Source organism: Pristis pectinata, chromosome 10 (assembly GCF_009764475.1).
Source record: "Pristis pectinata isolate sPriPec2 chromosome 10, sPriPec2.1.pri, whole genome shotgun sequence".
Taxonomy (NCBI): Eukaryota; Metazoa; Chordata; class Chondrichthyes; order Rhinopristiformes; family Pristidae; genus Pristis; species Pristis pectinata.
Window position 1 is genome coordinate 41519983 of NC_067414.1, and position 72089 is coordinate 41592071.

The 72089-nt window shown below is 38.8% G+C and overlaps 3 protein-coding genes across 4 annotated transcripts in view; 1 reads left to right on the forward strand and 2 right to left on the reverse strand.

The window, feature by feature from the left end:
• Positions 1-22603: 22603 nt before the first annotated feature.
• On the reverse strand, positions 22604-42121 carry rwdd1 (RWD domain containing 1). Its single transcript, XM_052025116.1, has 7 exons — positions 41883-42121; positions 38306-38371; positions 33479-33609; positions 32421-32564; positions 24413-24542; positions 23637-23699; positions 22604-22900 (listed from the first exon to the last, which is right to left on the reverse strand). The coding sequence occupies exons 1-7, from the start codon at positions 41953-41955 to the stop codon at positions 22788-22790; spliced, it is 720 nt and encodes a 239-aa protein (XP_051881076.1). The 5' UTR covers positions 41956-42121; the 3' UTR covers positions 22604-22787.
• Positions 42122-45097: 2976 nt separating this feature from the next.
• Positions 45098-54557, reverse strand: LOC127575318 (calcium homeostasis modulator protein 4). The gene is made up of 2 exons (XM_052025115.1): positions 53947-54557; positions 45098-45526 (listed from the first exon to the last, which is right to left on the reverse strand). The coding sequence occupies exons 1-2, from the start codon at positions 54490-54492 to the stop codon at positions 45131-45133; spliced, it is 942 nt and encodes a 313-aa protein (XP_051881075.1). The 5' UTR covers positions 54493-54557; the 3' UTR covers positions 45098-45130.
• Positions 54558-65956: 11399 nt separating this feature from the next.
• The window catches only part of LOC127575360 (trafficking protein particle complex subunit 3-like), a 26820-nt gene continuing 20687 nt past the window's right edge, over positions 65957-72089 (forward strand). The window contains exons 1-3 of one of the 2 annotated variants that reach the window (XM_052025174.1): positions 65957-66110; positions 68402-68449; positions 69972-70069. In XM_052025174.1, coding sequence (XP_051881134.1) covers positions 66069-66110; positions 68402-68449; positions 69972-70069 — 188 coding nt within the window. In that variant the 5' untranslated portion in view covers positions 65957-66068. The remainder of the gene's footprint in view (positions 66111-68401; positions 68450-69971; positions 70070-72089) is intronic. The other variant, XM_052025175.1, reaches the window with a different exon arrangement.

Genomic DNA, 72089 nt, shown 5'->3' on the forward strand with positions numbered 1-72089 from the left:
GCACAGCTCAAACACCATCATGACACCACTGTTGCTGGCAGGATCTCAGATGGTGATGAGGAGGCGTACAGGAGTAAGATAGGTCGGCTGGTTGAGTGGTGTTGCAGCAACAACCTCGTATTCAACATCAGCAAGACCAAGGAATTGATTGTGGACTTCAGGAAGGGGAAGTTGGGAGAACACACACCAGTCCACATTGAGGGGTCAGCAGTGGAAAAAGTGAGCAGTTTCAAGTTCCTGGGCATCAACATCTCAGAGGATTTATCTTGGGCCCAACACATAGATGCAATCACAAAGAAGGCATGCCAGCAGCTCTACTTCATTAGGAATCTGAGGAGATTTGGTATGTCACCAAAGACTTTTGCAAATTTCTATAGATGTCTGGTGGAGAACATTCTGACTGCATCACTACCTGGTATGGAGGCTCCAATGCACAAGATTGAAAGAAGCTACAGAGGGCTGTAGACTCAGCCAGCTCCATCACAGAAACAACCCTCCCTGCCATCGAGGACATCTTCAAGAGGCGGTGCCTCAAGAAGGTGGCATCCATCATTAAGGACCCTCACCATCCGGGACATGCCCTCTTCATGTTACTACCATCAGGGAGGAGGTGCAGGAGCCTGAAGACCCCCACTCAATATTTTACGAACAGGTTCTTCCGCTCCACCATCAGTTGTTCATGACCTGAAGGAGGGTGTTTAAAATAAAGAAGCATTATAAAAGTTTACAGGAGAAACATAAGCAGTTTAGCTGAAAGGCTTCATACAAGCCAAGTACACCCCCAGTTCCCACCCACCCCAATTTAATTAGTACAAGTGTGATGTAACACATTTTGAGAAAACATAAATAAGCAGTAGGAATGTGCACTCAATAAGAAGACAGAGAAAAGTATGAATAAAGAGGCCCTCAGAACATCAGTTGCATCATTCCATGGAATTGCATGTGGATGAAATCTTTAAAAATTGAGAAAACCAATTTTGTAGATGCTAAAAATCTGACATAAAAGAGTAAGTGCGGAAATACACAGCATGTCGGAGAACAAGTTTGGAGAGAGAAACAGAGTTGAAGACTTTTCTAGTGAAAGCCTATGGAACTGAAATGTTAATTCTGTTCTGACACCACAGATATTTCCTGACCTGCTGACTATTTCCAGCATTTTTAAAAAATTAACTTTTTAATTTAATGCTCTAATATCAGCAGTTGCCCAATCCCCCGTAACCAGAGAGGCTTGAAAATTTGTAATCAGAGCCTTTACAATATTCTCCTTTCTGTTAAAAGCCTGGGATCCTCTACACATTTTGTGGAAGCATGTTTACTCCAAACTCTTGAATTTCCTCCTTGGATGCCTCCCATTGCTTCAAGACTAATTCACCTGCAAGTAGTTATTTCCAGTCTTTCCTTGCTCAGTCAATTCAAAGTTGAATAAAATTGTCTTTTATCCAATTTAGAACCTTTACACTGATTATTTTGTAATTTTAGAAACATAGAAAAGCTACAGCACAATTCAGGCCCTTCGGCCCACAAAGCTGTGCCGAACATCTCCCTACCTTAGAAATTACTAGGCTTACCCATAGCCCTCTACTTTTCTCAGCTCCATGTACCTATCCAAAAGTCTCTTAAAAGACCCTATCGTATCCACTTCCACCACCGTTGTCGGCAGCTCATTCCACACACTCACCACTCTCTGAGTAAAAAACTTACCCCTGACATCTTCTCTATACCTACTCCCCAGCACCTTAAACCTATGTCCTCTTGTGGCCACCATTTTGGCCCTGGGGAAAAGCCTCTGACTATCCACCTGATCAATGCCTCTCATCATCTTATACACCTCTATCAGGTCCCCCCTCATCCCCCGTCGCTCCAAGGAGAAAAGGCCGAGTTCCCTCAACCTGCTTTCATAAGGTTTCATAAATTTTCCACAACAATTCTAAATCTAACTGAATAACAACCATTACCACAAAAATACTGACTAAAAACATGTTCTCCCAAATGCAATTTAAGAATTCTGTGCCATCTTTACCTTTTACACCAACCTTTATCCCAGTGTACATCAGGTAATTGAAGTCTCCGACTCTTGCTGACCTTAGTGCTTTTTGAGATGTGATTACAAACCTGCTTTTCTGCCTCCAAGAGACAGTATGGAGGTGTATAGCGCAGTGAGATTGCCCCTTTTTTGTTCTTTAACTCAACCAATATAGCCTAATTTGATGATCTTTCTATCATCCCTTCTCAACTTCACAGAGCTGTGATTATTTAACCAATATTGCCACAAACATTGCCTCCCCTCCCTTCCCATTCTCCACCTTTGTATCCCCCTCTTTACTTTGGCTGAAAACCCTAAATCAGAAACAGTAAGCTTGTACTTCTTTAAGTTAATAACTATAAAATCACACTTCCATATGTATATCTGCACTCAATTCATTTGCCTCATTTACTATGTTCCTTGCATTGAGCTATATGCCATTAAGCACGGCCAGACTCCTATTTTTGTTCACTTTCTTACTTTTGTTTTCTCTGCCTTTTATTCTCCCTCATTATTTTGTTTTGCCTTCTAGTTCTAGAAGGCATAGAAAGCAAAACACAGAGCTTTTCTCTCGTCTTTGCCTCGCTACCTATTTCACTCACAGGTTGGTTTAAACCCACCCCAATAAAAGTAGCAAACAGCACCACCTGCAGGCTCCCATCAAAACTGCACATTATCCTGACCGGGAATTGCATCACTATTCCTTCTTCATTGCTAAGTCTAAACCCTACAGTTCCCTACCCAACAGTATTGTGGGAATACTTTCACCAGAAGGACTGCAGTTGATTAAGGCTGATGCAGGCTGATTACTGCTTTCTGATAGGCATTGAGGGATAGGCAATAAATGTTAGCCTTGCTGGGAACATACAGATCCAGAAAAATGAAATAAAAGACGATGGATATTTGATAGAGGTAAAGATCTTTGAATAATAACGATGGAAATATGTCTGTATTTGCTAACATTAAATGTATGCGAGAATGAGGGTCGTCAGTTGAACTCTGCTCTGCATTTTCAGTTCCAAGATGAGTAATAACCAGCAATTGACTAATGATTGCTAGAGCTAAGTGAACATGTAAAAGATGAGTTTCTCCACTGCAATGTGCAAATTTAATGCCATCCTTGTGATTTTTGTTTCATATGCCTTATAAATGGGAGTAAAATCTTGGAAAGCAAGGAAGGTTTCCTGCAATATAATGGATGAGACATAACCAGCGGCATAATTATATGGATAGGTTCATGAAGTATGCAGAAATCCCGCTGGCTTTGGCTCACAAGGTGATATTTGCTCCCTTTCAACTCACTGGGTTTACTGGAAAATTTGTTATAATGTGTAACATCTCAAAAAGTAATTAAACCTGTGTTGGGATATTAATAGGAATAGCAACCCAGTAGCGCAGCTAGTAGAGCTGCTGCCTCGCAGTGACAGAGATGTGGGTTCAAGCCTGACCTTGGGTACCGTTCTTGCAGAATTTTCTCATTCTCTCTGTGACCATGAGTTTCTTCCGGTTACTCCAGTTTCCTTCCACATCCCAAAGACATGTAGATTAGTAGGTTAATTGGAAACAGTAAATTGCCACTAGTGTGTAGGCGAGTGGTGAAATCTTGGTTGGGGGGGGGGTGTAGTTGATAAGAATGTGAGGAAAATAGATTTGTGTAGGATTAGAGTGAATGGGTGGTTTATGAGGACTCGGTGGGCTGAAGGGCCTATCTCTGCATTTTTTTAAACATTTTTATTCTGTAAACAAATGCATGTTCTGTAAGCATAAATTTAACAATTAGAAAGACAAACCCATTCAGAAATATGCTGTCCCTGACTCTGACTCTAATATCCAATAATCTGGAAGAGCTAACCGTCCAGAGTATGCTGGATTATCAGAGTTTTACTATAATTAGTTAAACTGAAAAGAATTTTGTTGGAAGCATTTCTTTAAGATTCTCCTTAGCAAGGCTCAGGCAAAGAATGGAAATGAAAATAACAAATTTGCTTTAACACTTGCAACATGAAGGTATGGAGAATTCTTACACAGTACTCAGAGTCACAAAAAGAAAATAAGATTTTAGCACATTTGAACACACAATTCATATCTTGTGTGTTAATATAGAGATATATGTTTCCAGAAAAGCAATATTTGATTCACTTTAATATACATTGTGTTTGCTTTGCCATGGAAAGAGACTCAGCAATTTAATAAATGCAATTGCTTTGCTAAATAATTTTTTTTATTAAATATTAGGAACAATATAGATGCACACTGTTATGATGTATATTTTTATGGATGAAGATTTGCAAACAGGAGAAACCAAAGCATTTTATTGCAAAGCTCCCCGGCTCAAGGCAGCAATAAAGGAAATTAATACTGATGACTGCCCATTACCTCGTTTGTTTGTTACACATCCAAAAGCTTTGAAGAACTAAAAGGTCAAGGGATGGCTTATATTTGAGGCAATAAAATTGAATTTCAAACATACCCAAATATATTGATTTCTTTACACATCTGAAAATTGTACCCAATGACTTCCCTTCTCCCACTGCATCTTTACATTTGATGTCCCCCAAAGATCTACCCTCAGTCCCATTCTATTTCTCACCTACAAGCTGCTTCTCAGTGACATTATTCAAAAATGTAACAGCACATTCATGTTTACTATGTCATCTAATTTGTCATCTAATCATCTTTTGATACCCAACCCCGTTAACTCTAAACTTTAGATTCCTTATCCAATATCAAGTACCACATGGACAGAAATTTCGTTCAACTAAATATTGGAACACCAAACCCATTGTCTTCTGTCCCTGTCACAAAGATTGTTCCCAAGCCCCATACTTCATCCTGGTATGGGCCAAACACAGGCAAATGGGACTAGCTTAGATGGGTATCTTGGTAGGTATGGACCAGTTGGGCCAAAGGGCCTGCTTCCATTCTGTATGACTCTAAGTGTAAGAGTTATTTTTTTCCAAATCTTTGTCAAAAGTATTGAATGTTTTAAAATAATATACATGCTTGGGCCCAGGAACAACCATGGTACAACATAAAAGGTCCTGTATCATGCAAAGTTAAAATGCCAACAGGGTCTGGACTGCGTCTTTGTTTGAGCCCTGCATGTTTAGTAACTGGTAATAGTTCCAGCTGGGTTGATGTGCAAAACTGTATCTCTCCTTACACCTCAGAATCCCTGCAATCTAAGCAAATTTACCTACTCATGCATTATCCCTTCAGCTGTTTATCAATTACAGCTCGGCGTTAAACACCATCATCCCCTCAGTATTAATCCAACAAGCTTCAAAACCTGGACCTCTGTACCTCCCTCTGCAAACTTTCTTATCGGGAGACCATAGACAGTGCAAATCACTGACAATCAACACAGGTGCACCTCAAGGATGTGTGCTTACCCCACTGCTCTACTCTCTCAACACTCATGACTGTGTGGCTAGGCACAAGTCAAACACCATCTATAAATTTGCTGATGACACCACTGTTGTTGGCAGAATCTCAGATGGTGATGAGGAGGCATACAGGACTAAGATAGGTCAGCTGGTTGAGTGGTGTTGCAACAACAACCTCACACTTAACATCTATGAGACCAAGGAATTGATTGTGGACTTTAGGAAGGGGAAGTCGGGAGAATACACACCAGTCTTCATTAAGGGGTCAGTGGTGGAAAGTGTGAACAGCTTCAAGCTCCTGGGCGTCAACATCTCAGAGGATCTATCTTGGGCCCAACACATAGATGCAATCACAAAGAAGGCAAAGAAGGCTCTATTTCATTAGGAGTCTGGGGAGATTTGCAAATTTCTATAGATGTACAGTGGAGAGCATTCTGACTGGTTGCATCACCACCTGGTATGGAGCCTCCAATGTTCAGGATTGAAAGAGGCTGCAGAGGATTGTAGACTCCACCAGCTCCATCACGGGCACAACCCTCCCTGCCATTGGGGACATCTTGAAGAGGCGGTACCTCAAGAAGGCAGCATCCATCATTAACATGGGACACCTGGGACATGCCCTCTTCAAGCCATCGGGGACATCTTGAAGAGGCGGTACCTCAAGAACGCAGCATCCATCATTAACATGGGCCACCTGGGACATGCCCTCTTCAAGCTACTACCATCGGGGAAGGAAGTACAGGAGCCTGAAGACCCACACTCAACAATTTAGAAACAGCTTCTTCCCCTCTGCCATCAGATTTCTGAACGGTTCATGAACTCATAAACACTACCTCATTATTCCTCTTTTGCACTATTTATTTATTTTTGTAATTTACTGTTAATTTTTACTTCTTGCAGTGTACTGCAGCCACAAAACAACAAATTTTACGATATAGGTCAGTGATAATAAACCTGATTCTGATTGTCATTCAACTCAAAGAGATGAACTCCCTTCTTGACAGAGTACTTCTGCTGCAGATTACAACATGGAGCAGATATCAGCCATGGCCTGGAATAACCTGTGGTCTAAGTTGTTCAGGTTGACAGCGACTTTAACCTCTGCAGATATGACATTCCAAGCATTGTTGCGTATGTGGGAGCTCTGCTTGCAAAAGCTGGCAGATCTCTACAACCATTGACTTAAAAAATCTCTTTCTCTGTATACCAGTAACACTCTCCAGAATACTGGAAGAAAGGTGAGGATAACACTTCACCCCCTTTTACTCTGGCCTCCTCAGTGAAGGCAGACTTGCCTTTGATGTCTCTTCTTTTGTGATTTGTTATGCCAGAAGCCCAGTTGGACCAATACTGAAGCTTATCTCAATGGTTTGCATATCTCAAAAATGCTCAGAACACTCCCAAAATGGAGCAGCTCCAAACTTCTGCCTAACTGATTCTAATGAGCTCTTCTCCAACTGACTTTTCCACACCTGCAAGTAATTGTTGAACTCCTTAAAGAGTGAGGTGAGGGGTGGGGAGGTGGAGGGAAGGTGGCTGTTCTAACTGTTCAGACTTGACTTTCTCCATATAGTTCACACATGTGTTGATTGCATGTGTAAAGCAACTACCTGCTTTTAGATGTGCGAGTGTGGCATGCATTTAAAAATGAAATCAGATGCTTCTGTGCAAGAGGTGGAGCATTAGCTACCAATTGTGATCAGGGTTCAAGATTGTAATCATTCGGCCCCATTGCATTACTTCATGCATTTAAAAATGAAATCAGATGCTTCTGTGCAAGAGGTGGAGCATTAGCTACCAATTGTGATCAGGGTTCAAGATTGTAATCATTCGGCCCCATTGCATTACTTCATTGATTACTTCATTGACTCTTCCATCCAAAATGTACAAGTTATCTTTGGAAAAAATAGCACTGGAAAATAGTCTACAAACAAAAATATTCATCAAAGAACACATTGTTCAACTTGTTCTTCCTGTTTAACAAGGCATGTTGTTTGAAAATGAAGCTTTAATGTCACTATGCAGTCTATTATGGTCCCAGAAGCATCCAGTAGCAAAAAGCAGTCAGACACATTTTCACCTGCCTTCCCCAATGTCTTTTGCCTCCAAAGATCCCATTAGTTGGCTGTAGGTACAACCTTCCTTTAACCTTTTCTTGAATTCAGATATAAGAGGCCATCTGAGGAATAATGAGATGTTACAAGTGCTTGGGACAATGACCAATGGATATCAGTATACATCCCCAGAGTTAATGAACTTAGCACTAGTATCATGCTTGATGCTTCTCATTATCAATGGTAACTTTAGTTTTCTGGCTGTCTATTGGCCAGTTTTCGGGTTGTTGGGGGAGGGGCGTGGGGCTGTTTCTAGGTTTTTTTCTTCTGGGCTAAACTACAAATTTTCCTAAAATGTCGTCATATCCGTTTCCTCTTTGAACTTTTTTACTTCTTCCTGTTGGTAAGATCCATATATACCACGATTAACCCTTTACGTACCATATGTTTTTTAATCTGTTAAAATGGATAAGACTATTAATTTTATTTCATGGAATGTTAACAGCTTAAACAATTTGCTTAAGCGCAAGAAGATCTTTAAAGTTTTTCATAGATTAAATGCTCAGATCATTTTTGTTCAGGAGACTCACACCAGGAAGAAAGATAATCAACATTTTTTTAGATTTTGGAGGGGTCAACAGTTCCATTCAAATTCACAAGCAAAGGTGAAAGGAGTTGCTATTTTTATAGACTCCTCAATTTCGTTTGTTCATCATGAGACAATATTAGACCCAAATGGTAGATATTTATTAATTACTGATCTACTTCATAATAAAAAAGTTGTTATGGTTAATGTTTATGCACCCAATGTAGATAACCCTGAATTTTTTAAACACTTGTTTGCATTATTTCCTAATTTAATTGAATACACTGTGATTATGGGTGGAGATTTTAACTGCTGTCTGAACCCTTCAATGGATAGATGTGTGTCAAATCCCACACTTCCAAACAAATCGGCTGTCTTTATTAATTCCTTTTTAGTTGAATCCAGAATCTTAGATGTTTGGAGATTTCTACACCCAGTTGATAAAGAATTTTCATTCTTTTCTCATGTCTACCATAATTACTCGAGGATTGATTTTTTTTATTGATGCTAGATTATCTCCCCTTACTACGGACCGCAAATACGATGCAATTGCCATTTCTGATCATGCACCATTGAGATTATCAATTAAATTACCAGATATATCCTCTGATGTCAGACAATGGCGATTTAACCCTTCGCTATTACAAGACTTAGATTTTGTCCAATTTATTAAAGAACACATTTCATTTTTCTTTTTAACTGATTTTACTGAAGAAATCTCCAGTGGGATAATATGGGATACGTTTAAAGCATACATCCGTGGTCAAATTATTTCATATTCCGCTGGATTGAAAAAATGAACTAATAATGAAATACGTACATTAGCTGACAAGATTAAAGAAAAAGATATTCTGTTACTCCTAATCTGGAGCTTTTTGAAAAGAGAACAGAACTGCAACTACAACATAGTTTATTATTAACATCTTCAATTAAAAATCTACTACTAAAAAACAAAAGTCAATTTTATATACATGGTGACAAATCTGGTAAATTATTGGCCAACCAATTGAAAGCTACCATATCTAAATGTCAGATTAATAAAATTCGTAAACCGGATGGTACCTACACGATAGATCAAGTTCAAATTAACAAATCCTTTCAAGAATTTTATTCTTCTTTATACCAATCAGAATCCCCTAAGGATCCTACTTTAATACATGAATTTTTAAGAGATTTGAAGATTCCTCAGTTATCTTTAAATGAACGCTCTATATTAGATGCTCCCATTTCGGAGGAAGAAATAAAGAAAGTAATATTTTCAATGAATTCGGGTAAAGCACCCGGCCCTGACGGATACACGGTTGAATTTTTTAAATCCTTTTCTGATAATCTTGTTCCCTGGTTAGCCAAAATTTTTAAAGATGCCCTATCAGTGGGTAGACTACCACAATCTTTCTATGAAGCAACTATTACTTTCATTCTTAAAAAGGATAAAGATCCCACTGATTGTGCATCTTATAGACCTATTTCTTTATTAAGTGTAGATTCCAAAATATTTTCCAAAATATTGGCCTTTAGATTGGAAGAGGTTCTTCCACAAATTATCTCTGAAGACCAGACAGGATTTATTCAGAATCGTTATCTACATTTTAACATTAGGAGATTAATGAATATTATATATACCCCTTCATCCCAAATTCCAGAATGTGTTGTTTCACTAGATGCTGAAAAGGTGCTTGACAGAGTTGAATGGGAATATCTATTCAGTACACTTCAAAAATTCAATGTTAGTTCTAAATTTATATCTGCGATTAAAATGATTTATTATGCACCTATGGCTTCAATACTTACTAATAATCAAAGATCTCCTTTGTTTAGGCTTTTTCGAGGTACTAGACAAGGCTGCCCGTTAAGCCCTTTATTATTTGATATTGCTTTAGAACCTTTGGCTATTGCATTTCGGGATTCTTCAAATATATGTGGTATTACTCGTGGACAGAAGATTCATAAGATATCTCTTTACGCAGATGACCTGTTACTTTATATTTCTAATCCGGGGGAATCTATCCCCGCAGTACTATCACTACTAGATCAGTTTAGTGTTTTTTTCTGGCTATAGATTAAATTTTAATAAGAGTGAACTTTTCCATTAAATATGCAAATTCCAATTTATAGCCAATTACCTTTTAGATTGGTAACTGACTATGTATTTAGGTGTTAAAATAACTAAGAGACATAAGGACTTATTTAAAGCTAATCTACTGCCTTTAATTGACCATGTTAAACAATTATTTACTAAATGGTCCCCACTGTCTCTATCATTGGTAGGCCGAATTAATGTGGTTAAGATGACTATTTTACCAAAATTTTTATATTTATTTCAAGCGATTCCAACTTTTGTTCTGAAATCTTTTTTTGACACTATTGATTCTAAAATTCTTTCATATATTTGGCAGAATAAAAACCCAAGGCTAAGTAAGAAATATTTACAAAAACTAAAAAAGGATGGTGGTATGGCCTTGCCTAACTTTAGATTATATTATTGGGCAATCAATATTAGATATTTAATTTTTTGGACAAAAGATTCAGATGTAATTCAATGCCCCAAATGGGTACACCTAGAATCCCAATCAGTACTTGAATTTTCATTAGTTTCTATTTTAGGAGCTCCACTCCCTTTTGCACTTACCAAATTAAGTAAACATATGATTAACCCAATTGTTAAACATACAATACGAATATGGTTTCAATTTTGTAAATTTTTTGGATTGAATAAATTTAATCTATCAAGTCCCATTCAATCTAATTTTTCTTTTATCCATCTAGAGTTGACTCAGTTTTTTCCATATGGAAAAGGAAGGGAATAGTATGTTTTCGTGATTTATTCATTGATAATTGTTTTTCATCTTTTGAACAATTGTCTAACAAATACAATTTGCCTAGATCACACTTTTTTCGATATTTGCAAATTAGAAATTTTTTAAAAGCTACTATACCCTCTTTTCCTACACCTTACAAAACTGAAATTACGGAAAAAATTTTTGGTTTTAATCCTTGTCAGAAGGGCTTGATAGCAATAATTTATGATTTAATTATGAAAATTCATTCAGAACCACTGGACAAAATTAAGAATGAATGGGAAAGTGAACTCCAGACATCTTTACCCACAGAGACTTGGAAGAAAATTCTTCATTTAGTTAATACATCTTCAATGTGTGCCAGGCATTCTTTGATACAGTTTAGGGTAGTTCACAGGACCCATATGTCAAAAGATAAGCTAGCTCGTTTTTATCAACATATAAATCCTATATGTGACAGATGTAAATCGAATGTGGCTTCTTTGACACATATGTTTTGGTCCTGTCCTCTTTTGGAAAAATATTGGAAAGATATTTTTAACATTATTTCAAATGTATTGAACATTGATTTACAACAACCTATCACTGCAATTTTTGGTTTACCAAGGATAGAATCTGGCCATCTATCTGCCTCCGCTAACCGTATGATTGCCTTTGTTACATTAATGGCCAAACGATCCATTTTGCTTAAATGGAAGGATCCAATACCCCCTACTACTTTTCAATGGTTATCTCAAACTATATCATGTTTAAACTTGGAAAAAATTAGGAGTGGTACTGTTGATCCTTCGCTTAAATTTGAGGAAGTTTGGAGTCCATTTATTCAATATTTTAACATGATATAGATCCCCTTATAATAACCTTTCAATTTAGAGGAACGGAGTTAATGACATAATATTGTTCTGTTTCTATTGAGAAATTTTAGTCCAGTTTTTTTTTGTTTTTTTTAAATTTTTTTTCTTTAGCTTAGTTTGGTTTGATATATTGTTTGTAATTTTTCTTATTGTTTTGGGTTTCTTCTTTTTTTTATATTTTATAATAAATCTTTTTCTTTTATATTATATTCATTCAATAACAGATCATTGGATCTACAGATTTTTTTATACTCTATTGTTCTTTATGATTATCCATGTCATGATTGTTCTCCTGATCTCTTTGTATTATATATATAAACATTGATATATTAATCTGTATTAATTTGAAAACTAATAAAAATATTGAAAAAGAAAGAAAGAATGGTAACTTAATTGGCTTTTTGACAGGGCAATTTGACATCTGTGCATTGTGAAATCCGATCTGCCTTCAAAAATGCCCTGCATTTTACTTTTGTGAAGATGCACCATATTTAAAGTGAAGAGAAATTTAAAAAAATGCTCACCAATTTAATATTAAAATGTAGTCATATACTGTATCTGCCTATTTGAAAAAGTTACTCATCCCAAGAATTTCTTCATTGCCTATTCTCAGATTAAAGCCACAAATGAAACAATATGAACTTTCTAAATAAAAAAGAGATTTCTACAGTTCTTAGTTGCTTTACACTTGCAATCAATGCATTGTCTGTGCCATGCATAGGGAAATATATCTTGTGTAACTTTAAAAGCTTTCAAACATACTACAAAGCAATTCATTCAGGTAGTATTTCAGGTTGCCTGATTTGCATTTGGTTTTACTAAATTCACATCTCATTTATCCAAATCTGATATAATTTGGACAGAAGACCTAGAGATGTATACGTATGTGCAAGGGTACTTCAGAATTTTAACTAGTTAGCATAAGCGATAACACTCATGCTCTTAATTCAAATAAATATATCTGATTCAGATTCAGCATTGGACCCGAGAGAGAAAAGCTGTGTAAATGAGCATTATCATTAATCGCAATGACGTTTTACTTGACAGGTTATCTATGTGTACAGAAATCCCAAGGATGTTGCAGTTTCTTATTATCATTTTCACATGTTTGCTAATTATCTAGAAACCCCAGAAAGTTTTGGAGCTTTTCTTCAGAGATTTCTGAAAGGCCAAGGTATGAAAGCACAAATTATACTTATGTTTTAATAATTTTCCACTGATTGCTAAGAACATACACTTGATATTAAGCCTGATAGGAGTGAAATTGGTGTATCCTTTTTAAATTTTAAAGTGTGGAATTTAAGGTCATTCCAGCTTATACAATGACATCTGTTTAAATACTTGTAATGGTAACTGCAGTGGTGCAGATTTAGGCACATTTATAGTCCTGCAAAGCATTTCTTAATAAACTTATGTTAGAATAATAAATGCTAAATTCATTGTGGAAGTGTTACTGAAGTACTTAAAATGCATATTACATTGATTTTATTATGTCAATTGTGCATGCCTTACATTTTACAGGTTAACAGTGTAGAAACAAAAACCTGATCAAATGAATATACTTATTCACAATTTTGCTGTATCTCTTTAGCAATTCAATCCCAGTAAATTAATGTAAACATCAACATTACCCTATTGCTTTAAAATGACAAATTATAGAACTCTGGAGTGTTGGAAGCTGTGGGGAGACCTGACTGAAGTTTATAAAATTATGAGAGGAATGGATAGGGTGGACAGTATACTTTACCCAGCGTATAAATGTCAAATACCAGATGTCATAGATTTAAGATGACAGGAGGAAAATTTGAAGGAGATGTGCAGGGCAAGTTTTTTTTTACACAGAGGGTGAAAGATGCCTGGAACACACTGCCAAGGGTGCTGGGGAAGCAGCTACGATAATGGCATTTAAGAGGTTTTTAGGTAGGCACATACAGGAAATGGAGGTATATGGATCATGTGTCGGTGGCAGAAATTAGTTTAATTTGGCATCATGTTTGGCACAGATATTGTGGGTCAAAGGGCCTGTTTCTGTGCTGTACTGTTCTATGTTCATTTTAACTCCTTAATGTTCAAATGCTGAAGGTAAATGATATACAATGTGCTCCATCATTTTATCTGTTTCGACAGTACCACCTATTTTATTGCAGTGGATTATGACAGCTGGTTTGACCACGTTAAAAACTGGTATAATCACAGAGAAGAATTTAAAATTACATTGATTTCTTCATATGACTGAAATATAAAGTCCATTGAAAGTTGTGTGTTTAAATGTTATTTCATTAGTACACAAGGTACTCAAACTAACATTGTATCTTTCCTTCAAAACTACTAATACTTTATTCTAGTTACTTATTATGTTTTGTTTTAAATCTTATTTCATTCTTGGGATCCCATGTGCACCAAAAGCAATCTTCTGCATTGCACATTACAAGACATGCAATGTATTGCTCCTGTCATTAATTCCTTGCCATCTTCATAAGAAACATTCAACGACTTTGTTAATAAAGTATTCCACAAAGAAGATTAATTAGTTACCAGTGTACCAGTTATTCTTTTAAAGGTTTTAGATCGCTAAGTCCTGTTAAATTTTCTCTAGTACACAATGGAATATTAATTATTACTGTTCTTGTACTCCAGGATCGGAAAATGGCTATAATAAAATTCTGCAAATTTCTTGGAAACTCCTTGGATGACAAAAGTGTTGACATAATCGTAGCGCGTTCCACCTTTAAGAACATGAAACTAAATCCCAAATCAAATTATGAAAATGCAGGATTTCCCGCATTTGACTCATCAGTTCCAGGATTTATGAGAAAAGGTACTTAAAAGTTGAAACTGAATTATTACAGTAAATCAGTAAAGAAATCAATATGTAGTTGTCAATTAAAAAAAAATTAGACTTTACTTTTATCAATGTCAATACTACAGAAAATTTTTGAGATGACCTGGTGCCGTAGTATAGCCACGATGGGAGAGGAAGCATTGATATGATCATCTGGGAAGTAGTTCCCATCTCCAGAAGCTGCATTGACACGTGCACAGGAAGAATTCACTTTCCTGTCTATTAACTTATTAATTATGTCTCTGTATATTGTGTGGTGTCCTAGGCACTTGAGGCCTGCACAGATATCTTCCCCTTATTTGGACATCTATTGTTAAGGTGACTTTGAAAGGTTTACCAATTATTATTTGTCTTCCAAATTCATGAAGCATATTGAAAGTGACTGTATAGGGAGCAGATTTAAGAGTCTGTGTGCTAACATCCCAGTACCATGCCCATACTTTCATGCAGCATATTAGCTCAATGATGTGCCAAGTATATATGCCTTGTGTATATATTTTAATGTTGTTAACTTCCCATTGCTTTGTGCATTAAATTACTTATTCCTCCCTGCTTACAAAACCAAATTCACAAAATGTAATTATGATATATCAAGAGGAACTGAGTTCTCCCAACTGAAGTTAAGCATAAACATCAATGGAACCTATTGAGTGGACTAGATGAACTTTGTTGAAGACACTTGAAACAATACCGAGATGGAGGTCAAAAATGGTGATCTGGTGACATCCCACTGGAATAAACATACTCATCATTGCTTACAAGAAATCAGTGACGAATGACCAAGAGTAACTCAGTCTCATGGTGGTTCCAGGATATGGCACAGAAATAAACCTCCACAGGGAGAAAGTAATTCAAAAAGCACATTATCTATTAACATGGATGACAAATTTACAATCTCTCTCCACTGATGAAAGGTCATTGCCCCAAAACATTCACTCTTTTACTCTCACCACAGATGCAACCTGATCAGCTGAGTGTTTCCAGCATTTTCTATTTTTTATTTCTGATTTCCAGCACTGCATTTTTTTGCTTTTCAATCTCTCCTTTTTTTTTTACTTAGGGATAGTAGAAGACTAGAAAAAACATTTCACTGTGGCCTAGAATGAGATGTTTAATGAAATGTTCCAGGAGAAAATGAAAGACATTCCACTAAAGTTCATCTGGGAAATTGGTGAAGATGTTTATTTGAACAGTACTGAAAACTATTCCATAATAACTCTGCAAATATTTTGTCAATTTATTCTGAGGTATGTTATCAGTACATAGTTCTTTCTTGATAGCAACTGATTTTATAAAGTGGCACTTTATTTCAGGGACTTTAAAGGTAGTGTTGATTTAGTCAAAAACTTAATAAACACATTTTCTGTGGAACTCTACTGCCATTATTGTTTTGAGCAACAACTAATGTTGAAGAAATTCAAATGGAAGAATGCTCTTTTAATATCCAGAAAAATTATAATAGCTAAGTTTTGGTCATGAATTTTAAACATATTGTTTACATCTCCAGTTCCTTAACTGATAGAACCTAGTAGCACAACTTAGTAAATAGACAATTCAAACTCATGTTAGAATTGAACACTATTGCAAATATTGGCAAGGACCCTCAATTACTTTGTTCTGATTTTCATATCATAGTCCAAGATTTTAAGAGGCATACAAAATCCAGCTACAGGAATATATTTACATTATTGTGTAATGAAAGAGATTGTACAAACAGATGCAAAATAGCCTCAGCAATTATAGACAAAAACAGTTAAGCAGGTCTTTTTCAGTCTGCAAGGATTGAACGTGCAGTGCCTCAAGGATCAGTTCTCAGCCCTCAATTACTTACGCTTTATATTAATGACCTGGAAGAAGGGGCAGGGTGTAAGACATCCAAGTTTGCCAATGACACAAAAATATTTGTTTTTTCTGGAGGAAGGAGGCTGAAGGGTGACCTGTTAGAGATATACAAAATTCTCAGAGACATAGATAGGGTAGATTGAACCCAGAAGCACATCTCAAAACACGATTCTATCAGTTAAGGCACTGAGGATGTAAAAAAAATTATTTAACATTCACAACCAAAACTGAGTTATTATAATATTTCTGGATGTTATTATGTGTTTTCATAAACAATAGTAGGACATTGCAAAAGGATAATAGATAGCTTTAGCACCAAGCAAAAACTTGGAATTTAGGGTGTGAGAGTGTGAGGTCATGCACCTCAGTAAGAGGAATCCAAAAGCAGACTATTATTTAAATAGAGACAGATTACACATGAATGAAGTATATGAAGCAAATCTTGGTACTGTTGTGTACAAATCACAAGTTAACAGGCAGCTGCAGCAAGTGGGTTAGGAAGGCAAATGGCACATTGGTGCTTAATGCATGCAGGTTGGAATTTAGAAATAGGGAAATATTGTTACAATTGTACAGGTACTGGTGAGGCCACAGCTGCAGTACAGTGCACTGTTTTTAGGGAGCAGAGACTGGCATTGGAGATTCACAAGTCCATTTCCAAGGATAAGAGTGTGTCCTATCATGGGCAACTGAAGAATTTATAGTCATAGAATTGCACAGCACAGAAACAGGCCCTATGGCCCACCAAATGGATACCGACCTTTTTACCCATCTGCAGTAATCTCATTCTCCCACACTAGGTCCATATCCTTCTATGCCTTGCCTATTTAAGTGCCTGTCTAAATAGCGATTGTATCTGACTCTACTCCCATCACTGACAGTGAGTTCCAGATATTAACCGCTCTTTGTGTCAAAACTTGCCCCTCAAATTCCTTTTGAACTCCTTCCTCTTGTTTTAAACCTATGCCCCCATATTCTTGATATCACTGCTATGGGAAAAAGGTTCTGACTACCTACGCTATCTATGCCTTTTACAATTTTACATACCTCTATCAGGTCACCTCTCAGCCTCCTTCCTCCGGGGAAGGATAAAATAAAAGCAAAAGGGGCGGCGTACAAAGTAGCAAAAATTAGTGGGAAAACAGAAGATTGGAACGATTTTAAAAATCTGCAGAGAGAAACTAAGAAGGTCATTAGGAAAGCAAAGATGAGTTACGAAAGGAAGCTGGCGGACAACATTCGGAAGGATTCTAAGAGTTTTTTTAAATACATAAGGAATAAAAGAGAGACACGGGTTGACATAGGACCAATTGATAACGGTGCAGGAGGTATTATAATGGATGATAGTGAGATGGCAAGGGAATTGAATGAATATTTTGCATCGGTCTTCACCGTGGAGGACATAAGCAATGTGCCCATTAGTCAGGAGTCTCACGAATTGGAGCTGAGTTCAATTGAGATTAATAGGGAGAAGGTGCTTGGAAAACTAAAGGGGCTTAAGGCTGATAAGTCTCCCGGACCGGATGAGGTGCATCCCCGGGTTCTGAAGGAGGTGGCTGTGGAGATAGCGGAGGCGTTGGCGATTATTTTTCAGGAATCGATAGATTCTGGCATGGTTCCGGAGGACTGGAGGGTAGCGAATGTAGTTCCGTTATATAAGAAAGGTGGGAGGCAGCACAAAGGCAATTACAGACCTATTAGTCTGACGTCAGTGGTGGGAAAATTATTGGAGTCTATCCTCAAGGAGGAGGTTACCGAATACCTAGAGGCGCAAGGCAAGATAGGACCTAGTCAACATGGTTTTGTGAAGGGGAGGTCCTGTCTGACCAACCTATTGGAGTTTTTTGAAGAAATCACAGGTAGGGTGGATAAGGGAGAGGCGGTAGATGTTGTGTATTTAGACTTTCAAAAGGCCTTTGATAAGGTGCCTCACAAGAGACTGATTAATAAGATGAGAGGTCATGGAATTATGGGCAGGGTAGCAAAATGGGTGGAGAATTGGCTGGTTGGCAGGAAGCAAAGGGTGGAAATAAAAGGATCTCGTTCTGGTTGGTTACCGGTTACTAGTGGTGTGCCGCAAGGGTCGGTGTTGGGGCCTCTCCTTTTTACCTTGTACATCAATGATTTGGATGATGGAATAAATGGTTGTGTGGCTAAGTTTGCGGATGACACCAAGATAAGTGGAGGAGTAGGGAGCATAGAGGAAATAGAAAGAATGCAGAGGGACCTAGACAGTTTAGGAGAATGGGCAAGAAAATGGCAGATGAGATTCAATGTTGAGAAATGTGCAGTTGTACACTTTGGAAGTAGAAATAAGCGGGTAGATTATTATCTAGAAGGAGAGAAGATTGATAGTGCGGTAGTACAAAGGGACTTGGGGGTACTTATACAAGATACCTTAAAAGTTAACCACCAGGTTGGATCGGTGGTTAAGAAAGCGAATGCTATGTTGGCATTCATCTCGAGAGGTATAGTGTATAAAAGTAAGGAAGTGTTGATGAGGCTCTACGGGGCGCTAGTGAGGCCTCATTTGGAATACTGTGCGCAGTTTTGGGCCCCGCATCTTAGGAAGGATGTGCTGACGTTGGAGAGGGTTCAGAGGAGATTTACGAGAATGATTCCAGGAATGAAAGGGCTTAAGTACGATGAGCGTTTGTCGGCTCTTGGACTGTACTCGCTGGAGTACAGAAGGATGAGAGGGGACCTCGTAGCGACATTTAAAATGTTGACAGGTAAGGATAGAGTAGATGTGGCTAGGCTGTTTCCCTTGGTGGGCGTGTCCAGGACCAGAGGGCACAATCTTAGAATTAGAGGGTACAGTTTCAAGACAGAGATGAGGAGAAGTTTCTTTACCCAGAGGGTGGTGAAATTGTGGAACTCCTTGCCACGCACAGCAGTGGAGGCCAGATCAGTGGGGGTGTTCAAGGAGGAGATAGACAGATATCTAAATAGTCAGGGTATCAAGGGATATGGGGATAAGGCTGGCAAATGGGATTAGAATAGTTTTTTTTTTCTCTCTCTTTTTTTCCCACCCCATTTCTTTTTCCCTTTTCCTTGGAGCAGACTCGATGGGCCGAATGGCCTGCTTCTGCTCCCTTATCTTGTGATCTTGTGTGATCTTGTGAATACGAACTCAGCCTATCCAATCTCTCCCCATAACTAAAACCCTCTAATCCAGGCAACATCCTGGTGAATCTTCTCTGCGCCCTCTCTCCGGCACAATCATATCCTTCCTACAGTGTGACCATCAGAACTGCACACGATACTCCAACTACAGCCTAACCAGTGTTTTGTAAAGTTGCAACATAACATCGCAACTTTTATATTCAATACCCTGACTAATGAAAGCAATAATGTCATAACCCTTCTTCATTACCCTACCTGCCTGTGCTGTCATTTTCAGGGAACTATGGACTTGAATCCCAAGATCCCTTTATTGATCAACATTCCTTAGTGTCCTACCATTTACTGTTTATACCTAACCCCTATCTGAGTTCCAAGAATATATCACCTCACACTTGTTGGGGTTAAAGTTCATCTGCCAATGCATTAAATCTTATATTCTTTAGAGTTTAGCAGAATGGGGGTGATCTTATTGAAACACAAGATCCTGAGGGGGCATATCAAGAAGTTTCCACCCGTGGGAGAATCTCAAAAGGGACATACTTATAAAATTAGCGGCAGTGATTTAAAACTGAGGTGCATAGGAACAACTTATCCTAGAGGGCGGCGAATCTCTGAAATTCTTTACCCTGGAGGGTTGTGGAGGCTAGATAATTGGGGGTATTTAAAAAAAAAGATTTTTTTGATGTAAAAGATCTGGAAATTGAGGACAATTGCACACTGGCACAGTAAAGCTGATGAGGCCCAGGGCAGATCAGTCAATAATTATATCGAATAATAGAAAGGCTTGAGAAGCTGAGTGGCCGACTCCTGCTCCTTTTTTCTTGTGTTCTTATATTAATGGACTTACAATCACATACATCTTCATGAAATGCAGTGCTCAGGAACAAAAAAAAATTAAATGCAAGATTTTTAAAACATTATCCTCAATAGTTGGACAGCTTCTAAAATGGTCTTATTTATTGGTTTAAACTTAAAATTGATCCACTGCACAGTATTTCAAATTACTTCAAGAAATTAGGTTTTCTAATAACATAACATAAAAACATTTATGTTTTCCCTGAGTAAATACTAATAGACCAGTATGGCCAAGTTAAGTAAGGACAGCCATTTTAAAACAAAATTACAAAGCAAACTATTCCCCTACAAAGTAAGCGATTGTTCACATGCTTAAATTTGATGTGTTGCAATCCATATATATATTTAATGAATAAGTCAATCAATAGACTCATCAGCTGGTCAGAAAAGCAGAAAACAGGAGGGATTGCCATTAAAGAGGCCCACACAAGGGCCAGGAAACACAGAATGTACAGGAGTTACTGAGAAGGCCAGCATGAGCACAGGTCACTAAAGTCAGCAGGACAAGTAGATAATGCCATTTTAAAGACGCACAGGACACTTAATTGGCAGAGGAAGAGAGTATAGATCTGTTGAGACCAGTACATTGAGAGAAGGATGTGATAGCAATAATAGGGGTGTCAAGGAGATTTAAGAGAATGCTGCCAGAGTCAGAGAATTTAGGATGAGAAAAGAATGACAAAAATGAGGTTGTTCACCTTGCAATAGAGAAGGCTGGAGGGAAATTTAATCAAGGTGCATAAAATTTTGAGGGGGCTAGATAAGGTGAACTGAACCTATTACCCTGAACAGAGAAGTATTTAGTAGAAGAACTGAGGGAGGGGGCAGAGGTGGGAGAGGAAATTCAACCAAACTGATAGAATTTTGGAACACTGTTTGAAATGGTGGTGGACATAGAAATCCTGAACATATTTGAAAGGAACTCGACAGAGTATAGCCCACAAAGCAACAATGTGACTTAGGAGGTGGAATTAGTCTGAAGAATGTTTTTAGGGCAACAAGATCACAATAGTCCAGATGGCTTTCCACCACGATGCAAATTTCCATAATCTAGGAGAAATTTCATCTATGATTATTCTCAACATTGGTGCTCCACAAGGCTGCATCCTCAGCCTCCCAACTCTACTCCTTATATACTCATGACTGTGTGGCCAGATTCTGCTCCAACACCATCTACAAGTTTGCACCCTATCGTGGTGGGCCGTATCTCAAATAACGATGAGTTGGAGTACAGGAAGGAGACATAGTAACATAGTGTCATGACAACAACCTTTCCCTCAATGTCAGCAGAACAAAAGAGCTGGACATTGACTTCAGGAAGGGGGCGGTGCACATGCACCTGTCTATCAATGGTGCTGAGGTCAAGAGGGTTTAGAGCTTCAAATTCCTAGGAGTGAACGTCACCAATAACCTGTCCTGGTCCAATCATGTGGACGCCATGGCCAAGAAAGCAACCAGCACCTCTACTTCCTCAGGAGGCTAAAGAAATTTGGCACGTCCCCCTTGACACTCACCAACTTTTATCGCTGCACCATAGAAAGTATCCTATCTGGTTGCATCACAGCTTGGTATGGCAACTGCTCTGCCTGGGACCGCAAGAAACTGCAGACAGTTATGGACACAGCTCAGCACATCACAGAAATGGAAACCAGTCTCCCTTCCATGGACTGTCTTTACTTCTCGCTGCCTCAGTAAAGCAGTCAGCATAATCAAAGACCCCACCCACCCTGGACATTCTCTCTTCTCCCCTCTTCTATCAGGCAGAAGATACAAAAGCCTGAAAGCACGTACCACCAGGCTCAAGGACAGATTCTATCCCGCTGTTATAAGACTATGGAACGGTTCGCTAGTACGATAAGATTGACCCTTGACCTCACAATCTATCTTGTTATAACCTTGCACCTTATTGTCCACCTGCACTGCACTCTCTCTGTAGCTGTGACACTTTACTCTGCATTCTGTATTGTTTTACCATGTACTACCTCAATGCACTGTGTAATGAATTGATCTGTACAATCGGTATGCAAGACAAGTTTTTCACCGTACCTCAGTACAAGTGACAATAATAAACCAATTCCATTTCCACAGTGTTATTCCTATGTTATTACTAAAACTGCAAAATATTCCAATAACTTTGAATTACTAAAACAAACAAGTTTCATAAATTAACCAATGTCTGAACAATTATTAGGTAAACATTTTGAAGAAATGAAATATTTCTTGCTACATTCAAAATATTCACTTTGGGAGTAAATTTATTGAACACAGTGATAAAGGCATACAGAAATGGGTATTAGATTAAAAAAAACTTGTATTTTTTCCACTGCTTGCTAATTGCAATACAAGTAGTCACAGATACTGTGACTTAAATCTCATTCATTCACGTATTTAAATCCTGGCAGTTATATCATTTCTTTGAATTCAGTCGTCATCGCTCCCTAAATCAGGATTATAATCTGGGTCATCATCATCATCATCTAATTCTAAATCATCCATATCTTGGAAAAGGGATTCATCAACTTCCACATTGTTACCTGTTGTAAATGCACACAGAACATTTAGTTACAATACAGTTATACAGTATAAATAAGTAAAACATCAATATTTTAGTAATGTTCCCTGAAACAGCAGTGATTTTTGGGGTGGCACAGTGGCACTGCAGTTAATATTGCTGCCTCACAGCTCAAGCTACCCAGCAGCTCCAGATACCAGCAGCTCGATCCTGACCTTGAGTGCTGTCTGAATGCAGTTTATATGTTTCTCTTGTGACCATGTGTTTCCTCCCACATGCCAAAGACCTGCTGGGTGGTAGGTTAATTGGCCACTGTAAATTGCCCTTAGTGGCAGGAGAATTGGGGTTGGGGGGGGGGGGGGGGAATGATGGGAAAAATGGGATTAGTGCAGGACTGGTGCAGATGGGTTTTTGATGGACAGTATGGACACGGAGCTGAAGGACCTGTTTTTGTGCTGTATGACGCTAACATCGATTTTGGATGCAGTTAACCATGTATCATTTTAAAACAAAACATCACCATAAATCATAAAAAAGTCAAAATGCATTGTTACAAAGATATTTTGATTAAAAGGTAAAACATTACATCATAAAAAACTAAAAGATTATAGTTCTTCCTCTACCACATTCATATCAACAATTCGACATGATGTATAGGATACTCAAATCAATTTCAAATGTCAGAACTTTAGCTACACACACACACAGAGGCAATCTGAATAAAGAACATACAGAAATGGAAATAAATTGTACTTTACCTTCTTCCAAGAACTGAATGTCAGATGTATCAAGGTTATGATCAGTTTCAAATAGTTGCTTTCCTGAAATACAAAGACAACTTGAAAAATGCAACATCCAATTTAGTCAGAATTTTATAGCATATTTGGGCTCAAACATGTCTGTGCCAACTTCCATAAAAAAAAGCTATCCATTTAGTCTCAGGCTTGGAGATACAGAATATAAAAACAAAGGTGGAGAGATCAGGCATCAAACAAAATCAGTAAGAGTGACCAAAAGTTTGGCCATAGAAGCACGATTAAAGTAATGTCTTAAAGTAAAATGTCTCAAAGAAAAGGTTTGACAAGGCATTTCAAGACATGGGGGCAAGGTTAGCTGAAAGGACAGATGCCAAAATGCTGGGAAAAGTTACTTCGTCTTCTGCAGTTGGTGGCACACAGGGTGACTCACTTAGTCCATCATTTAAACTTTGAGGGTGGGAGGGGTTCAACTGGTAACTCAGGTTTCAGATGATAATCCAAGTATACAATTAAAATGTACATGAAATCAATTGAAGTAAAAGTCTTAATCAGACATATAGAATATTGTACATTTAATTGAAAACTAACTTGCCAAAGTATTACAGTTTTCAGAAAACCAGTGCAGCAATGTGCTGTGCATTGTTAATTTTTTTGAGAAAGATTTGCACAGATCATTTTGCATTTGCCAACCAAGACAAAAAGGTCTGGAGAAGCACATGACATTGAAAAGAAAGCCAAGCAAAATCAAAGTGCCTTCATATTTTCAATTCACAAACCTGTCAGTTTAACTTTTCCAGCCTGCTCCTCTTCCTTTTGTTTTTTTCTTATTTCAGCTAACTCTGCATCAAATCTTGCTTTCCATGACAAGAAATTCTCAATTGTTACAGGTGTGCCATGGAAAATAGCCTTGAAAGAGTTTGCAGAAAATATTTGTAACTACATAGTGGAAACTCAGAAAAAGACCAAGACAGCAACTTAACATATCAAAACTGAAGAACTCCACTATTGACAAGATAGAATTACAAATTATTGCACAGTTTTGATTTTGGTTTTGGATACATGTTCAAATCAGGATTACATATCTTACATGGATACAGGTAAGCTTTAAAAAAATATTTCCAGTGTTGCTTTTCCATTTCAATTTGGAACTTGTGTCTGCACTATGGACTCATGCAGTTAATTGTTGATGATGCAGTCCATATTTCAGGAAAACAGTTTTCTTTTCCACATAAGCATTGCATTATGTTATTTCGATTTTTGTACGAGTTGAAGCTGAATGTTTAATAGCCCCAGTCAAGATTAGGTTAAAACTAATAGATCTTTTGGATGACAATTCTTCAAAATCTGTTTCTTCAAGCATTCTGGCCGAGTTTTAGATCATAGAATAGTAGAGCTTGGGAAGTATGTGTGTGTCTGTGATGTCTGTGCTGACCATGATGCTAATCTAAACTAATTCCATCTGCCTCCACAAGGTCTAAGTCCCTCTATTCCCTGCCTGTTCATGTGTCTGCCTAAATGCTTCTTCAGCATTGCTATTGTATTTGCTTCTATCACTTCCCTGGCAGTACATTCAGGCATGTTAAAAAAAAGTTACCTCACAATTCTCCTTTAAACTTTCCCCCTCTCACCTTAACCTTTTACCTTCCAGTATTTGACATTTCCACCCTAGGAAAAAGACTCTGAACATACACCCTATGTCTCTCATAATTTTATATACTTCTATGAGGTTGCCCCTCAGCCTCCTACACTCCAGAGAAAACAATCCAAGTTTGTCTAACCTTTCCTTTTAGGTAATATTCTCTAATCCAGGCAATATCCTGGTAAACCTCCTTTGCACCCTCTCCAGAGTTCCCACATCCTTCCTGTAATGTGGTGACCAGAACTGCACACAATACTATAAATGTGGCCTAACCATAGTTTTATACAGCTGCAAAATGAATTCCCAACTTTTAAACTCAATGCCCAACTAACGAAGGCAAGCATGCTGTATACCTTCTTTACCACCCTACCCACTTATGTTGCCAATTTCAGACAGCTATATATTTACACCTCAAGAACCTTCTGTACATTAATGTTCCTAAAGGTTCTGCCATTTACTGTATACTTTCCTCTTGCACTTGATCTCCCAAAATGCACCACCGCACACTTGTCCAGAATAAACTCCATCTGCTATTTCTCTGCCCAAATTTTCAACTTATCTATATATCCTGCTGTAACTTTGACAATCTTCCTCACTATCCGCAATTCCACCAATTTTTTTTGTCATCTGCAAACCTGCTAATCAGACGACCAACATTTTCAACCAAATCATATAGATGTCCCAGTAATGATCCTTTCAAAATACCGCTAGTCATAGACCTCCAGTCAGAATAACACCCCTCCACCACTCCCCCGTCTTCTGTGGCCAAGCCAATTTTGAATCCAATCTACCAACTCACATGGATCCCATGTGACTTAATCTTCTAGATCAGCCTACTATGAAATACCTTGTTGAATGCCTTACTAAAGTCCATGTATATAACTTCCACTAGCCTATCCTCATCAATCATCTTCATTACCTCCTCAAATAACTCAATCAAGTTTGAGAGACATGGCCTCTTCTGCCATGCTTCTCCAGAAGGTCATATGAGTCACACATCATGGAAACAGGCCCCTCAGCCCAACTGGTCCACACCGAACAAGATGTCCCATCCAAGCTAGTCCCATTTGCCAGCATTTGGCCCATAACCTTCTAAACCTTTCCTGTCCAATTGTCTTTTAAAAGTTGTTAGGGTACCTGCTTCAACCATTTCCCCTGGCAGCTGATCCTACATACATACCACCCTTTGTGTAAAAAAATTGCCCCTCAAATTCCTATTAAATCTCTTCCCCCCTTACCTTAAACCTATGCCCTCTAGTTCTTGATTCCCCATCCCTAGGAAAACAATAGAGTGTATTCACCCTTTCTATGCCCCTCCTGATTTTAGACATCTCTATAAGATCACCTCTCAGTCTCCTACAGTCCAAGAAATAAAGTCCTTGCCTGTCCAACCTCTCCCTATCACTCAGTCCAAGTCCTGGCAACATCCGTGTAAATATTTTGTGCATTCTTTCCAGTTCAATAACATCTTTGTTACGGCACAACAACCAAAACTGAACATAATACTCCAAGTGTAGCCTCACCAGCATCCTGTACAACTGCACCATGACATCCCAACTTTTATATTCAATGCCCTGACCGATGAAGGCCAGCGTGCCAAAAGCCTTCTTTACCACCCTATCTGCCTGTGATTTCACTTTCAGGGAATCACATACTTGAACTCCAAGGTCTCTCTGTTCTACACTGCCCAGGGCCCTACCGTTTACTGTGAAAGTCCTACCTTGATTTGACTTTCCAAAATTCAACACCTCACATTAATTAAACTCCATTTGAAATTCCTCAGCCCATTTACTCAGGTGGTCAAGATCCTCCTGTAATTTTTTTTATAACCTTCTACACTGTCCACTATACCACCTATTTCAGTGTCATCTGCAAATTTACTAACTATGCCTAGTACATTCGTATCCAAATCGTTGATATGGATGACAAACAACAACGGATCAGCACTGACCCGAGGCACACCACTAGTCAGGGGCCTCCAGTCCTAGAAACAACCTTCCATCATTACCCTCTGCTTCCTACCATCAAGCCAATTGTGTATTCAATCAGCCATCTCTCCCTGGATTCCATGGGATCTCACCTTCCAGAGGAGCCTACCATGTGGAACTTTATCAAAGGCCTTACTGAAGTCTATATAAACCACACCCACCACCCTGCCCTCATTGACTTTCAGTGTCACATCATCAAAAAAAACACATCAAGTTTGTAAGACATGATCTCCCACGTACAAAGCCATGCTGACTACGCCTAATCAGCCCGTCTTTCCAGATGAAAATATATCTTATCCCTCAGAATACTCTCCAATAACTTACCTACCACAGATGTTAGATTTACTAGTTAGATGAGAGTAAATCCTATCCCTCAGTATCTTCTTCAATAATTTCCTGGCACTGATGCAAGGTTCACTCACCTATAATTTGCTGGATTATCACTATTGCCCTTTGTAAACCAAAGAACATTGCCTATTCTCTGGTCCTCTGGAACCTCACCCATGGCTAAAGAGGATACAAAGATCTCTGGCAAGGCTCCGACAATCTCTTCTCTTGCCTCGTGTTTAAAATGTCTTGGGATTTTCCTTAATCCTACTCACCAAGGAAAATTTCATTGACCCTTTTAACCCTCCCAATGTATTGTTTCAGTTCTTTCCTGCTTCCTTTATATTCAAGAGTCTTCTCCTATTTCAGCTTCTTAAATCCTACATATGCTTCCTTTTTCTTTTTGACTAAACTTACCTAGCTTGTCATTCAAGTTCCCAAACCTTGCCATCCCTATCTTTCATCTTCACAGGAATATGCTGGTCCTGAATTCTAACCAGCTGATCTTTAAATGACTCCACGTCAGATGTGGATTTGCCCAATAAGAGGTGTTCCCTATCTACTCTCCACAGCTCCTGTATAATACAGTTGTAATATGCCATCCCCCAAGGTCCTTATCAATAACTACATGAAAATTTAGAGTCATGATCACTGTTCCCAAAATGCTTTCCCACTAAAATTCCAATCGCTGGTCACTTCCCAATATCCAGTTTAGTATGCCTATTCCCTGGTTGAATATCTACATACTGTTTCAAGAAGCCCTCCCGGATGCACCTAATAAATTCTGCCCCATCTAAACCACTAGTACTAAGGGAGTCCCAGTCAATATTAGGGAAATTAAAATCTTTTACTACAATAACCCTGTTGTTTTTACTTCTTTCCATGGTCTATCTGCATGTCTGTTCTTCTAGCTCCCACTAGCTATTGGGAGGCCTATGGTACAACCCTATTATAGTGATTGCACCATTCTCATTCCTGAGATCTACCCATCTCGCCCTGCTGGATGGGCCCTCCAGGATGTCTTCTGTAAGTGCAGCTATGATATTCTCCAATCAGTAGTGCAACTCAACCACCTTTTACATCCCTCTCTATTGCGTTTGACTCATCTAAACCCTGGAACATTAAGCTGCTAGTCTTGCCCTCTCTCAACCAAGTTTCTGTAATGGCTATGTTGGATTTGACTGTTTTAATTAGTTTTTTTAAACATGTATACACTCAAGTGGCAGCACAAGGAATGGCCACTTACTAGCTTATTGGTTCGTCCATCAGGTGAATATGTGGTATTTTCATTAGTTGGTTTGGCCACAAGTATCTAATAGGTTTCCTGATTGGACTATTGTTAGCTAAGGAGCATCTCTTATCTCAGGTATAAAAGGTGTCACTTTTTGTTAATCTCTCTCTTGCTCGTCTCCCCTGGCCTGAGCTCATCTTTTGTTCCCTCTGTCTCAATTCAAAGCTAGTGCCTGCCATGTGCTCTGTGACTGTTTCTTTGTTTTAAACTTTCCAATAAAACTTTGAAGCACCAAGTTGTTTTCAACACATTTCTGGACTCCTGAAAGAACTTGTGGATTCGAAAATAACCGGATCCAACAGCTACATCATCTTGGTTTCATGTACCAATCTAGACTCTAAGTTCACCTATCTGCCTTACCCATAATGCCCTTTGCACTGAAATAAATAGACTTCAGCCCATTAGTCGCAATGTGTTCATTAATCTGTCTCTGCCTGTTCTTTCTATTAGACTTACTTGACCTAACCTTTACCTTCCCCTCAATGCTTCTACTTGCTGACCTACTGCTCCTGTTCCCGCCCACTTGCCACACTGGTTTAAATCCTCCTAAGGAGGAACAGCAAACCTCCCTGAAAGGATGTTGGTGCCCTTCCAGTTTAGGTGTGACCTATCCCCTGTCCTTCTTTTAGAGGTCCTGCCTACCCTGAAAGAGAGCCCAATGATACATATATCTGAAGCCCTCTCACCTGCACCAGCTCTTTGGCCATGTTTTCAACTGTACGTTCTCCTTATTTCTGGCCTCGTTAGCACATAGCACAGGGAGCAATCCCGAGATTACAACACTAGATGTCATGCTTTATAACTTTCTATCAACCTCCCTAAATTCTCTGTGCAGGACCTCATTTCTCATGCTGCCCATGTCGTTAATACCAATATGGACCACGAACTCTGGTTGCTCACCCTCCCCTTTCAGAATGTCTTGTGCCCACTCAGAAACATCCTTGACTCTGGCAGCAGGGAGGCAACACACTTGTGGCCACAGTATCTATGCCCCTGACTAAACAGCCCCCTAACCCCTAACAAAATTGATTACTGTAATTTTAAACAATCAGTAAAGCATGCCTGGAAACATAAATAGCAATGATTTAACTCAATTATATGATGAATGGAGGAAATTTAAAATAGGACAGTGGGCAGATGTTTGGATTCAAATGATTATTGTTTGGCCCAAAATGGCAGAAGGCTTTAATGGCAGATACCACTAGAACCGAGAAAAAAACAGAAATGCAATATACAGCACCTACCAGTGGGAGATTCACATCACTGCAATGTGATAATAATGTTCAAACAAATTTTTACTTCTGCTCACTGGATCATCACCAGTTTGTTTAGGGGAAGTGGGATGGCGATGAGGGGAGATGCAGAGGATATTCAACACTTAGAGCACTATAACAATTCGACTGGCAAGTGCTAATCACAGCATCAGTTCAAAACGAATTGGATGTGTTTTTAATTGCGACCAACATCAATGCATTCTGTTAGTAATTGTAATTTGATTTATACTTATGACCACAGTGATTGCTTACAATTTGTTTATATTTTAGACTGGCGAGGGAGTGGTGGCTTGGGGGTGTAGAGGGTTGCTTGGGCAATAAAAGGACTTACATGGGCTATTGCTTACATGTTACTGACGGGCATACTACGTGGATTATTCTCCTTCTCTTCCACCTTGTAGCATAGTTATTAAGATACTTGACTGGTAATCCAAAGATTTAGATAAGCATGAAACTCAAAGTGATAACTGATAAAACAAAACCTAACTAATAAAAAGCTAACCTGCCCACATTTTGTGTAAATACCAATAAAGTTGGGTTTTCCATGCATGTGTGCTTGAATGCACCACAAAGCTGTCAATTCCCAAGAACATGCTGGGAATTCATTCAAACAACAAATGGAATAGCAGAGCAACTCCATTCAGCTCAATGGAAAGCAATGACCACAAGGTCATTAGATCTTAATTATTTTCCATTTTGTTGAATTAATTGAATGTTTTAATTGCTTTTAGTGTTTTAGAATTTTGTTATTTATGTTATATTAAATAACATTAAAATGTAATAGCTTGATTTGTTTTTATAGGATTGGTCATTTTTGAATGTCAGAGCCCTTCAGAAACTTTGAATTATTTTGGTTGTCACCTGTCAAAGCTTTTCCCTCCCCATTTGAGCTTGTTCTGCCCAACCGCACCATGACAGACTTACTTCTTGGAAAGCCCTGCCAAGGCTGAACATGGCTTTGACAAGAAAATTCCAGCTGAGAAAACCGCACAAGGTAAGTGTGGACAGTGTATACGTCAGCAGTAAATACAGGAAGCTCAAAATGAACTGTAAATTCTGGGCAAAAATCAATCAATATTGGTGATTAGGGAATTGTAGCAAAAAGCCCAACTAGTTTTCTGACATCCACAACAAAATTTATAGTCCTTACTGGTTCTCATCTATGCATCATTCTAGGCAACAGATTCTTAACTGTGCTCTTAAGTTGCACAAGAAGCCAGTCAGTTCAAGAGTATTTAAGTATGGGAACTAAACGTCCACCTCATTAGTGATGCCTTTCTCCCTCAACCGAATAATAAGGCTGTGAAATTTGGAATTCTTTTCCCAAAAACCTTGCCAGATCCCACTCCACCTTCAAGTGTCTTATCAAATCCCTTCCTCAACTTTGTTTTTTTTGACAACTATGCAATGTACTTTCCTGACACATTCAACATTTGTTTCTTCTCCTCTGAAGCAGCTTAAAATTTTTGGGAACACTAAAATGAGCCAGACCGAACTACACTAAAACGTGCAACCTCTTCCTGATACTCTGGTTTCCTCCCACATTCCAAAGACGTACAAGTTAGGAAGTTGTGGGCATGCTATGCTGGCACCGGAAGCATGGCGACACTTGCGGGCTGCCCCCAGAACACACTACATAAAGATGTATTTCACTGTGTGTTTCAATGTACATGTGACTAATAAAGATATCTCACCTTACATGCAAAGTGGAGAGTCTGATAAAGAGAAATAACTAGCAGAAATGCAAGTTGAAGTACAGTGGTGTACACAATAAAAGCGAAGAATCTCAGGGACGATGGAGAAAAGTGAATAAATCATATCTCCAGAGGTGATCGTGATTTGTAATACTCTTCTGACCCAAATGGAGTGAGCTGTACAACACTGAGAACTGCCAAGTACTGGAGCAAGTACTATAAGAACAACTGAACTCATATCTTGCATCAGGCCAACAGAAATTGTACTTACGCCAGTGAAAAAGATTATTGAGATACTAAGAATAGATATACAGGATTCCAATTTTTCCACTCAATTGCAAATTCTAATGCATGGAACTTCTTCCAAAAGAGATCTAAATATATATGTATGTACAAAAATGGACACAATTAGCAATGACAAAAATGAGTGAGCAGATGTGGAACAACAACTTTAAGGAATTAAATGTACGTCAGAAATCATATTGACAGCTATGATGTAGATTCATCTGACACATTCAAATTACTTTTACCAATAGATAACAATTTGCATATAAAATACTGAACCACAAACCTTTTCAATTTCTTCTGCTTCTTTTTCTTTTAATAACTTCTCCATTTCTTTATGAGATTTTATTTGATCAACAATTTCGTTTAATTTTTCTTGAACAGCTGTCACTAAAGTAAATATCATTACCATCCCAATGTTTTCTTGTGCCTGAAAGAAAGACATGTTGTACGACAGCATAAGCACAAGAAAAGAACAAACGATCGTTCTCATCAAACATGATTGAAGTCAGTGATCACTATCAGCAGCCAGCTGTAAAACTCATAGTGGGGGTAAAAAAAACCCTCAGATTTGGAAGAGAATTCAACTGATGACACTGGTAGACTTTTTTTTAAAAAAAGCATTTCACCAGGTTTGAATTAAATGTTCTTCTGTTCTGGAGTTTATTTTTCCTTTCGCTCAAGTTTCCAATCCATTGTTCAGTTTATACTTAATGTCATAACAACATAACAGCAGGACTCAAGGGTGCTACTTGTTATAAATATTATTATCCACAGTAATAAATTCCAAACACTATTCTTTAAGAAAATTAGGGATTTATCTAGGTGGAAATCAACAATAAAACTATACTTCAGTAAAAATTGTAGTTGATTTTTTCCTCTCCCCACACCAGGCATACCGATTTATAGGAAAAATAGAATTTAAAAGACAACTGCCACCTACTGGTTAGCCTTTGAGTAATGTATGTGTTGCGCATGAGACAAAAAAAATTATACTTTTTCATATGAAGTAGCATATTGTAACAGAATCATTATTTTACTTGAATCAATTCAATTTAAGATCCACATTATGACTAGGAATATGCTTTCATTTGATCACGATACTGTATTTGCACTGATTTATGCAAGAAAAATAAAAGAGAATTTAACACTTTCTGCATTGTTTGGGATGAAGCACTTCCTGAATCCTGTTTTTAAGTCTCCTACGTTGGACAAGCATTCTCATAAGGAAAAGAAAATGGTCTTCTATAGGAATGCAATTCATCTTGTCCAATTTTCTTCAATGAGCTCCACCTACTCTATGTTGAAAAGGAAACCTTTACTTTGTGCCTTTATTTCACTTACCTGCTCATTTAATAGTGACATTATATCTGCAATATCAGACTTCTGAAGGTTCTCATGTGTGGCAATTTCAAATTTTGGAGGGTCATCTGGATATTTTTCCACATACGTGAATTGGAGGGTTGCTTCAACAGCTGATAAAAGATAATTTGAATAAATAACATTCTGCAGGCCACAGTATTTTCAGAAAATTAAGTACATGGAAAAATTCAGTTTGAAATAGAAATTGGGTATGTACGAGTTGTTATTACAGTAAAATGTATTAGACTAATACAAGGATAATTCAAAGGATACAACATCAGTGCAATGCAGCTTTAGTCTCAATGTAAAATTTAGGCATTAAAGCTATCCAATTTTAAAGTTATCAGAGTTATAATGATTTAGTTTACTATACCAAAGCTCAGCAGAATCAACAAACCTAGCAGCATGCCATTTGGAAGTTATTGACTGTATTTTTATTTCTTGTGACATTCTTTTTAAATCATTTTTTAAATAATTACTTCTTCTTAGACTTTTCCCTCTTTAATCAAGACCATTCAGAAAAAGAAATGAATACAAAACAGTATGACAATTGATATAGTGTTCAGAGGGAGAAGGAAAAATGAGATTGCTGATCATTGACGTATTTTAAAATTGCTGAGGCTTAATTTTAAAAAACTACAATACATTAAAACAAAAGGAAAGATCTTCATGGTTCACTTTGACAATGATTTAGACAAATGTTCAATCCTGACAAAGTTAGCTTGGTTGTTACTCCACAAGATCAGCAATATAGAAAATAACTTTGAATGAGTCATGTTATATTGTAGTGAGCCCTGGGCCTGGACATTACAGAAAGTACAGCATCAGCATGGGCAAAAAAAAGGCACATCCCACATGCAATGTGCAGAAGCAAAGATATGACCACGCCAGATGGAGAGCCAGGACTCCGTGTTAACGAGATGGAATGAAATGCAACACTGAGAGAAGACAATGATGATGCAACATTTATAAAAGACGAGAATGCAACGGAGGTCAATACTATCAATCATTTTGTTTGTACAACAGGTTTTAAGACCAGTAGATCTCCACAGTACTATTCAATGAGCTGAGGAATTAACCATTTCTCAAAAGGGCTAAAGTCTTAAAATGTGCAATGAATCATTAGGGCACCATGATTTAGTGATGAAATATATCAAATTCAATCTTTACTTTGCAAGTTTAAAAATGTTTTGGTTTTTTTTTTGTAAAATGTGTCATTGATGGCTGACTATTTATTTAACTTTTCTCATCTTTTTAATTATCAGAATCATTTAGAAAAAGAAATTTGCAGTTTAGAGAAAAGAATATAGCAGTTTGGCAATGGGTATAGAGGGAGTGGAAGAGTTATGAGGTTGCTGATTATTGATGTCTTTTAAAATTACTGACACTTAACAGTGCTGAAAAGGTTATAATCTAAGAAATGGCAGGAGGAAGCAAAGTGTAGTTAAGAACAGGATTCCAAAACAATTTGTCATACTGTGTTCGATTTCCATTACACTAGATTGTTTCATAGTTCAGTACATTCCACTTTTTCAAGCACTACAAGAATTGAAACAGATTGAATAAAGCATCCAACATCACACACCATGAAGAACATAGTTCATAAAGACTGAAAACTCTATTATATATGGTTATAAATGGAAAACATACATTAGAGGCTAGCAAAACCTCTGACAAATCCATTACACAGCATATACTGCCATCTAGTGGCCTGACAATAGGACCACTGGAAAGGAACATCAAAGAAACATAATTAGGAATAAGATTAGGCCACATGGCCTTTCAAATCTACTCTGACATTCATCATAATTATGATTGATCTTCTACCTATTTTCCTGCACTATCCTCATACCCACAATTCCCCATATCTCATGAAATCTATCAAAATGTTTCGAATGAATTCAATGGCCAAGCCTCCATACCCCTTTGGGGTAGAGAATTTCATAGACTCTACACCTCCTTTTGTAGGAATCTCTCTTCATTTCAATTCCAAATGACCTATGCCTTATCCCAGAACTGTGACCACTGGCTCCAAACTCCCTAGTCAAGGGAAACTTCCTCCCTGCATCCAGCCTTTTTAGCTTTATAAGACGTTTATAAATTTCTATGAGATCTCCTCTCATTCTTCTAAAATCAAGAGAACACAGTCCCAGCCTACTCAATTTCTCCACATAAGCCAAACCCACTATCCCAGAAACCAGTCTAGTGAATCTTTGCTGCACTATATGGCAATGTTTTCACTTTTTAGGTAAGGAGACCAAGGCTGTATAGAATTCTCCAGATGTGATCTCAGCCAGGCCCCATATCAATACAATATGACATCTTTACTTCTGTACTCAAAACCTGTTGTAATAAAGGGCAGCATATAATTCACTTTCCTAATTACTTCCTTCACCTGCATGTTGGCTTTCAGTGACTTGTGTACAGCTTCTCACCATTAAAGAACTGTTTCTGCTTTGTGCACTGAAGATGCCTTTTATGCATTGAAGGTGCCTTTTATGCAAAACTAAGGTCTCACAGTGACAACTGGTCTGAAACTTGTGACTATCCAGATTTCACCACAAGTTGTACTCAGTCCTTACCTTATTTACAATGAGTAATATTGGTATTGGTTTATTATTGTCACTTGTACCGAGGTACAGTGAAAAACTTGTCTTGCAAACTGATCGTACAGGTCAATTCATTACACAGTGCAGTTACATTGAGTTAGTGCAGAGTGCATTGATGTAGTACAGGTAAAAACAATAACAGTACAGAGTAAACTGTCACAGCTACAGAGAAAGTGCAGTGCAATAAGGTGCAAGGTCACAACAAGGTAGATCGTGAAGTCATAGTCCATCTCATTGTATAAGGGAACCGCTCAATAGTCTTATCACAGTGGGGTAGAAGCTGTCCTTAAGTCTGGTGGTACGTGCCCTCAGGCTCCTATATCTTCTACCCGATGGAAGAGGAGAGAAGAGAAGAGAGAATGTCCTGGGTGGGTGGGGTCTTTGTGAAAAACTATTTCTGAGAAAATTCTGGTAATAGCAATGTTAACTAATCAGGAATCACCAACGGTTCAAATTTTCTGTCCTACTGCCTCTATTTGATTACTTCATAGCAAACCATCAGTGTTAGAAACATCAGGGAACCTTACTTTAACTAGATAAAATTTGTTTGCCAATGGCAAACTTATTAAATCCTCAGCTATAGCAGAGGGCGGTGCAGTGGCACAGCTAGCAGAGTTGCTGCCTCACAACACCAGAGGGCCAGGTTCAATACTGACGTCAAGTACTGCCTTTGTGGAGTTTGCCTCCCTGTGATGATGTGGGTTTCTTTTGGGTGCTCCAGTTTCCTCCCACATCCCAAAGATGTTCAGATTGGTAGATTAATTGGCCACTGTAAATTGTTCCTAGTGTGTAGATGTGTGGTAGAATCTGGGGAGAGTTGATGAGAATATGGGGATAATAAAAACAGTGGGATTAGTGTAAATGAGTGGATAATGATCTGTGTGGAGTCAGAAGGCTGAAGGGCTTGTTTCTGTGCTGTCTCTCTCTGTGACTCCAACACCGAGAAGAGCAGAATCATCCTGGTTCAGGTGTAGAAAATAGAGACTGCCCAATCACCTGCCCAGGTGCATCACCCTATTTCCCCGCTTCCACCCATCTGCATCTCCCGCCTCTTTCATCTCCATTTTTTTATCTTCAGATTTCATCTAGTCCAAGAAATGCACCTTCTGGCACCTTGAGGATCTTCCTTCCTGGCTCCCATCCTAGCTAGTGTAAATGGTTCCATCCCTTAAGCATAGTTCCTTTTCTTTTCAAAACCTCTTCAGATATTTACAAGACCATACACAGGATGATCTGTGACTGAGGAGCACCATGTATTCTTATTCTTCTGCAATTTTAGCTTAGTGTATCACACCATCCTCCTTTTATCACCCTCCTCTGTTGTCCAGTTCAGTGCAACTTGATGAGTTTGGTCCACAATTCCCCATCTAATTAATGTTGCGTGATCACCAACAACGGCTTTGTTTCCCACCCCTGCACTATTACCCCCAAGGATCAATCCTTGGTTCTTTTCCTCATAAATATGTTTACAACATGCCGAGTTTCCAAGTCTACATTTTTTGTCATAAAGCCTGCGCTTCCACCTACAGAACATCATACATCCGTTGCCACAAAAGTCTTCGATACCTTCATCTTTGATAAACCCATTGTTTTTATAAAACATTCAGGGCTCTGCAGATATCTCTATCCTGCACAGGAACCTGCTCACCTATCTCATACTTGCTCACTTATATTGACTCCTGGTCTTCTAATACTTCCAATAATATTTTTATTTTAAATTCTGGAAAATATCTAGTTAAGAATAGGAAAGAAATTTGTAACTAGGCAGATCAGGAAATATAGCGAGGAATATAATAGTTCCCATGCTACAAAGTCAATGGGAATATCAAATTTCCAACCAAAGTACTCTGGGGCTTCGCAGTTTTAGATGTAACATTATGTCAGTAGTGGGAAATTATGCAAAGTTTATTTGTGGTGAGGCAAGGAACGTATTTTTTGTGCTTGTTCTGGACTTGAGAACTTTAAATTATGTACAGTTCATTGTAATACAAATTGTTTGCATAGCACTGAGGTAATAGGTCCAAAAGAACGTTTTCCAGTATTATTCCATACTTCCATTTCAAACAAGTCTCAAGTAACAGATATAATGCAAATAGCCCAAGTGGGTTTTGACAAAACTTGAACAGAACAAAAAGAAATATCAGTCCAGCACTGAATAAACCACTTGGAAATATCATTGAATCAAACTTGGGGCACTTACCTTCTTCATTTTCACCTGTTTCAGATGTTACCCTTATGGTAAAACTTGCAGGATTCTCCAACACCACTAGAAGAAAAACAAGTGTTAGTACCATTAGCAGAATAACACAGATTAATGGAAAATTTGCATGCAGGTCCAGCAGCTAAAGAGTTAGCAAGCATGTAAAACAAGTAATTAGGAAGGCTAACAGAAAGTTGGCCTTTATTGCAAGGGGTTTTCAAGTTTTGATGCAACTTTACAGGGGTCTAGTAAGCAGGCACTGGAGTACTGTGTAGTTTCTCGCCTTGTACAGGAGGCAGTGCATAAGCAGGTTCACTAGGTTAATTCCTGGAATGAAGAAGTTGATGTACGAACAGAGGTTGAGCAGTAGGGTCAACATTAATTGGAAGTTAGAAAAATGAGAGGTGATCTTACTGGAAAAATAGGAAGATGCTGTGGGGAATTGACAGAGTGGGTATTGAGAGGATATTTCCCTTAGCAGGTTTATCTGGAGCTAGGGAGCATAGTTTTAGAGTCACAAATAAACTTTACATAATTTCCCACTACTGACATAATGTTGTATCTGCAAGGTATTCAAGGAGAGTGAGAAAATACTGTTGAGGCCAAGACTGGATAAACCAGAATGACAGAGCTGGCTTTTGCGATCAGCTGGCCTACTCCTGCTCTTGATTCTTATTTTATAAATTACTTCATGAAAAATATACAAAATTACAAACTTACTGTTTAATGCACATTCCTTTTTTCTCCTAATTCAGTATAAACAATTTTATTCCTATTGCTTGCTCTCTGATAGTTTAGCATAAGATGAAGCATAAGCAAAAAATCTCAAATGACCAGAGCATCACAAATCGACATTTTTAGAGCAGTAGAAACACAAAAAAGTAGGAGGTAGCTATTCAGCCCTTTGAGCCAGCTCTAGCATTCAACAGGATCATGACTATTCTCTATCTTGGTACTGTATTCCCATTCTCTCCCCATACCGCTTGATGCCTTTGCATCTAGAAATGTATCTGTCTCTTGTTAAAATATTTTCAGAAAGTTGCCCTCCCCAACCTTCTTTGATAGACAATTCACACCCACTGAATGAAGAAATTTCTCCTCACATCAGTTCTAATATTTTTGTTTTACCTTGCATTTTGAAACTTGCATTTTGGACACCCCAGTTGAGGATCCTTTTCACATCCAGTCTGTTTAGTTCTGACAGAACTTTGGAAGTTTCAAGGAAATCCCCTCTTATCATTAACATAATTCTTATTGGTTCACTGTTGTCCTTTAGGGAAATAAACCAGAGGTCCTCATTCTGTCTTGCCTTTACTTCAGAAGCACAGCAACATAATTGTCTCAAAGCTAATTCATCATCATCTTTCGATTCTTGGTTCCTAACATTTCTGGAAGGTTATTTATCTCCTCCTGTAAGTACCCAGAGACAAAATAATTGTTCAATTCTCTTCCATGGATGGCATAATTGTATAGGGTTAGTGCTGCTGCCTCACTGCTTCAGCAACCTGCTTTCCATCTGATCTTGAATACCAAGTGTGTGGAGTTTGCACATTCTCCCTGTGATTATGTGGGTTTCCCCTGGGTGCTTCAGTTTCCTCCCACATCTCAAACTGATTACTATAACTTACCCCTAATGTAGATAGACAATGGGGGTGTTGATGGACGTCAAAGCTACCGGTGGGACTAAATATAAATAAATCATGGTCACGTCTGAATTTCATTAGGATATTTGATTATTTTATCATTTGATTTAATGCAGGCAATGACAAAAATAGTTTTTAATATTAAAGTAATGGGTGGAAAGTTCAAGGGAGATATCAGAGGAAAGTTACCCAAAGAGTGGTTGGGGCATGGAATGTGCTGCCTGGGGCAGTGGTGGAGGCAGGTACATTGGTCAAATTCAAGAGATTTATAGATAAGCATATGGAGGAATTTAAAATAGAGGGATATGTGGGAGGAAGGGGTTAGATAGACTTAGGTGAGGTTTAAAGGTCAGCACAACATTGTGGGCCGAAGGGCCTGTATTGTGCTGTACTGTTCTAATATGGAACAGGGAACCCTAGCAAATGGGATAAACATGACAGTCAACAGAAAAACAGGTTCCTGCTTCTCTTGTCACTCACCAATTTCCCAGCCAAGTCAATAATTCACCTTCAATTCCAAAAGCTTCACATTCAGTTAACAGTGCCACATAAACAATTTTATCACATTTCTACTAAACGTCAATGTAAGTAACATACAAAAACTCTCCTGCATCTGCCACTTTAGTCAAAACCATAGCCAAGCACATCAGGCATAATTTACCCTTTATAAATCTATTTACCTTTTTCTGATACACTGAATTTTTTCAGTTTATTTGGTCACCCTATCCTCTATTATACATAAGCCATTTCCCAATAAATGTTGTTAGGTTAATTAATTTACAACTCCCTGCTTCTCCCCCCCACCCCCATCTTTTTTTTAAAAATTCCTCATTGATATGTGCCTTTGCTGACTGGTGGCCCCCAAATGGACCTTTTCCACTTCCCATATCTCAGGAGCAAACTCTCAGCAAAGGCAGACATCAATGACTAAATTCACTATTACTTTCAATCAGCCATCTGAGGAAGAGTGTTTAAAGTCCAAGACTTCTAAGCTGGCAGCAGAGACCCTTTCCATCACGTGTACGTCTGAGACTTGGACTATCCAGACCAATGGAAAGATCGCAACATCTGTACAAAATCTTCCAAACCAATGTCAGCATCCTCTCCCAGTCCAATTTCCCCAGAATAAGGCCTTAAGAAAATGACTGTTTGAAGATCGCGACCTCAAACCCCAGTCAGCTCTGTTGGTATGGCACATTATTCATGTGCCACTCTATTCCAAATTCCATCCTCGTTACAGAGGATAAAAAAAGATTCAAGGATGTCTTCAATGATTCCATGGGGAAACAAAAACAAGCACAAACTCTTGGGAGTCTCTGGCCCACAGCGAATAAGGAGCTTTCAGGATAGCACTGAGAACCTCGAGTCCATGTGCCTGGATAAGACAGCAGAAGGTGCACATCAACTCCTCACCTCCTGCCCCATTTGTGGGTCGCACGTTGGCCTCATCTGTCATCTAGAACCCAGTGAACCAGAATGAAGGGAAGTCCTCGACCCTGGGGCATTGGCTCGGACGTTCTTAAATAGTGGAGTGACCACTGCAGTCTCCTAATTTTGAGGGAAGTGGCCTCATCCCCATCCTCTCCTCCTCCACCCCCCCCACCCCATCCTCTCTTCCTCCACCCCCCCACCCCATCCTCTCTTCCCCCACCCCCCCACCCCATCCTCTCTTCCCCCACCCCCCCACCCCATCCTCTCTTCCCCCACCCCCCACCCCATCCTCTCTTCCCCCACCCCTTCCTCTCCTCCCCGCACCCCCTCCACCCCCCCACCCCACCCCATCCTCTCCTCCCTCCACCCCCCCACCCCATCCTCTCCTCCCCCCCAACCCACCGCCACCCAGCCCCCAGTTCGGCCGCAGCTGGGCCCTCAGAGAGCGGAGACGACGACCTCTCCCTGCTGGGTGGCTGCGGCCGCGGAGAGTGGCCGCTCACCTGTGAATGAGTCCGGGTAAATGGACTCCAGTGCCTCCAGCTCATTGCGCTGCTCCTCGCCGTAATCAGTCATCTTGCGTGGTCGAACAAGGCCATTGAGAGAAGCGCCCCGTCAGACAAACCAGCCCCCGTACCCAGCTCCTGCTCGATTGATCGATCGATTGACTCGCCGGCCACACGGCCACGTGACCCGCTCCGAACGATCTTTTCGCCATCGATTTGCTGGCACCCAGGCTGAGCTCGCATCACGTGCCTCAGCCAATGTCGTCATTGATATAGAACGCGGTGCCGGCGAGGGAATCCCCTGGGGGGGATCCCGCGCTGGGGAACAACGTTGTCTCGTAGACGCTCTGCGCTGCGCTGCTCCGTCCAGCACTGGCCCATTTTTTGCCCCCCCATCAGGTCCTGATGGTCTGTCGGATCCCATAAACAAAGCATAGCCCGGTGACATGCCTCGGGCAGTCGGCTTGCCATCCGAAGTCGGAACGGTGCTTTGCACAATTCATCCAATTTCCAAAGGCCGTTTGCAGCCAAAAGGTCCTCCAGAAAACGGAGAGTGGACTTAGAAGATTCAGTTAAAAGCTCAGCAGTACTCAGTGGTGAGGATGGCAAAAGTTTTTAAAATAAAACGAAAAGGGTGGCAAAAGGTTAAAAAAAAACAAGAATTCAAAATTAACATACTTCAAGGGATTTTGTTTATTCATTTCTTAGAACCTGGGTGTTACTGGCGAGGCCCGTATAAAGCATAGCTTTAAGGACTCTTTAGAAGATGGTGGTGGTGAGCCAATTTTGAACTGCTATCATCCTTCTTGTGAAGGTGCTCTCACGGTGCCTGTTGGGTGGGAACTTCCAGGACGTAAACCAGCCACGGTGTATTTCTAAATCGGGACGGTGTGTGTCCTCAAGGTGGCGGTATTTCCACATGCGTGTGTAAACCTTATCCACCTTCGGCATTTGGGGGTGGAGCGCGTTGGGGTGGGTGAAGATGGAAGGTTACAAATGAATACCATAGGCAAATCACTGCAGTGCAATTTGTGGCTGCTCCATGCTACAGACACTGCACGTGAGATGTAATTGTCCGTGTGGTTGAAGCTCCACAAGGGCACAACAACGAAGCCAGAGCGCTGACTAGGTTATTGCACAGCCCGAGAAAGGTTTCGACTTCTAAACCTGACGTTTGCAGTGTATTGGTGGGTGGGGAACAATAGTGGACAATTGTAAAGTTAGAGCCTAAAGAATGAAAACATTGCTGTTGCCAAATGAAGTAAAAGGTCCCGTTGTGCATCATTGCTCAGTGTAATTATGGAAACGACCAATAACATTGAGGTGTGAGGTTTAAGTACAGTTCATGAGGCACCGACGCCAGGGTATGAGGCAGCACCTGAGCCAAAGAGAAAGAGTTCGAGTCTTTCATTGCATTTACTATCAGTGAGTGCTATTGAAAAGTGTAGGTACATGTCACAGCAGCGTTAGGTCTGCGTTTGAATAGCAAGCTGACCGTCACTGCTTGGCTTCACATATGAAGGGTATTCATAGGAAATAAATTGCCAATGGGCTCATTCCCCAGCATAAACCTGCAACCTTCAGTGAATTTAAGAGCAAAATACTATCTTTAAAAACACTATTTCCCACTGTATTTCTTGTGAAAAGAGCCACAAGATATGAGAAGTTTGGAAATATTAACCCTGTTACTCTCCATAGATGAACTGGCCTGGTCTGCTCAGTAAATACTTTTGTTTTTTTATTTTGATATTTCCAGCATTTAGTTTTTTTTTGCCTTTGTATAAGATCACAAAACTACATTTTTGATAAAAATCCTATAATTAAACAAGCTTTAAATCTTGTATTTCATATATAATGTAAGATCCAATACCTTAAGATAAAGTTCAGCTGAATATATAGAACATTAAAATTGTTATTAAGTCAATAAGATCAGAGAATTGATTGCATGGCCCCAAAGACTGACGTGGGAGACGGGTCTCAACTGATGCATCAGTGGATGGGCTTCACTTGAATCAGACTGTGGCCAGTCTTAATAAATCAAATAACCTGGGCTGAAGATAAGACTTTAAACTTGATAGAAAGGAAATGATTTCTGAGGGGAGAATCATTGCAGGGGCTCCAGCTGTTCACAATCTTTATTAATAATTTGGATGGGAGGACCAGGTGTATTTCATTCTTGGTTGCTGATGATTCAAAGCTAGATGGCAGTGCTGGCTGTGAGGAGGATGCATAGAGACTTCAAAAGGATTTCAACTGGCTGAGTGAATGGATGGGGGCATACCAGATAAAATATAAAGTGGAAAAGTGTGAAGTGATCCATTTTGGTTAAAAAATGGAGTATATTTGAAATGAAATAGTGAGAGACTGAAAGGTGTTGGTGTTCAAAGGGACCTAGGTGTCACCATCTCAACATGTGTGAGTTGACCATTTGGGACAGGTGAGGAGAACATGCTTCATCCACAGGATAGTGAATCTTTGGAACACTATTCAAGAGGGAAATGGAAGCTCAGTTGCCTAGTACATTGAAGGCAGACTTTGAGTAAATTTTTGGATTTTAAGGGAATTGGGATGTGCAGTTAGTGCAGGAAAGTGATGTTGAGGTAAAAGATAAGCCATGATTTTATCATGTGGTGGGGCAAGCAAGGACCAAATGATCCATTCCCATTTCTTGTGTTGTTGCATTCAAATGCCAATGTAAAACTTCAAAATTGGCTTTCAGGAGCCAAAGGTTTTTAGTTGTCCAAGTGAAAATCCACATCATCTTGGCAGAAGTCCTGTAGAACAATGGATGCCAGGTCCTGTGCCCACGTCTCTGGGATAGGCTTGAGGGAGCAGGACAACTGCCTGTTGTTACAAAACAAAGGAGAGGAACTACAAGCAGGGATTTGGTAATCCAAGATCTGTTTTGTCCCAGTGCTCATTAGTACTCAAACAAAGGTCATGGCTTGGAACCCTCAAAAATGATTTTTTAAAATCATTGCACACAGCTCACTGACAAAGGTACCTCTTTTGCTTTCTAAACTAGGACTTGGAGCTTCCAAGAATAGTCAAATTAGATAGGTTTTTACTGACTTGCTGGTAGGACATAATACTCTAGGTTCACCCCAACCTGTCAAAGGACTCCTCCTTATGACCCCTTCTCCAGACCATGAATTTTAGTGGGACCTGTAGCAGAGTTCATAGGATGAAAAAGCTTGGTATAACTGCTGAGATTGAATTGACAAGAAAATGTCAACCTAAATTTATTATGCATCAACCACCACATCATCAACTGGAATAGAAATATGACTTGGAGTTGATTCTTCAGCCCAAGTATGCAGGAGGCTGTACTGACAGAAATCTTGCTCCACTTTAGTAAACATATCCAAGCCTGAGATCATTTTCCAGTCCTTCCTGGCAGGCAAGCAAATTTTCTTTACTTGTTTCTCTTCTGAAGTAAAGCCAAAGAACTTCTTGATGTGCTTCAAAGCATACAGTTGAGAATGTTTTTTAGATGTCTGTTGAAAAAGAGCATCTTCATTTTCTATGTACTGAGCCCAGTAGTTTAGGTGCAGAAAGCTGAGTGGAGAGCAGTATCTTGGAATGCAGACAGTCAGAAAACCAGCGACGATCACACAAGCTATCAAAATCCAACCAGCTACCTATGGAAAAAAGAACCAAATGTTGAAACCATTCAATTAATATGAAGGCATTCACGCTTAAATTTGTGGGCTGCTGGTATTTCTGCTAACAGAGATCTAATGCAATTGGATTCTAATGGAAAGTGCTATTATAAGGGTGCAAAAAGTCAAAGTGGAGTTTATTGTCATATGCACATGTATGCACAGGTGTAATGAAAAACTTGCAGCAGCATCACAGGCACATAGCATCATATAAGAAGCATTCACAAGAAAAACAAACACAATTTTTACAAGAGGGAACACAACAAAAAAAAAACAATGTCCATTTTAGTGCAAAGTGATCAAAGTGGTCATAGTGTTGCTAAACTGTAGTGATTAGGGTTTTGCCAGTTGGTTCAAGAACCAAATGGTTGAAGGGAAGTAGCTGTTCTTGAACCTGGTGGTGTGGGACTTCAGGTTTATGTACCTCCTACCCAATGGTAGCTGTGAAAAGATGGCATAGCCCATATGGTGGGGATCTTTGATGATAGATGTTGCCTTCTTGAGGCAGTCCCTCCAGTAGATAGTAGGAAAGGTGGGGAGGGATGTGCCTGTGATGTATTGGGCAGAGTCCACTACTCTTTGCAGCTTCTTATGTTCCTGTGCATTCGAATTGCTGTACCAGACCATGGTGCAACCAGTCAGGGCACTTTCAACAGTACATCTGTAGAAGTTTGTGAGACTGTTCGGTGACCAGCCAAACCTCCTTAACCTCCTAAGAAAGTAAAGGTGCTGGCAAGCTTTCATTGTGATTGCATCTATGTGCTGGGCCCAGGACAGGTCATCTGATATGTTAACGCCCAGGAATTTAAAGCTGCTGAGCCTCTCCACCGCCAATCCCGCAATGTAGACTGGTGCATGTTTGCCCTTCTTCCCCTTCCTGAACTCAACAACCAGCTCTTTAGTTTTGCTGACGTTGAGCGAGAGGTTGTTGTTGCAGCACCACTCAACCAGGTGTCCTATCTCGTTCTGGTAAGCTGATTCATCGCTACCTGTGATTTATCCAACAACAGTAGTATCATTGGCGAATTTGAAGGTGGCATTGTGTGGCTAAACAAAGCTCCAGTTACGTGTGTATAAAGAGTAGAGCAGGGGCTAAGCACGCAGCCTGTGTTGATGATCAGTGAAGAGCAGATGATACCAATCCTCACTGAGGTCTGCTGATGAGAAAGTCAAGTATCCAGTTGCAGAGGGAGGTACCAAGGCCCAACTTGGATGGGATGATTGTGTTGAATGCCAAGCTGGATGATTGATGTGATTATGTCTGATGAACACATTTTGGAGAGTAATTTTGACATTGCACAGGGGTGTAAAACGAGTGATAACAGGACATTTTCCCATTTTACATCACTCTTGGTTTTGTTTCCAAGATCTATGCCATTACAAGGAGAAGGTTCTAGTACCACCAGACATAAATTTACCTGTCTCTTCTTTAACCTTGTCTGATTACAAAGATTTTAATTTTAAAATAATTTTTGAGATGCAACTTTTCTATCTCATTCAGTAAATAATTCCACAAGGTCTCTTCACACTTATCTAAAATTCTGCAATGTTTTTTAGGCTTGAAAGAATTCAAAATGTTTGAATAGAAAGTATTGCCACAATGATTTGCCAGTTGATGATCAAAAAGTACACAACCTGCTCTCAAAGGGTAAATAGGAATTTATTCAGAATGAAATTAGAGTTCCTAGACCTTCCTGGGGAACAATCCAATTGTGCACACACAAGGCACCTGTAAACAGAGCAAAGAAATGAAAGATGAAGTATAATGAGGAGTAATATGAGGTTATTCACTCTAATAAGAGGATTAGAAAAGCTGAATATTATCTAACTGGTACGAGAATATTCAGTGTTGATATTCAGAGAGATCTGGGCCATCCACCTAGAAGAAACAAAGTTATCAAGTAGGTACCACAAGTAATTACAAAGGCAGAAATAAGTATGGAATACTAGAAGCACTCAGCAAATCATGCAGCGTCTGTCAAGAGAGGAACTGAGTTAACTTCCAGGTCAAGGACCTTTCATCAGAACTGAGGAAACTTAGAAACCAACCATCTTTTAATTTGGAAAGGAAGAGGAGAAGTTTAGTGGAGAGGACAAAAGGAATGTTTGTGTCAGGGATGGTGAAGGCTTGTTAATTCCAAATGATGTCTGGAGGTGTAACTATTCAAAAGTGAGTGAAAATAGAGAAAATGGAGGGGAAATAAAAACAAAAGGAGGGGGGTGGAAGTAATGGAACTGTAAGATGCAAACTGGAAGCACCAAACAGTGTAGATGTGGAAATCTGAAATAAAGCAAAGTGATCAAAATTCTCAGCAGATCAGACAGCATTTGTGGAGAGAGAAAGAGTTAATGTTTTGCTAATTAATTAAGTCAGCAAATGGAATATTAGTCCTTACTGAAAAAGGGATGGAGTCTGAAAGTCCTGCTACAAATGTGCAGGACTTTAGTGAGATCAGACCTAGACAACTCTAGAATTTTGATTATTTAAGAAAGTATATTCTTGATTTAGAGGTGATGCAGCAGAGATTCATTTAGTTAATGCCTGGGATGAGGGGTTTATTCAATGAAGGAAATTTAAATAGATTTTGTCTCTCTGGAGTTTCAAAGAATGAGAGGTGATCTTATTGAAACACGCATGATCCTGAGGAGTCTTGATCAAGTAGATTGTATGAATTTGTTTCTTGTTGGTGCACCTAGAACCAGGATATGAGAGTCAGTATAAAACATTGGCCGCTTAAGAGTGACATGAGGAAGAACTTCTTTTTCAAAATGTTTTGAACCTTGAATTCACAACCCCAGAGTGCTCTGGATGTTGAGTCAAAAATGGTGAGAATGGCCAAAATGATATTTGAAAGAGCATTCTGATGGTTTACTGCCCAAAACATGCACTAAAATGGGAACTATGCAGTTTCTCATGAAACTACACTCGAGAGGTTAGTGCAGCAGAGTGACACTGAGGTAAAAGATCAACCATGCTCTTATTGAATGGCAGAGCAGGCACAAAGGAGTGAATGACCTATGCCTGCTTTTTAAACAAATTTCTTATGTGGTCACGGAAATCGAAGTAGATGAAATCATCTCCACACTGACACAGGTTGACACTCTCTGATGCCAGGATAAGCACAAATTACAGAGCTCTGGCTGGCTACTTGGAACAAACCTTCTGTGAGGTTTAAAATGACCTTGACCTTGATGGACAGAGGCATGAGAAGGTTGAAGAATGTTGCATGATATCACAGTGTTGACAGATTTGAAAAAAATACTGGAGCCTGTAAATACATTGCTTATCAGAGAGGTCCAGGTGAAAATTGGTGTCCCTGGGAATAAGCTCTTGCTTGGTGGGAATGTCCTTTGCCTCCTGTGCTAAAATCTCTGATCCACCCTGAACGGTCAGATATGGCCATACTGTTGCTTCCAATAATGGATCTGTACCTGCAGCAGCACCACTGAGCCTCCCATTCAATTAATAGCAAAGCAGATAAATACTGGAGAAGGTACATTCTGTGGACTTAAACAGGGAATCAGGAGGCTAAAAAGGGCCATGAAATGCCTTTGGCGAGTTAGAACAAGGAAAATCGCAAGGCATTTTGTACGTACATTTCAAAACAAGAGGATAGCCAGGGACCACTCAAGGACAAAGGAGAGAATTTATTTCTGGAGCCAGAGGAAGTGGGCAAGGTACTAAATGAGTACTTTACATCAGTATTCACTAAGGAGAAGGACATGGAGGACTGCAAGATCAGGGAGGGGAATGTTGATATTCTAGGGCATGTTGATTTCAAGAAGGTGTTGAGGCTCTTGAAGATTTAAGGTGGATAAGTCCTCGGGGCCTGATAGGATCTATCCCAGGTTATTGAGAGAGGCAAGAGGGAGATTGCTGGGGTATTGACAGATCTTTGTAACCTCTTTAGCCACAGGCAAGGTCCTATAGGACTGGAGAATAGTCAATGTTGTTCCTCTGTTTCAGAAGAGCAATAGAGACAAACCAGCCTTACATCAATGGTAGCAAAATTACTGGAGAAGGTTCTTATGGATAGGATCTACTTACGTCTAAAAAAGCATGGACTTATTAGGGATAGTCAGCATGGCTTTGTGTGGGGCAGGTCATGTATTATAAACTTGATTGAGGAGGTGACAAAAATGATTGAGGATAGGGCAGTGAATGTTGTATACATGGACTTTAGAAAGTTTTCAATGTGCTCCCTCATTGTCAGCTGATACAGAAGATTAAGGCACATGGGGTCCATGGAGACTTGGTAGATTGGGTTCAAAATTGGCTTGGCCATACAGAAGACAGAAAATAGTGATGGAGGGGTGTTATTCTGAATGGAGGTCTGTTACCAGTGCTGTTTCACGAGGATCAATGCTGGGACCTCTTGTTTGTGATTATATATAAATGATTTGGACGGAAGTGTAGTTTGCCAATTACACTAAAATTGGTGGAATTGTAGATAGTGAGAAAGGTTGTCAAACAATTCAGCAGGATATAGACCAGCTGGAAATGTGGGCCGAGATATGGTAGTTAGCCAGAGTCTTTTTCACAGGATGGGAATGTCAAATACTAGAGGGCCTAACTTTAAGGTGAGAGGGGGAAAGTTTAAAGGAGATTTGTGATGCAAGTTCGTATACACAGAGAATGGTAGTTGCCTGGAACATGCTGCCAGGGGGAAGTAGTGGGAGCAGATACAATAGCAATGTTTAAGAGGAATTTAGACAGATGCAAGAATAAGCAGGGAATGGAGGGATATGGACCATGTGCAGGCAGATGGGATTAATTTAAATTGGCATCTGCACAGAAAGGCCTGTGCTGTACTCTTCTATGTTTTATGACAATGAAAGGTATTTGAGTAGCCTACAGTCAATTCTGAAACTGCCAAATCAGGTCTTCTGATGTCACCAGCATATCCCTATAAACAACAGGGGAAAAAAAATGACAAGTAGTAAGATACACTCCCAGTTGTGTTATGACTGCTCAATGTTCATCATAAATTGCTGTCAAAAGCTCCCATTTTATTGGTGAGGGTGAAGGTCTGTGTTGGGCAAATATTATGTGCACACCTGATAGCAGATAGATATCAGACATACTGGCACAAACAGCACTTGAAAGTAGCCGTTCTAATTTTCCCATGGGAACTATTCCGTTTGGATATGATTGCCAGAGTCATCTAACCCAAGTTCGATAGTTAAATGATCCAATTTTTGTACATTCGGTTTCTCAGTGATGATACAGTCAGGATGTAGAGCTGTTTAGCTTCAGAAACAAATATGCACAAAAAGCCTATGATCAGTCAGGTACCACTTAATGGTAGAACTTGAGTCTTTGAGTCAAAGTCCCACTCCACAAAATTGAGTGTGAACATTGGAGTGATACCTAGTCCACTCCTGAAGGACTGCTCCAACACATTTCAGACTCTACTTTAAACTGAGACACCCACCATTCCTTTTGCTTGGAATTAAAAGATTCAATGCAGTATTTGAAATTCTCCCTGGTGATTGACCCAATATTTAGCCCAAAGCGGCGTTGCTTAAACACTCATTACTCGGTTGTTCACTCATTTTTGTCTGTGTGCAAACTACCTGCAACATTTTTTTTTTAATTTCAGGATTGAACTTTGTGTTTTATCTTATCCAGCTCAGATTATCTCCTTCAGTCTGACTGAACTCTACGCAAGAAAATAATCATTATTTCTTTTGAAACTTGTAAATCTGACTCTACCTCCAATACTTACATTTCAACTCTACTTAATTTCTTGCAAAACAGTTTGGAAGTAAAATGGAAGGTGTAATTCTTTAGTAATAGGCAAGAGACCAAACCCAACCTTCCGTTAAATTTGAGGTCCAGGATGTGTGCTAAACTTAGAGGTTGCATGTTTTTCAGGCAACTCTTGCAATGTACTTCCTGATATTATTTCACTTTCAGAAACTTGAGTATATAAAAAAATTATTGAAACAAAACCATCTAATTAAAGCTTTCAATAAAAGTGTAAGATTGCTGAAAAGCCAGATCTGCATTTCTCAAAAGAAATAATCAAAATTTTCTTGTGTGAGATCAAAGACTGGAAGTAAATCTGAGCTGAATAAGATAGAGATACCATTTGGTCCCTGTAGTGCACAAACAATGGGCTTGACTGAATTTTCCATAGACTACATTAATGTGATTTTCTGCCCTTATTTGGCTGAGGGCATATTGTAAATGTGTATTCCCTCTGAAATGAATGGACTGATGTTTGTTATGGCCAGTGAACTCCTGACCAAGATTCATTCAGCACTGTCAGCTGGAAATGGAGATGAAATCCTTAATGATTTCTTTAGATACATTCTGCTGGTAGCAACACAGTGGCCATGCACCCTCCATACCCAAAGCGTAGCTGGGATCATAAGAACACAGGGAGTGTGACCTTTTTTGTTCCTCCATGGTCTTGCTGCCAAGTGTCTGTTTCTCCTACCTGAGAATATCTGGTTTAATTCTTGTATGTGAAACCTACCCTTCATAATAGGCATCCACTGGGTACACAAGAGACAAATTAGTCAAGCAAGTATTACATAATCGCTTTTACTCATTTACATTCCATTTAAAACTTTATATCTTCCAGTAAGCCCTGGAAGTTGCAAAGCAATGCTAAGGTAGCAAAGACCAAGCATCACACATCTCTGTGCTGGGGATTTATTCACTGAAGAAAACAGCACCAGACTGCTGAAAATCAGGTCAATCCAGTGCAGAGCAGTTATGTATGTATTTCCAGGTGCCTTTGTTCTGATGGGAAATCCATCGCCTCATCTTTCAGTAGTATTTTCTTTCTTTAATGCACTTTTTTCTGTCATAACTCCTCCCAATTACATCATTAGTAGTAAAACAAGCTAATGTCATCCCCAGTGTAATTTTTAACCTCACTGGTGTGAAAGCAATCAGTTAATTATTCACAGAACAACCAACTTGCATTTTCCCTAAGACTGTGCTGTTTAAAAGACCAACACTCAAATCGCATTCTTTGTTTTCACTAAGATCTGTGACCTGTGATCTCAAATACGATCTCACGTGTAACTTCATTGCCTTGCCTTTGGAAGTCAGGATCAAGGTCACATTCAGCTCCCTAGTCTCAGCATCATTCCAGGCTATTCTACTGATCTCTGCCACATCTTAAAGTCTGCTGCTCACTGTTACATTAGGAAGGCCATCAATCCTTACGCGTAATGAGAGGAGACCATCTGCTTCTAGCCCATGGTAGCAGGCATCTGCACATTGCTGCAAACTTCTTTAGACTGCTGTCGTGTTCTTAAAGAAACTTTCCTGTTTGTGAGCCTGGAAGGGTCTCTATGATCTCCTTTCACAAAGAAAATGCAGCCTGCAGGCACCTTTCTCCACTAATGTGTACAGTTTCTTCTAGCAGCCCCCTTCCCATCATTCCAACATCCACTATTCAGTAGCAACACACCACTATAGCTGGAGGGGTTTTGCTTGCCTTCTGGTTTAACCCTTTAAGAACTGGTTGCAAATATCACACCTGCTGAGCTTCATGCTGAGAACTTGGTCTTGTTCTTCATACAAGTTTCACACACAGTATTAAAAATTATTATGTGGAACAATTTCTATAACATTGTCTCTTTTCTCTTATCCATTTACAGCCAGCTGATTATTCTCTCAGTGTAAAGCAAAGGAAAATATTTCCAATAAAATGAAATCACAATCCAATGTATGATTATGGAGTTTCTATTATTCATCTGTGTCACCATACAGTAAACACATACTACAGGTATTCAGCTTTCATTTAAGGAAAGAATTTGCATTTAAGTAAAGTCTTTCACACTGATGTCAGGAACTACTAAAACATCTCCCAACTAGTTACCTCTGAAGCGTGACCACTGTAATGCAAGCAAATGCATAACAATTAATTTTTTCCTAGAATTTTTGACAACTGATTCTATATTTATCTTCCAATCAGAGTTAAATTTTGATCTGAAGAAATTCTTTCAGGTTTTATTTGAATTAATATTTTAAAATAGTGTTATAGGAGCACCCAAGGGAGCTCAGTGCTATTATTAGAGACAATTATTTAACTATACTTCCATTTACCTACACTTTCCTTGAGGAATACTGCAGTTTGTACTGAGTATAACACTTAGCAAGAATGAGATGCACAATTTAGCAAGTTAAGTGAATACTGAACTGTTCTTCTAAAGTAGATAGACATAATATGCAAATCACTGATCCATTGTTATCATTATAATGTATTAGTTATTTCATTTAGTAAATTTGCTAAACTTGGCAATTACAACTTGGATGAATAATCAGAAATATAGCTTTTACAAAAATATATTTTAAATGGAATGACATAGTGCAATTTTATTGCCTGGAATCAACATGTACAATGTGAAGCAAACAGTTGTTCAGCCTTACATACCTGTGACTGGAACAGAAGAATACGATTGCCTTCATCTCTTATTTCACTGATGTTTTTTATTTCCGTAATTTTCACCTTTGGACAGGGAAAGCGAGCAAGAATATCCTTCCGATCGTGAAGATTCATATTCTCAAAAACCTTCCAGTTATCAACTGATAAAAACTCACTCATGGCACACTTGTAGTACAAGCCATTCAGCAGAGTAACTGCTAGCCATGTCACTGGAGCAACTAAGGATGTTAAAGTTATGTTGACAAGGACATAGCAGATCAACTTGCAACTTTTATGCATCAACTCTGAGCCATGTCTTAAACTCATTATTAGTTTCCAGGTCAGATTATTAATGGAAAATCCAATAATTAGCAACACCAGGGCAGGAACTGTACTAAAAGCCAGCCCGTAGTATAGACTTATTGTTGGCTTGCATGGACAAGTGAAAGCAAAGAATGAAAATGCTTGCTGGCCAAGGATTGTTGCCAGAGAAACCAACGAAACTAGAATTGTTGACCGTTTGTTTTCAAAAAATGACATGAGTTTAGAAAACATTTTTATAAAAAATTGGCCTTCTTCATCCGAGACTACAAGATATACCACTGTACTGCCTTCAACTTAAGGATGAGTTTATAGAGTAGACCACATTAAATGCAAATAATGAATATGCAACATCATTTCCTTTGTTGTAATCTCATTACCATTTTGAAGTGTTTTATAATTTGTAGAGGATGGGAAACAAATTAGTTTGCCTTCATGCTTTTAGTATTTTATGTTTATTATCTGGTTACTGTTTTGACATTTTACTTTTGAATGGACTTAATTACTTACACTTTTACAATTCTTAATTCATGAATAATGCTGCTTCAACAATAGCAACCTGTATTGAAATAGTATTTTTAATATATCAAGAACACCTGCAGGAATATAAACGAAATTTGACAATAGTTACATGTCAGATGATCAAAGTTTAGTTAAGTAGATGGGTTGTAAGGAGTATGTTATAGTAAGGAGGAAAGGAAGAGAGGAGGAGGGGATTTGGAAGGGAATTCTAGAGATTATACATCAGCAAATAAAGGCATGTTCACCGACGGTGAAGAAACTAAAATTCAGGAAGCACAAGGTGCCAGAGTTGGGGGAGAGCACATATTTGGCAGGGTTATAGAGCTGGTGATAGTTATAAAGGTAAGGACAGGTGGGGCTATAGCAGGATTTAAAAGTGTGGATACAAATTTTAAAGCTGAATAGTATACAGGAATCAATATACTTCAGGTATGGGAGTGATGAACAAATGAGATATGTTATGTTAGGATACAGGCAGCAAAATTTAGTTTCCTGTTGGTGAGCTTATAGAACATACATGAAATCACTACAAAGTTTCCTCACCTGTTTGGAGTATATTCGAGTGCTCCCTGAATGGTGGACATGGAGAAATATCATCTTAAGAAGGATGATAACGTTCTCTACTGTTGTCCTGGCAGTGCGAAGCTTGCCTGGTCAGAGTGCTCAAATGTATCAGAAACCATGTAAGTAGTGGGCAGTAAATGAAAATTGAAAGAAACGCAGCTGATGGAAATCTGAAATAATGACATTCAATAACAGATACACACACTCAGCAGGTCAGGCAGTGTTTGTGGTAAAAGAAACAAAGTTACTGTTTCAGGTCTAAGACCCTCCATCAGAAGTGGACAGTTCTTGTCTCCCAGGATCCATCTCTCGGGACAAAGCTGTCAACTAAAATGTCTGGCAAAGTGATTCCCTCAAAATGTGTGCTTTTTTTCAAACGTGGCATTGATCATTAGAAAATTTGTGTTGAGAGTGATGAGTAGTATTTTCAATGTATGATGAGCTCAGAGTTCTTCAGGGAAACCTATGTTGCCACTGACTGAAGTCAATGCAGCCTAAACCTTGGGGAAGCCAGCAATGCTGGCAAATCCCTTCCATGCAATGCCACCACCTCCTCACTAAAATCAAAGTATATGAGATTTGCAACTCCTTGATTAAAAAGCAGTGACCTATTTAGTCCTGTGATAAACAACAGATCTCAGATCTGTGGTACACATCAGCAATGAACAGCTAGAATGATCCTGAGACTTGGAAATTAAGCTGACTGTGACCTTGACCTCAATGATGAGGTCACAGGCCCTTTCCAGCAGAATGTTACATATCTCAGTGATGACTACCTTGGTGAACCTGAGCTGCTGGTCTTTAAAGAGGTCAAGATAGAGTCTTGAGTTTCAAATGCAGTTAAGGTCTTTACATATGTCCACTTCTGTACCTATTCTCCCTAATGTCCCATTTGTGGTTTATTCAGCCATGACGCCTTGCTTCAAGCACCCACTCACAAAGCACCCAGCAGTCTGACCACTGAGGCACACATTAAATCTGTCACAGTAACTTGACCAAAAACAAACTACATCATAATTTGAGCTAATACCGAACACTTTGGAAGATGTGGGACCAGTCTATATTGAAGTCTGCAGCTGCCTCCTGAGGTGTCCCATTTCTAAGTCACGTGTTCAAATAGAGAACATGGGATTGCAGAGCTCCTTTTAATTGTGACTGCCAGCTGACAGTTGTTTAGTAGACCTGGAGGCTCCAATGTATGTCAACAATGCCAAAAAAATGCACTGAAAGATAACTGGTGTCATTAGGCCTCCTTCTACTGCCAAAAAATTGTCAGACATGCCAGCATGGATTCCAACTAGAAGTACTTAATTGAATTTTGCAGTTGGAAGAATTCAACTCAGAAATGGATGGAAATGTGATTTGCCCTGGTTTAAAGTGGTTTACATCCAATTTCTGAGTGTGTAGTCTTTTTAAAAACTCAGATTTTCAGGCTATCCACCTATAGGATCTCTGAACAGCAGTATCTTGTTTCACACTAAGCAGCAAAGACTGTTGCTGTTCACTTCGTTACATTCTCCTCTTTTGGACTTCCCAAATGGAGTAAGCCTCAGGATGTCTCAGGTCTTGGCCCAAAACACATTTAAAATAGGGGGATATGTGGGAGGAAGGGGTTAGTTAGTCTTAGGTGTGGTTTAAAGGTCGGCACAACATGGTGGGCTGAAGGGCCTGTATTGTGCTGTATTGTTCTATGGTTCTAAAACATCGACTGTTCATTTCCTTCCATCGGTGCTGCCTAACTCGCTGGATTCCTCCAGTATTTTGTGCATGTTGCTCAGGATGTCCCAAACTATTTTGCTGTCCACAAAGTACTTTTGAAGCATTCACTATTACAATGTAAGAAATTTGATGCTCAATTTGCACACAGCAACATGCTGCAGAAAGCAATGTGTTAATAAGCAGATGTTCTATGTTTAGCTGTCGATTGAGGGATAAAGAATGACCAAATTGAGTGAATCTTGCTTTTTTGTTGAAATAATGCTTTGGATTTTTTTTAATGTCTTCCTTAACGGGAAGACTGGGGCTTGGATTAACATCTTAGTCAAAAGTCAGTGCCTCCCCCATTTCTGCATGGAAGTGTCAGCTAGGATTTCATGCTCAAATATCAGTAATATCAAGGTTGGCATGCTTTTGTCCTGTAAAGGCTTTTCACTGTTGATTGTGTTGTAGGATAACATAGCTGTACTGTCTAGGGATTTGTGAAAGACGTCTCAAAGTTTTGGAACTCTACCATGTTTTAAGAAAATATGAGAAATATTTGGCTGCTCAAGCAGATCCTCCAAATCATTTTGATGCTCTGGTTAAATAGAGTTTTTATATTACTGAATGCATTCTTCTTAACCTGCACCTCTTTGTTGTTGAAGTTATTGCATTTAATTTTAAGTTCTCTCAATTTAATAAGTTTTCATTTTTATGGGATTTAGTATTGCATTACAGCAAGATTACATAACATTTTGAAAAGGAAATGCTCTAATTGCTGAGCAACTGAAACATTAACAGTTATGCTAATGTTTCAGCTAACACTTCTCTAAACTGCTGTCTTCCTTTGCCTTCAAATTATTAAGAAACTGATTCAAACACTCACCTTGAATCGCATGGGATTTCAGGCCCCACAATAACCCACTGAAGCTGAATAGGGATTAGGGCAGGGATGGGGCTCGTCAGATATGGATGTGCAGGGAATGGTTTAGATCCATCAGGTTTCCACCCCAAAGTCATCGTTTCAATAATTCCAACAGATTTGCCTACTTTCTCTTCAGCATATATTTGAATATCCTGTGTTTAATTGGGCTGACATGGTCAATCACTAATTCCCTGAACTGTTCTTTGCTTTAAGTTCTGATGATTTTACACCACTAAGAAAAAACAGTTGGAGTTACCAGAACCTGCTGAATAAGGTGGAAGTATTGCTTAAGGGATTGTTGCGAAAGTTGAGGTTACCATTGCAGATTTTTTGCTATTTAATCAGGTTCAATTGCAAGGATCAGTAATATTTTGGCATTTTATTTAACTTGGGGAAATCTTCATTTTCATTTTTTTTTGGTGTAAGATAGATATAAATATACCACCTGCCTTTTAAACTTTTCCTAAATCAGTGTAGATCCAAATTAGTAAGGAATTAGGAAACACTGATCTGAAATCACCTGTTTCACATTTAGTGCCCAAAGTTATAATTAGACCTAGTACAGTAAATAGTCAGTTATTCAGTGCATTCAGGACATGGCAGATGTCAGTTAATTATATATGCTAATTATCCTGATATTGGCCTGGACTCTCCCTCAGTACTGTATCAATGTCAGTTCAGGTGCCCCCCTCAGTGCTGTCTGAAGTGCTGGTTACTGGAGCATACCCATTAACAAAGTGCCAAATAATCAAGCTTTTACCATTTCTTTTCAGCTTGATGTGCTTGTGTTTTCAAACAAAAATGTAGTTATGCATGGACATTTTATGAAAAAAATAGAAGAGCAAAAAAAAATGCAAGTGTAGGAGATTTGGGATAAAACATTCTGTCGCATAAATAGAAAATTCAGGAAACATTCAGGAATCTTCTGTGGAAGAGAAACAGGGTCGTGTTTCAGGTCAAAGTTGCTTCATGAGAACAAAACAGGTAATGTTTCGGATCCAGGACCCTTCATCAGAATATTCATCAAAATAGGCCTATCACTCCCTATTCTGATGCAACTGCTAACACTTTCCTATCTTAAAAAAAGTGTTTTGGTACTTTGCCGTTGAATGATTTATTTCCACAAATATCATTCATAGAGGAAACTGTTCTCCTTTGTTCAACCTTTGGGACCAAGACTTACTTGCCATCACACTGCCTGAAGATCCTTGAATACATTCTTCAGCTAAAAGCTTTGGGCCCTCCTCTTACCTATTGATTCAATTCTCTACAGTACATTTTAGAGCACTCCATTTGGTAATGGTGAATTAGAGAAAAGCAACAAACAACAAGGGACAAATGATACAGAATTATAATATGGAAACAGGACATACAATCCAACCAATACATTTTAGTATCCATCCTCCATACAAGATCCTAATCTTTGTCCATTTTTGTTCCCATATTCTTTTGCCTGCCTTTTCTTCATTCACCTATGCAAATTATTTTTAAATAGCCATCACTGCTTTTATTGGGTAGCCACAATTTTGGTGGCTGTGGACAGCACCCTGCAAACACATTTGAATGGGCCATCTGCTCAACTTCTGGAAAAACAGAAGATAGCAGCAGCACTCTGAAAATTCCAAACAACACCCTGCTTTGATCGCCGACTCTGGTGATGCATTCCAACACATCACAACTCGCTGAGCAAACCAAAACTTTCTTCTCACTCCTCCTCCTCCCCCCAACCTTAACTACTTGTATTTGATTTTGTGCCTTATACTCTCTTGTTCCAGACCCAGTGAATTACTGCAGACTACTTGTTTCTATTTATCTGTAACAGCATTACAAAATAAAATCATATACACCCCAATCATCCTACCAAATAAACATTTAATCATCTCGTTTACAATATTTGTTTCTTGTGATTGCTTATGCTTTCTTATTCCAAACAGCATCTGGATGAATCTACACTATGCTCCTACGTCTATATCCTAACAGAGCACAAACCTATACATAATTGCTTGCCTGAGGTTTTATAGTGGATCACTATTACTATGAGGCTTTTGCTTTAAAACCAAGGGCTCCATTAGCTCATTTTATGGCCTTATCCATCACAGGTCTTAGTTTTAATCTCTTGTGAACCAGAGAGCAAATCCATCATCTTTTCCACTTCTCCTAGCTGTGTCGGGTTCAAAGTCATAGCTGTCCCCATTGTATAGTATCCCTGCAGCCTTAAAAGCAAACACCTAAAATATAAAATCTGAAAGCTCAGGGTCACCCTTGTAATCGGAATGAAGGTGCCCTGCAGATGCAATGACACTGGAGAAGGTGCAGAGGAAAATTACAAGGATGTTGGTAGCACAAAAACAATGTAGCCATGAGAAAAGATGAAGAGTTTTTTTTTGTGGAACTGAGAAGACAAAGGGGAGACTTCATTGAAGTGCAAAAAACTATGAAGTGCCCAGGTAGTTTAAATAAGAAGGACCTAGTTCCTTTTAGCAACAAGGTTAAAATCCAGAGGATGTAGATTTCATGTAACTGGTGGAAGGATTAGAGGGGAAGTGAGGAAATATCACCTTTTGAATTGGAACATGATTCAACAATTTCAAATAACTAACATTCGATCTTGAATCTCTCACTTCCAGCATTAATTTTCTTCTCTTTCCTTTTTTGTCATTTCAGATTTCATTTGTTTCCTATTTGTATTCCTCCAGACATGGCTTTTGTTACCCATTAGCATTGTCACTACTAAAACTATTTATCACTCCTATCTCAAACCTAACACCAACTTTCTCTTTTGCTCGCTCCTTCTCTTTTTCTGCAAATGAAAAACAGCTTCATTTCCAACTCTTCTTAGTTCTGATGGAAGGTGTTCAACCTAAAATATTAACTGTTTCTCTGTCCATTGAAAATGCTTAATGTGCTGACTACTTCCAATATTTTCTGTTTTATTACCTAGAAGTTTGCATTTAGAAATATGACTGCAGTTTTTCCAACTATCTTATTGGAATTAATGGAAAAAGATAATGGAGAGAATACATATAGCAACAGTGCTTTAAGTGATCATTTTCCTCATGAGCCATCCATTAGCTCCTAGTATACAATGAGCATTTTTTTTTGTTTCTGGAAGAACTGTCTATCAGCCTTATTGTCTAATTCTTGGTAGTGCACCACTTAATGGGCTTTTAAGGTTATTCTTCATATCTTCACACATTTGCAACATTCAAAGAGGGGTTCTGGCATTTCAAAAGTACAAATAGTACATATTTTGTATTACATAATCATCTGAATGAAATATAATAAAGTAATATTCATTCTGTAGTAGCAAATTTGAATCGTTTCACTGTAAGTATTCCCATTTACAAATCTTCCTGATTGCCTGAGTATAATTTTCCACAAAATCTTGAGGACAGATTTATGAGGAAGTCATAATGGCAGCAAAACATTTGTTGCAAAAAATCTCTGATCATAATTCTACATCCTTCTCCAAAGGAATCCAGCTACTGCAATGTCAATAAGAGCTATCATATATAGATGTGGAATATTCAATACAGTTCTAAAGCCTTCAAATGGGCATTGATGTGTTGGAGGGAATGCATTGAAACATGATAGCAATAGATTTGTGTAGCTAGAATCTGGATAAACTCATCTTATACACAAACAATTCAAAGTTTTTGTAATACTTGTTTGTAGTACTTTCAAAATATTACTTTGGGTTGACTTTTTGAATGCAAAGTGTTCTCTGAATCTGGAAGTACTTCATCCACAGTTTTCAACATTTAATTCTGGACACAAATCAGTTGCTATCCAGCAGAGTTCTCACCATTTGCTTGCTTATGCAGCAGTATATAAAGCCCAGGTCTCATTTTGCTGCTACCGTTGAGCACAACTTGTTATTTGGAGGAATTGTCCAGGTCTTTTATCGAGTTGGCTGACATTCAAAGCCCAGAGAGAAATGATCTCCTGACAAAACACTGGCTATCCACACTTGCAGAATTGTGTGCAGTTCTGGTCACCACACTATAGGAAGGATGTGATTGTGCTGGAGAGAGTGCAGAGGAGCTTCACCAGGATGTTGCCTTGATTGGAGGACTTTAATAATGCGGAGCGGTTAGATAGGCTGGGCTTGTTTTCCATGGAGTGAAGGAGGCTGAATGGTGATCTGGTGGAAGCATACAAGATTATGAGATCACAAGACAAAGGAGCAGAAGTAGGCCATTCAGCCCGTTGAGTCTGCTCCGCTATCTCACCATGAGCTAAACTATTCCCATCTAGCCCCAATTCCTGGCCGTTTCCCCATATTCCTTGATACCTTGACTAATTAGATACCTATCAATCTCCTCCTTAAACACCCCCAATGATCAGGCCTCCACAGCTGTATGTGGCAATGAATTCCATAAATCCGCGACCCTCTGGCTAAAGAAATTTCTTCTCATTTCTGTTCTAAGTGGGTACCCTCTTCTTCTAAGACTGTGCCCTCTAGTCCTGTACTCACTCACCAAGGGAAACAACTTGGCCACATCTACTCTGTCCAGTCCTTTCAACATTCGAAATGTTCCTATGAGGTCCCATCTCATTCTTCTGTACTCCAGTGAGTACAGTCCAAGAGCCGACAATCGCTCATCGTATGTAAGCCCTTTCATTCTGGGAATCATCCTTGCAAATCTTCTCTGAACCCTCTCCAACATCAGTACATCCTTCCTAAGATAAGGGGCCCAAAACTGCACACAGTATTCCAAATGAGGTTTCACCAGTGCCCCATAGAGCCTCATCAACACATCCTTACTTTTATATGTTATACCTCTCGAAATGAATGCCAAAATATCATTCATTTTTCTTACCACCAATCCAACCTGGTGGTTAACCTTCAGGGTATCCTGCACAAGGACCCCCAAGTTCCTTTGCACTTCCGTATTTTGAATTTTCTCCCCATCTAGATAATAATCTGCCCATTTATTTCTTCTTCCAAAGTGTACAAGCGCATATTTCTCAACATTGAATCTCATCTGCCATTTCTTTGCCCATGCTCCTAAGCTATCTAAGTCTCTCTGCAACCTTCCTGTTTCTTCAATACTCCTTACTGCTCCACCTATCTTGGTGTCATCTGCAAACTTAGCCACAAAACTATTTACTCCATAATCTAAAGCATCGATATACAGTGTAAAAAGAAGCGGCCCCAACATCGACCCTTGCAGAACACCACTGGTAACTGGTAGCCAGCCAAAACAGGATCCCTTTATTCCCACCCTTCGCTTTCTGCCTATCAGCCAATGCTCCACCCATTCTAATATCCTTCCTGTAATTCCATGGGCTCTCATCTTATTAAGCAGCCTCTTGTGTGGCTCCTTGTCGAAGGCCTTTTGAAAATCCAAATACACAACATCCACAGCCTCTCCCTTATCCATCCTACTTGAGATTTCCTCAAAAAACTCCAATAGGTTGGTCAGGCAGGATCTTCCCTTCATGAAACCATGCTGGCTTGGACCTATCTTGTCATGAACCTCTAGGTATTCCATAATCTTGTCCTTGAGGATCGACTCCAATAACTTTCCAACCACAGATGTCAGACTAATAGGCCTGTAATTTTCCTTATGCTGCCTCCCTCCTTTCTTATACTGCAGAACTACATTTGCGACCTTCCAGTCCTCCAGAACCATGCCAGAGTCTATTGATGCCTGGAAAATTATCACCAATGCCTCCACAATCTCTAAAGCCACCTCCTTCAGAACCCGAGGGTGCACTTCATCTGGTCCGGGAGACTTATCTGTCTTTAGTCCATTTAGCTTCCCGAGCACCTTCTCTCTGGTACTCTTGACTGAACTTAGTTCTATCCCCTGAGACCCCTGACTATCAGGTATATTGTTGATGTCTTCCACAGTGAAGACTGATGCAAAATACTCATTTAGTTCCTCTGCCATCTCTTTGTCATCCATTATAATCTCTCCCACAGTTTTCAATTGGTCCTATATCTACCGGTGTCTCTCTTTCACTCTTCATATATTTTTAAAAAACTCTTAGTAGCCTTTCGTATATTATCTGCAACTTCCTTTCATAATTCATCTTTTCTTTCCTAATGACCTTCTTAGTTTCATTCTGTAAGTTTTTAAAAGTTTCCCAGTCTTCTGTTTTCCCACTAATTTTTGTTTCCTTGTATGCCCTCCCTTTTGCATTTATTTTAGCCTTAACCTCTCTCGTTAGCCACATTAGTGCCATTTTTCCATTCATAACCACCTTTTTTCTTGGAATATATCTATTCCACACTTTCCTTATTTTTTGTAGAAATTTCATCCATTTCTGCTCTGCCGTCCCTCCAACTAGCTTACATTTCCAATCAATTTGGGCCAGTTCCTCTCTCATGCCACTGTAATTTCCTTTGTTCCACTGAAATATTGACACATCTGATATCAGCTTCTCCTTTTCTAATTTGAAACTGAACTCAATCATATTATGATCACTACTTCCTCATGGTTCCTTTACCTTTAGTTCCCTAATCACCTCAGGTTCATTACACAGCACTCCATGAGAGACATGGAGAAGATGGTCAAAATCTTTTTCCCATTGTAGAGGTTTTAAAAACAAGATGGTGTAGGTTTAAGGTGAGACGGAGTTTTAAAGGAAATCTGTGGGGTAATTTTATTTATATATCTAAATATATAAATAAATATATCTCTATCTATATATATAAATCTCTCTCTCTCTCCCTCTCTCTCTCTCTTATTTTGATATATATATATATATCTATCTCTAGCGTAAGAGTGCAAATGAAATTTGGAATAAAAATAGAAGAAATATATATATTTCTGCATGTCTTCTGATATATATATAGAGGGAGAGAGGGAGAGAGTGGTTGATATCTGGAACTTGCTGCTAGAGGGGGTGCTGGAATTAGATACAATCACTGTTTAAGAGGCATTTAGACAGACACTTGAATAGATAGATAGATACAGTCCTATTGCAGGCCAGTGGGATTAGTGTAGATGGGCAAAAAGGTAGACATGGGCGTGGTGGGCCATGGGGCTTATTTCTGTGCTGTACAACTTCATTACTATAAGAGGGAGCTTGCATTGGCACATTTAAGCCAGTGTATTTTTCTGTAGCTCAGAAGCAGCCCTCTTACTTCACCTGGACACACAAAGGTTAGAAATGTTTGGGGCTGATTTTTGTTTTAAAGTTGTCTTTAACCATTGCATCAGCATATCTATTTTCATGTTACCATGCCTATCTTGAGGCACTCTTGAGACCTTACTCAAGGTAGTGGTGCCTCAAGGGTTCTAAGCGAATTTGGCAGTGCTTTCAAGCTACCATCATCTCATTTGTGCCAGGCAAAGTGGTTCAGATGAGCCTCACTATTGGCTCACCAAAATAACAATTCATTCGTTCTAAAATGTTATAGAATGTTATAAGAAGATTATAAGTGCTAATTTTTAATATTTGTTTAAATCATTACTGTTGAATGTTCTCTGCAGCTTTCAAAATGCATTTATGCCTCCAAAAAATTAAGGTGACCAACCATACAATTTTCATCCAGGCAATTCACTTTTGGATTTGAACCATAGATAATTGCATTCAAATTGTACTACTTATAGCCTTTATATCGATGACAATAATTACAAATTTGATCATCTACAGTTTTTAGAAATGCCTGTTATTTAGTGATCCTCATGAATTACATGATTATGCACACAAAGTCAGTAACATATTATTGGTTTGACATTCAAAAGAGGTGTTTTCTTGTTTGTTCAGCTTAGTGAAATCTATCAGTTCTTCCAAAACAAATATGGTGCTGTTTTAATATATAATTTTATAGTTTTATAGTTTTGTTGATATTCAGTGACACATTTTAGTTCTAAATGATTTCATCAACTCTAACAGAAAATTGAACTGATTTTGGTCCTTTAGGCCTATAGGGGGAGATGTTTCTTAGGCTTTCGCAGATTTTCATTGGTATCATTTGTGATACCAAGTGTGCTTTCATTTCTTCAATGCTCTTGATACCTTCAATAAGAAGACAAATCAGAAGCTATCCGTCTCCCAACTGATCATAGGAAAAGAGAACTACAAGATGTACTTAAACTGAAAAGTTGGATAATGAATATTATATGACAGATTTCAATAAACCATGTCTCGACAATCAAGTAGAAGACCAGAAAAGCAGAAAATAGTAAGATCTGTCATTACTACTGCATGTAATTTTTCTTACTGTTTTAACTGAGTTTAATGCATGCAGAATTGAAGTAGCTGCATTCAATGTAGGAATCGGTTTCACCACCATCTTAGTATTTTGTTTTGAGTGGGGGTGAAGGTTAAGATAAGTAATGGAAATCTTCTCTTACTGTCTCTAACTAATGTGAATAAAATAGAAATTCAACAATTATATTGCCATAAATCTAAAATAAATCAAGTATTTTTAGATTAATGGAATATACATGAAGAAATACTGTTAAAATCATTGATGTCTTATACTTAAGAATTTTTTTATAGTATGTATATTGCTGTATTGATTTTTCTAGAACCTATTTCTGATATTAAAAACAGAGCTGAAAGCAGCTGGGAAGAACAGTATGTGATTGAATTTAGGAAATGTAGAAATATTTGGTGGATTTGCATTAGCTGGACTGCAAGCATTGCAATCCACTGGAATGATGGTATGATATGGAAATGTTATTTTAATTTGAAAAACAGGAAAGGATATTAGTGTTTTTAATGACAGGAATGTGACCTTTAGTAGCTCATACTTGGGGAACCTCAAATTAGTTAAGACCTAGTTATTCTTTGGCAACTGCTTGTTATGAAGGCTATCAAATCTAAGTCTGCTGCTTTTTTTGTGAGCTGATACTGAAAACTTCCTTTGAAACTTGCTTCACACTTGGCAAGCGAAGGCAGACTTCAGTTCCTCACTGAGATCTGATGAAAACCCTTAATTATCATAAGAATGTTATGATGTTAGTCACATCATAAATAAGGATGCAAACTTTTCCTGTTCTAAATATGATTTTATTAGAGCTCCAAGTTTGCACAGTGCACCAGATACGAATGATGTGAATGATACAGCAGTAAGTGAAATTAATGAATACCCCACCCCCACCAATTATGTCTTCCCAGCCCAAAGAACTACACAGTATCAAAAAAGAGCAGTCCCATTGTTGTGCCAAACCCAGTCACTTTTCCTGTCCATCTTAAATACCTTTAAATAAACCTTTATTTACCTAAAAAGTATCACCTTATTTTGAAAATGTAAAAACTTACAGCCTCAGCAGGAAGCATAGTATAAATTCATTATCTCCTGCCTCTGAGCTTAACTTTCAACTTTGTTGTATGGACTGTAACCTGGCAGAACCCACTCTTTATCGAATCTAATAAATTTCTGTTCCATTGATTTCAGTGGAACAGTATTGAGTGACTTTTACAACAGATGAATGATATACTCCATCGGATAAGTTACGGGCAGTGACATTGGAAATGATTCAGTTACAGCTAAATATACGTTAACCTTTCATTATTTGTGCTGCATCCATGTGTCCTGAAACCTACCTTTTTGAATATCACCTCGGAATAAGACTGTATGTATCTAGGTGTTAAATGTTTCAATAAACTCCCAGTGTTTCAGCCTTATTTTTACAAAAAAAATTGCAGCATTCATGAGATCTAGAAATGGAAATTCTTGAGCTGCTCACCTGTAATTTTCCCAAAGTTCACTCCTAACATGCAACATATGCTAGAATAATTCCTTTAACCATATAATCCATCTATCCATATAATTCAATCTATCAAAGTTATTCCTTGCATTAATTTTACATCCAGAATAACAGTAATGTACCGTGCCTAGAACTATGTACAACTTGCAAGTAGAATGACAGAAAAATAAACATTTTTTTAAAATGCCAGATGCAGAAATTGCACCTGCAAGGCTAACTGCTGGCAGCTGTGTGAACCTGCAAGAGATCATTATAATACAGTGGCTGAACCACATACCTCCACATAACGCACAGAAACCTGTCAACATTGATCCAGGAATTTTGCTATTAAGGTTTCAATCTTTATAGGTCTTTCACAATCAGCATTAGGCAGACTTGGGGCACTGCTGTAACACTATTTAAAGATAGTTATTGATGACTAGAAAATAGTTTTACTGTTAAAATGGTGGTTACTATGCCTTCAGTAATTAGTTTACAAATTGAAACTAATATTACAAATCCATACTATTCACATTATTAACCACAAAGTTAGCTTCATCTTCATAAAAATTCACTGAAGCAGACAATGCTAGTAAACTGAGCAGCTAATATTTTCCACCTTGCAATCTGATTGAATTAATTGCAAATAATTTTTGTTTTGATTTCCGTACTTAACACATTAGGAGATCACAGATATCATTTGAGGTGCTAAAACTACAGCTGTACTTTAGCTGGATTGTCATTAAGAATCAGTTCTCTTATGTGCTCTGTCCTTTAGGATTGGCATTTGCCATCTTCGTCATCTACAGGTTCAGCACATCACATGGTATGTGTGAAATCTTCATAGATTGCAATTGATTCCTTTAGATCAATAATTTAAAGCCAAGTATGTTTTTCTTTTATAGACACAGCTATACTGTATTAATAACATAACACAAAAATGTAGCATGATTTTGTATGCTATTCTTTGAAAAACATGGACTTCAGAAGAATGGTATTACTTTTGCTCTCACTGCTTACCTAAAGTGAAAATGCATGAAATGCATCATAGCAGTCATTCTAAACTCCAGGTGAAGTTCAATAATTACTTAATGATCCTTTCTTATCAAGATGATGATTTATCCTGTATTATCCTTTCTGTTACATCTCAATTTTTTTCTGGAACATTGCATGCATTCTGAATCTTCACACCTCTAATAATGTCATGTATTGCCATAAATTATCAAAATGTCCAAAAATTCTCCCAGCACATCTCAACGACTATATGGACCAACAAGCATTTTCAAAAGTAAAGAACATAATTCATCAAAACTCTTACATTCAATAACTTGCATTATTCTTCTTGGTGTAGATGATAACTGACCAAACCTTTTCTACAAATAAATGGAATTGCAGAACATGCGCCAGAGGAGCTTATCAATCTGTCATTCAGTCTGCTCATATAAGACATAATGGGTTCCAAAAATTCATAGTTATTCTGGGGCATTCCAACTGTAGCTGTGGCAGAAGTTTTTTGGAAAGCTGGGAACTAGACTAGGACTCAGCAATGAAGGTATTTTGTACTTGGCTGTATTGACCTGCTGACTATCAGAGAAATGAAGAGTCAGTTATATCTCCTGTGAGACAACTCAAGATAGTGACATTTCCCCCTTGGCTGGCCCACAGTTGGACTTTCTAACATCTTTACAATAGCAATGCACCTAATCAGACAAATCCAATCCCAACCTTGATAAACCTTCCAAGGACACCCAAAAAAAATCTGTCATTAACACAAATCTTTGGCCTGCTAAATGAAAAGGCAGTTGATTTATTTTTTAGTTATTTTATTTTAGTTTAAACTTTTGATGATTTGTGAATATTATATGTTTAAATGATTAAAATATTTTTATGATAACTATTTATATTAATAGTAGTTTCTGAATATCTTGAACTGATAAAGACATTGAAAAGTATTAAATTTGTTAAGTACTTTGACAGAAGGCAAAGTTCCAGCCCTAGATTTGCATTTTGTCAAAACCTATCAGGGATGATCTGGGGGTAGTGATAGGTGGATTCATGCCCCCTGAAACCTGTTTGTTGCAGAGGCCAAGCAACATCTTGCTGGATATTTCCAGATCAGGAGGCCCACCTGTGCATCTGTAACAGGTTTATATGGGTGTGGAAAGAGCATGTGTGCCCAGTCCTGGCAATGGGCCATAACCAGCACAGTTCAGCTTGATCTTTATTTAATAAAGTATTGAAGAATTTGACTGGTAGAATGTGGCATCATCTAAATAATTTACAAAGACAATAAATGGGTTGCTTCTACCGAAATGTTACTTTCCTAAAGTGCTCTCATTACTCTCCAGGGCATTGAACTCATTGTACTCACATATGGAACTGTAGTAGAACAGCTGTGCAAAGACTATGAAAATGATGAAGATATCAATAAAGAGCTTGATAAAATGTAAGTAACACTTACAGGACTGTAAGAAGTTATCAGTGCAAGATAGATGAATTGCTTGGTGTGAGGCCGGTATAATTCCCAGGTAAATATGCACCCCATGGACAATACCTTGTGCATCAAAGGAGAATGGCCATAGAATTGCTCCATTCATGTGGCAGTGTATTCTTCATCTAACACACCTGCTCAAATTTCAAGTTTCATACAATTACCCTTTGAGTAAGTTTTTTAACATATGGGATTTCATCATTCTGGCGTGATATCTTGAAATGTTGTATGATATATCACTAAATTATCCTTCTGATATGGAACTTGCCCCAATGTGTACACATTCCTAATATCTGCTTCCAGATCACAAAGTTCCATAATGAGTATGCAAATGTATGAATTCTACCCTGACAATTATGGAAATGAATTGTAGGATTATAGATTGCTTTCAATTTTCATGAGTTCCTTGTGTAATTCTGTTTCGCAAACTGATTTTCAATGCCAAGAATTGATCACAATTGTGAATTTGTTGGACAACATTTTGTAGTGATTTGAACTTCCTATAAACATTTTAGGAAATAAGGAAAACACCAATTGAAAATGCTTTCCAAATGTCAGTGTTCAAGAATTTCACCTCCAGCTGTTGGTTTATATAGAGCTTGGATACCAGCCCTGTGGTGATTGATGTGGTACAAAAGAACTGAAGAAAACAATAGTCAGGGGAAGTGAATGTATGGAGAAAATATACCACAAAGCCAATAATAGTATTTAAGATCCCAATGTTGCAATTTTGAAGAGGAAAAGTTGGTTAAGAACCATTTGCTCTTTCTGCCACTCAAATTCACTGATTAACTACTTGTGGACTGGTGTGCTTTGCACTTCCCACTGATTATATTACTAGTGTCAATATATGGTGGGTGTAGTGAAGTCAAGAACAATAAAAACTAGAAATTCAAACTGCTGCAGCCAGGAAAATGTACAAGCACAAAGGATAAACATTCCAAAAGAGCTAATTACAATAGTGGCAAAGAAAGTGTGATCAACTTAACAGCATTGAACTGTGGCAGATCTGGCCACATAATATCATTCACACATGCTGTGTCTTTACAATTTTTTCTAACTTGGTCCCTGCCTGGAAGTTGGCTTGGTTGGTACAGTTGTCTCTCAGTGGGGCAGATTGTGCTCTAGACAGGACAAGTGGAAGCTTAAAGGTTAATGTCCCAAAATAGAGGTTTGATCCCAGGGAAGGATTGTCTAAAGTCACAGTATAGGTGAAAGACATTATGTGAGCTAGTCTGCCAGAATTTATTGCTGTCCATTCACCATCCCCAGGAATTCCATAGTGGAGTTAGAGTGATATGATGTCAGGAGTGGGCTAATGGTGTGCAGAGACTGAAGAGCTTGATGGAACATGCACAGGCATTTTAACTCCTCTCTCCGATCCCACACTGACCTATTTGCCCTCGGCCTTCACTGCCAGGGTGAGGCCAAGTGCAAACTAGAGGATCAGCATCTCATATTCCACCTGGGTACTCCACAACCTAATGGCATGAATGCTGAATTCTCCAATTTTGGGTAACCCACACCTCCCCTGTTCCTTTCTCTCCCTTTCTAATCCACCCAGGTCCTCTTGCACAACCCTCCTGCGTTACCCAGTTTCTTTACTCTCCCCCACCTGGTTCTGTCTGCCTATCACCCACACTGCCCCCTATTCCCTCCCGTCCCCCTTCTGTTCCCATCTGCCCAGCATCCCTTCCTTATTTGGTTTCACTCATCTCCTTCCTTTCATATCAGATTCCATAATCTGCAGCCTTTGTGGCCTCCATGAATCACCTAGTCTCTGTCACTATCTCCTCTCTTCCCTCCCCCACCTGGCTCCATCTGCCCATTAGAACACCCTCCCCCACCTCATCTGGATCTACCTATAGCTTGCCAGCTCCTGCCTCACCCCTCCCCTTCACCTCTTTATACTGGCCATCTTCCCTTTACACTCTCAGTCCTAATTCAGGACCTTGACTTGAAACATTGATTATCC

Excerpts from the sequence above, each read along its gene's own strand:
- rwdd1 (XM_052025116.1), bottom strand. The coding sequence starts at position 41,955 with ATGACTGATTACGGCGAGGAGCAGCGCAATGAGCTGGAGGCACTGGAG. Across the intron at positions 23,700-24,412 it reads TGGAAAAGTTAAACTGACAG|GAAAGCAACTATTTGAAACT; the intron begins GTTTGTGAATTG and ends TTTGTATTTCAG. Across the intron at positions 22,901-23,636 it reads CATTCAGTTCTTGGAAGAAG|GTAACAATGTGGAAGTTGAT; the intron begins GTAAAGTACAAT and ends CATTTACAACAG.
- LOC127575318 (XM_052025115.1), bottom strand. The coding sequence starts at position 54,492 with ATGTTTTCTAAACTCATGTCATTTTTTGAAAACAAACGGTCAACAATT. Across the intron at positions 45,527-53,946 it reads TTCTTCTGTTCCAGTCACAG|GTAGCTGGTTGGATTTTGAT; the intron begins GTATGTAAGGCT and ends TTTTTTCCATAG.